General features: G+C 38.9%; 3 protein-coding genes across 8 annotated transcripts in view; 1 reads left to right on the top strand and 2 right to left on the bottom strand.

Moving 5' to 3' along the window:
• RAB23 (RAB23, member RAS oncogene family) overlaps nt 1–13,232 on the top strand; it is a 17,469-nt gene extending 4,237 nt beyond the window's left edge. For 3 of the 5 annotated variants that reach the window (XM_083357583.1, XM_083357586.1, XM_083357584.1), the window contains exons 2-7: nt 2,911–3,127; nt 3,885–3,970; nt 6,819–6,975; nt 8,941–9,023; nt 10,624–10,716; nt 11,309–13,232. In XM_083357583.1, coding sequence (XP_083213709.1) covers nt 2,973–3,127; nt 3,885–3,970; nt 6,819–6,975; nt 8,941–9,023; nt 10,624–10,716; nt 11,309–11,448 — 714 coding nt within the window. In that variant the 5' untranslated portion in view covers nt 2,911–2,972 and the 3' untranslated portion in view covers nt 11,449–13,232. The remainder of the gene's footprint in view (nt 1–2,910; nt 3,128–3,884; nt 3,971–6,818; nt 6,976–8,940; nt 9,024–10,623; nt 10,717–11,308) is intronic. The other 2 variants (XM_083357585.1, XM_083357587.1) reach the window with 1 other exon arrangement.
• A 9,182-nt stretch (nt 13,233–22,414) lies between these two features.
• BAG2 (BAG cochaperone 2) lies at nt 22,415–29,481 on the bottom strand. Its single transcript, XM_083357621.1, has 3 exons — nt 29,113–29,481; nt 24,353–24,462; nt 22,415–23,517 (listed from the first exon to the last, which is right to left on the bottom strand). The coding sequence occupies exons 1-3, from the start codon at nt 29,271–29,273 to the stop codon at nt 23,123–23,125; spliced, it is 666 nt and encodes a 221-aa protein (XP_083213747.1). The 5' UTR covers nt 29,274–29,481; the 3' UTR covers nt 22,415–23,122.
• Nucleotides 29,482–35,241: 5,760 nt separating this feature from the next.
• Nucleotides 35,242–61,964, bottom strand: ZNF451 (zinc finger protein 451). Of its 2 annotated transcripts, none has more exons than XM_083348926.1 (15): nt 61,789–61,964; nt 60,928–61,013; nt 56,651–56,725; nt 54,186–54,311; nt 53,202–53,313; nt 52,429–52,579; nt 51,619–51,745; nt 50,362–50,515; nt 49,531–49,678; nt 47,417–48,996; nt 44,687–44,824; nt 43,766–43,896; nt 41,915–42,101; nt 40,411–40,476; nt 35,242–38,362 (listed from the first exon to the last, which is right to left on the bottom strand). In XM_083348926.1, exons 2-15 carry the CDS (start codon nt 61,003–61,005, stop codon nt 38,298–38,300), a joined length of 3,138 nt encoding a protein of 1,045 aa, XP_083205052.1. In that variant the 5' UTR covers nt 61,006–61,013; nt 61,789–61,964; the 3' UTR covers nt 35,242–38,297. The 2 variants fall into 2 exon arrangements, with proteins under 2 accessions (XP_083205052.1, XP_083205051.1); XM_083348925.1 differs by having other exon boundaries at nt 60,928–61,007; nt 61,527–61,816.
• Between the last annotated feature and the right edge of the window lie 10,125 nt (nt 61,965–72,089).

Here is a 72,089-nt window from a genome sequence, read left to right as displayed (position 1 = left end):
TATGGCGCCTATTTTTTAGTGACTACCATGTTACTTACTTGCCATTTCTTTTGTATTATACAGGTATGATGATGGTCATTGCAACCCAAATAGCCATGAAGTTATCAAGCATGATTGCATATGACCATGCTGCTTAGCAATGGCAGTCCTCAGTTACTGTTATTAAGTGAGGAGTGCATAGGTTGTAAAGGGAGGGGCTCATGTAATTGCAACTTCTGAATTCCTGCCAGTTTCCACACTGAGTTCATTTGTGGGAGGCCAGCAGGAAGGTTACAAATCACAAATCGCATGATTGCGAGATGCTACTATGGTCAGAACGTGAAGGATGGTTGTAACTATCTCTAGTTCAGTGCTGTAGCTGAATGAATGGTCATTAAACAAGGACTGTCCATATACCAATATTTCAAATTTTTGGTATAAATGGAAACTCTCTATGCAGAAGGGGTTAATAACATTTTGGTTGGATTCACCTACTCAGTAAATATAAAGGGGAAATTTAGAGGAAGAGCAAGATTTACTAAGGTAAACCCTTGATTCTGCTTCCTTAATGAGTAGGAGGGAGAAACAGTATGAAAGAATCTTCCAGAACAGAAAAAAATGGGTCATATGAGAAGGAGCTATTTTCCAGTTGCTGCAATGATACAGAAGCGCCAACTTGATATATGGGATTAAAGGTGAAGAATGCTGCAAAAGGCAGGGAAGGAAAAAGACTGCAAATCATAGTGGATGGAATGAGGATAAATCCGTAGAGAGAAGAAGGCTAATGTGGACAGGCATCTGGAGTAATCCTAGATGTATTTTAAGAAAAAAAAACCCACTAGTATAGAACTTTGGGAGTGCCTGGAAAATTTTTAAACTTTGGCAGGCACCATGCACATTTGTAAAATGTAAGCATGAAATGCAAAATGATTATCAAAATTATACAAGTAGTCTTTGACTTACAGCCATTTGTTTAGTGACTGTCTGAGATTATAACGGCAGTGAAAAAAGTTACTTGTGACTGGTTTTCACACTTCTGACCCTTGCAGTTTGCCCATGTTTACTGATCAGAATTAGAGCACTTGGCAACTGGCATGTATTGATGACAGTTGGAGTGCCCTGGGCTCACATGATTTGTAACTTCCTAATTGGCTTCTGACAAAGGTAATGGGAGAGCCAGATTCACTTAACAACTGCATGATTCACTTAATAACTATGGCCAAAAAGTCATAAAATGAGATGAAACTCACTTAACTGCCTTAGCAACAGAAATTTTGGACTCAGTTGTGGTCGTAAGTCCAGGATTACCTATAACTAACAGTCGGTTTAAAAGATGGTGTCTTGCTGAATCCATTAAAATTTTATTTTGCTTCAGCCCTTTAACCATTTTTTCCCTGCAGTACTGTTATATTATAGAAGAAAACACATTTGTAGATTGATAAATCTACCTATCCTTAAAGTAGAGAACACAGCATTTATGCAATAATGCTTGTTGTAAGACTGTCCCAAAGTATCTAGCAGGCTTCTTATCTTGCAATTTAATTTGTTGTTGGTACCATTTATATTGGAATTGGTGGGGAGGTCATTTTGATGCAATACGCTGACAATAGTGAGTTATCGTGCCCTTATACCTGTTAAAATTGGTCCTAGTTACTTCAGCATATCAGTACCACAAATACAGTATATGCTTATCCTCATTGGCAATAGTCAGTTTCAGGTACTCAGTATAGATCTCCTTTTCCCCAATTCAGGAAAATATACAGTTTTTACTGTATGGCATCCTTGGCGCTCTCTAAGCTTGGTTGTTTTCTTGCAGACATTTCATTACCAAATTAGGGAACAACATCAGTGCTCTTTGACTCATTTCATGTCTGTAACATATCTGCAAATGCCTGCTTCATTATCCCACCATTGTATCCCCTGCCATACTTAGAAACGATAAATCTTGCCCCTAAATGTGTGTGTGTGTGTGTGTGTACACGCACACACGCACACACATTTATTTAATAAGGCATTCTGTCTAATTTAGCAGGACTAGTTCTGCAACTTTATTTTAAAAGAACACTTTAAAGCTAGGGTGGTTTATGAAATGCTTGCTGTAAACATCTTAGTAATATAAAAATAAATTAATTTCTAGTAAGATGGCAACACGTATTTGTGAGCATCATCTAATAATTTTAAATTAGTATTAGTTTTGATTGTCTATGATTTATCTAAGTTTGTCTATGATTTGTCTAAGTTATTGCATAATATATGCTAGTAGTAAAGAATTGAGACAAATTTACATACTACATTAACACTGTTGTGCAATACATTCTATATAAGATTCTGGGGGGGAAAGTCCCACTAAAGTTGAAGTGTGGATCCATGCACATAGGAATGTGTTGTAATGTGATACAAAGTGTGGTATGCAAAGGTGATATGTATATGTGAATGTTGGTAGCAGGTTCTTTGGATTTTCTTAATTGAGACACATGGCAAAATTGTACATAATTATTACAGTTATATTGGTTAACATGAACTAACGTGGTAGTAGTTATATCAGGCATAAGATTAATAGAACAGACAAGAGTAGACAGCGAAGCATTAGCATGCAATATAATGCATGTTTATTCAATAGTAACACCCATTGGTTTCAATTGAGCTTATTATAAAATACGTATGTATACACAACTGTTTCTTTGGATTGCTCCTTTCATTCTCCTAATTGTGGCATGAACATGATCTGGTAACTGTTTTTATATGAGATATCCTCATGACTTACTCCCCATCCACCACAAAGATAATTTAATTGATTTAGATGTTTCAGTTTAACACTGAAGCTCCGCAGATGTATTATAAACCCATGAGAAAACTAGAAGTCAAAATAAAATGTGTATTTTTATTTTTGTAATCAAAGAAACTATTATTACCTTCTTCCCTTTTTTTCAGGTAGAGAACTCAGAGATCTGTATTAAATTGAGAAGCAAATTACAACTTTCTGACTGGGCAAAATGCTGGAAGAAGATTTGGAGGTGGCCATCAAGGTGGTTGTGGTTGGAAATGGAGCTGTTGGGAAATCTAGTATGATCCAGAGATACTGCAAAGGAATTTTTACAAAAGACTATAAAAAAACAATTGGAGTTGATTTCTTGGAAAGAGAAATGCAGTACGTATCCAACAGATGGGAATATTATTATTTACTCATTTTTAGAACTGAATTCAGTATATTTATAAGTGCTGGGGTAATGCTTTTCAGAAAAAGCCTTTTGCATAAATGTGAACATAAAGCATCTAACTATTCTGTAGTCTGCCTGCAGAAGTTTCAGAATTACTAATTTGAATAATAAATGCAACATTGCTATAGTATGTTAGAAGGAAAAAGCTATTTTACCAGTAGTGGCAAGATGGAGTAGCAATATTGTAAATGTGACAAAGAGTTATAAACATTTATTAAACTGAATGACAGTGATTTGTATAGAACATGAATCCAATATAAATAAATGGAATTTCAAAAAAAATGACCAATTTATTTCAGTCCACAGAGTAGTTTTACTTTCTCTCAAAGCAGAGGGAAAGAAAAGGACACGGTGTAGTTAAATACAGTTAAATGTTTCAATTTTGGAGTTTGGCTCTCAAGCAATTTGCCTCCAAACCCACTCCTACTAGTATATTTAGCTGGAGTCCTCCTAATTCTTTGCCAGTTGTTTCTCAATTTTGTGCCATATCCTTCAGAAACAATACATCTGTAGCTACAAGAATTGGAAAAATGAGGTACTCTGATATGCATGAGTCTATATTAGTGGATATTTAAGTCTGCTTGAAAAACAATGGGATTACTGAAAGCCATTTTGCTAAGTATTTTTTTAGATTACAAGTTCCTTGTTTTTAATATGCTTATTGATAAGAATATATTATATTTTTAGAGTCAATGATGAAGATGTCCGGTTAATGCTATGGGATACAGCAGGTCAAGAAGAATTTGATGCAATTACTAAAGCTTATTATAGAGGTAAGAGAAAAAAACCCACCTGTTAATGTAAAGATGTCTGGCTTGTGATAAATTTTAATTCTAGTCGCAAGCTTTTTAAATAGTAATAATCGTCTCAGGCCTCAGAAATTTCATTTCTAGTCCTTCAACCAGGGACCTGGATGACTCTCCCACCAGCAAGAGGCTCTAAGGGACACTTCTTCCATCCACTAAATCCAACATCTCAAGACTCTTCTAGTAATAAATAGACAAAACACCTTTCTTAAGTTCAGAGCCAAAGACTGGCCACAGCTGTGTTTTGCCATCTGCATGAAAGAGTAACCATATATATATCTATACACAGACAAGATAACTTTACATGACAGTAACTATTCAATTCAGTGGGAATGAGATCGCTCAGCTTCCTTATGTCTCAAACTGCCTGATTCACAAGTAACATTTTTCACACTTTGACACTTTACTAGCCTTTTTTGTTTTAAATCTCTGCCTCTTTTTTATTTCTTCAGGTTGCTTCCCACTTCCTTTTCTTTGTCCTAAACATTTTTTCCAGGTTTCCTCTCTATAGGTTAGACCTTATTTACATTAAGCTAAGTCCTAAGTCTGCATGTTTGTGCTTGCACTTACAACTCCTTATATACTTTTCTCAACCGAGATTCTTTTTTTCCTGAGCTCTATTGAGACCTCTTCACCCCATCATCCTCTTACTTCTGCTCTGCCTCTGCTAATCACAACTCCTGGCACCTAGATTCCTAGTCCTCATTTCCATATTTTCCACAGCAAGTTTGTACCAGATTCCAGTAGCTTTAACTTATTTACCCAGCTTTCCTGCAACCCTCCTTGAGTTACACATACAAATCTTTCACTTTGCTTGCAATTTCTAGTGGCAGTCTAACATATGATAGCTACCAAAACCATACTCTTATATAACTTTATTTATTCATTTATATAACTAAATGTAACTTTGTTTATTCATTTATCAAATTTAGAAACTGCCCATCTCTGATTCTGTTGATTCATAGACAGTAGTGGTTCCATTTTAGGGAAATTGAAATTTAGGTTCTTTGTTACCTGTTGAAGATAGATTTAGGATACAATCTTACGTCCACTTATCTGAGAGATAACGGAACTTACTTCTGAATGGTTATATGTAGGATTGCACTAGTAAATTATTACTAATTATTCCCTAATATAGATTACTCTCAATTTTTCAAACCATTATTTTGATGAAAAGCAGTTTAATGTTTTCTCTGAAATGCAGGATGAGTATGAAATGCTAATTAATCCAAAGACTCAAAAATGTAACTGGATAGTCTTTACATGTAGAGGAGCATTTCTTACCACCGGCCATGTATCCTGGGGTTACTGGGAATCAGCAATGTCTGGAATGCCACGGGTGGCCTATCCTTGTTTAATCCATGACCTAGATACCTTTTTATAGACATTAAACATTTCAGTTACTGTTATAATGTCTTTCTCTCAAATTTAAATCAACTCTTATGCTTTTAAAATAGAATTCGTTAATCAAATTAAGCTTTGTTTTACAAATTCAGCTTGAATGTTATTTTAATAATTGCCCTTCCAACTAAATTAGAGATCAGGAATATATTAGCATATCCTTGCAAGTGTGATTTTACAGAAGAGATTATAACTCTGCAAAGAGTCTGAACTAAGGGGTAGGAAATGGGGCTATGTTAAGTACACAGGTTCCTTACTGATTGCAGTACAAGAGAAGGTGCTCTGAAATACAGGTAGAAACGCTTCCAAGTATCAGGTTACCTTTCATTTCATTGGGCAGCTGGATCAGACTTAATGGATGACCAACTCATACAATACTAAGCACTAAGGTTTATTGTTCATCTTCCAAGTATTTGTCTCCTAGAAGGGGTTCCTTACGTGGAAGTGGTAGTATGAACAAATTAAGTCTTGAGTTTTATAAGGGGAGTGGCCTTTATTTATTTATTAATTTGTCTATTTGCAAAACTGATTTTTAAAATGTTCTTTTTATTGCTTAGGCCAAGCAGGGGCAACCTGTTAGAGGCTGGAGGCTCCATTTAAAACAGAAAAATTGGCCATAATGATTGGGAAAGTAATAGAAACAAAGTTGGGTCACGTGACATGTTTTCTATACTTTTGCCCCCGTTTTGTGGGGGACACCAGGAGCTTTGTTTCCTTTTCCATTTCTTTTTTACATAGTTATTTTACAAAATAACTGAGTTATTTTGTTATGGCTAGTTTACATTTGTGAATTTACTGCCTCAGGAACTATACTACCAGGCTTCCATAGTTGTGGCCACAGAGAACTTAGGGGTCTGCGCAAAAAAAAAGTGTGTGTGTGGGGGGTGCAGCGTCAACCTTATGTAAATGTATCTAAAATGATATAATAATCTTCCAACCCCCTTAAGCTATATAATAAACTGCCCCACATTCTCTTTTAATCTTTGGCATACAAGGGACTTAGCAAATATGCCTTTTTAGAGGCTGCCCCTGTGCTTTGGAAAGATGTCCCCCCGTTCCCCAAGATACGACAGACCCCAACTCAGCTGCCTTTTAGAAAGATACAACTTTTTCTCCCAAGGCATCACCCAGGCACTCAGCTCCAGTTGGGGGGAGTCCCCTCTTGGTTAATGTTTTTTCTGTTAGGTTATAATATTTTGTATTTTATATTTTGTAAATTAAGTTTTATTTTTATGTTCTTTTGATTTTTTTTCCAGTTGTATACTGATTGCTGGACACTTTTTGGTACATACGGCTTTATCCGTCCCATAACTAATACATTTATCCAACATATTTGTCCGGTTGTTTATTATTTATTCATTTTATTTGAAACTTTCACTGAGCATTCAATTTCGTTCTCTTATAATTATTTTAGGAGCCCAAGCTTGTGTGCTGGTGTTTTCAACTGTTGATAGGGAATCTTTTGAAGCAATTCCTACCTGGAGACAAAAAGTTGTATCTGAAGTCGGAGACATTCCCACAGTTCTTGTTCAGAATAAGATTGACCTCCTTGATGATTCTTGTATAAAGAAGTAGGTGCTTTCATTAAATTCTAACAAACAAATCTTTTAAGCATACTTGGGAAATTTGAAAAGACATTCACCTTGGCACTTGTATGAGCAAACTACATACTAGATAACAGGCGTGCTGCAAATAATGTTTTAAGAAAAGCCTGGATACAGATAAAATGTCATATTCGTAAGAGACATATGGAGTTAGTGCCTTGCAGAAGAAGACTGTGAAGAAGCCCTTGATTCTGATTCCTGATATATCTAAATGAACACTTCGCTTTATTTTAATTCCTATGTACAGTAGAACCTGAGAATAAGAGAGAGAACTCAGTTTCCCATAGAAAGATTTTTTCCATAGGATCAAAAGAGGGACAGCTGATAGGCAAAGAAAGAAGAGGCTTTAAAAAAAAAGCTTCTGGGAAGGGAATCGTTTTTGGGTGGCAGAAAACTGGAGGAGGTACACAGGCTGGTGGGCTATGATGTAGACAGGGTTTGAATTATTGAAGACTGATTGTTTTTCTAAAGAGTAGTGTTGGCTGATGTATCTCTGATGGACTGGGGAAAAATGTGCTGTGGATGAATTGCTGATTCAGGAAGGGCCTGCCTATATAAGATTTGTGAGTGAGAGGGTCTGAGGACCCAGCAAGGAACTGGGGACCATTGTGGAACAAGACTACCCAGGGCAGAGCCCAGAGAGAAAGAGAAGAAAGCCCCATTCTACCAGACAAAAAGTACTGCAGCCGACCTGAGGGAGAGAAGGCCAGCCATATTTTTGACCCTTTTGTCAACTCTCAAATAGAGGTAATTAGAATTTTTAAAGTTAGAGAGATGTACAGTGGTGAGATTCAGCCGCTTCGCACCACTTCGGCAGAACCGGTAGCTAATTTTTTGTTCCCCAGGCCCAGAATGGACTTCTGGAAGCGGCATCCACACAGAGAACCGGTTGTTCACATATTTGAATCCCACCACTGGACGTGTACATACACGTTAAGCCATTATTACAGAATACCTATATATATATATATATATATATATATATATATATATATATATATATATATATATATATATATATATATATATATATATATGCAGGTAGACCATTCTTAATCTGTATGCTCCCCACCTTTCCAAGACATTGAAAAAGTCAAGTGACCTTAAGTTAACAGCCAAACAAAACAGGTGATCTACTTGTAAATATAATTCTTGCCAAGAAAGCTGCAAGAACCAAAAGTAAACACTATGGGAGGTCTTAATAAAAGAATACAAAGAAAAGACATCGAAAGACATCTTGCATCAAATCACATGAACTCACAAAAGCCCTTCCTGCACTTTTCTGTATCTGTTTTTCACAATACAAACAAAACTCATTGACATTTCTTGAGTATGGGTCTGGCACTCTCAGGAAATAGTTTGGCTTGAATGTTGCAAAAATCAGAGAGATTTTGTTTCAAATGCAGTATTTTAAGAGCAGTGCCAGAGGAGGATGTTGTACGGCTTAATGTAAGATATATGACTTTATTGTAAGAACTAATTTTTCTTAAGTCCTTGTGTTTTCTCACAAGTGCAGAGTCCATTTTTTATCAACACTCATTCGTTGGTGCAGCCAAGGATTGATATATTTTTGAATATCAATGGATGCTTACCTTTTATATAGTTCGTATTTATTCATTTACCACATACTTTCACTGCCCAATGAGCATAGGCCTCTTGATAGGTTCACCAACTTAAAATTATGGAAAACTAATATTTACACCAAATATTGTAATTTCCTGTCATTTTTCCCTCTATAATTTTCGGCAGGCAATATTTTAAATTAATGTTAATATTTTCTCTCATCTGTTTACTAAGAGATTCTTTTCTTTAACTGCCTTTTTAAGTCTACTTCAATGAAGATTATCAACTCAGTTCAGTTTACATTAATGCATTCTATTTTACTATAAAATAATTGGTGTCTAAAACAAGGCTTTCCCTTCCAATAAACAGTGAAGAAGCAGAGGCGCTTGCAAAAAAACTAAAATTAAGATTTTATCGGACATCTGTAAAGGAAGACTTAAATGTAACAGAAGGTAAGATAGACTTTTTATGTTTTGGTTTGGTTAGGTTTTTTTTCAAGCACTAGCATAATTCTAGGTTCTCATTGAAGCAACAAACCTCTTTCTGTACTTGCCTCTAAAATCACATTTTCTAAGTTCAGAGAACCTCTTTTAAATGGACAAACTTTGAGACAGTTTAGTCTTTGTTGATAGTCTGAAGTGCTGCAATCTTGAGATATTATTATTTCTTTTAATTGCAGATCAGCCAGATACTTAGACTGTATATGATTTTTTTTATTCACCTGTTGTTTACTTCCGAAGGACTCAGGATAGGCTTCATCTGCCTCATCCTCATTATTATTACCCCCACTTATTTATATATGTATGTATTTATGTATGTCAGCTCAAAGCTGTGAACATACCTAATACTCCTATCTCCTATTTTTCCCACAACTATCCTGTGAGATGGGTTGGGCTAAGAGAGTGACTGGCTCAAAATTTGGTTAAAAAAAATTACTAGTTCTATGACAACTAGATTTTATCTGGTACTCTCTATATTCTCTGTGCAACTGCATATGGAGGGTAGGATTTGTGTTATAATCCAATTCAGGATTTATATGTTCCTTGGCTATATATTCTGTGCAAGTACAAAACTTTTGTGTGTTTGTATGCCTTCAGTTCAGTCTAGACTTCTGGCAAGTGCCTGGATGAGTCCCTCCAGTTTTCTTGGGAGCATTTTTGGAAGTGATTTGCCATTGCCTTCTTCAAAGAGCTGAGCGAAGGTGACTGGCCCAAAGTCAGCAGCTGGCTTTGGCCTGAGGCGAGACTAGAACTCACAGTCGCTGGTTTCTAGCCTGGTGCTTTTACTGTTACACCAAACTTGCTCATAGCCATAAAACAAAATGAAAAAAAATGTTATTTGAAAATAGAAAATATTCTACTTTCCATTAAAGAATGCCCTTCTGGAGGTGAGTTGTCAGTTCCAAACGCTGTCTCAAACCATCTCCAAATCATGTAATTTGCCTCCAAAAACTACCCAGTTGCTCCCGGAATGGTATGTTCAAAGAAGGAACAAAACGTCCTGGAATCACCAACTTTTGTGCTTCCATAGATAAAACTCTTTAAGATCGAATTACAGATGAACAACTTGTTTTTGACAAGCTGAACTTAAACTCCAAAGTTTAAGAAAAAGCTAGAAAAATCTTAATTCCTAGGCAGCTATTTTCAATTTTTCTCAACTGGTTAAGACTGGCAGGGGCTGAGAGTGACTGCTCCAAAATATTTGGAGAACTGACGTTTGCAACCTGAAAATAAGATTATTACAACGAATGAAACAATTTTCTCTTCAAAATCCAGGGTTTGCCACTGTATAATTAATATTCCATAACCAATATAATTACTAACAGAAAAATGCAGTATTCATCAGACTTTTCTGTCTTGAATTTAACAGGTTGTGTGCATTTAACAAGCTGTGTATGTGTTTGATTGTTTATTCATTACTAGCCTATATAAGAAAGACTGCTGTTGCCACTTTTAACATGTTAAGTAACTCTGAGTTTATAAGGAAACTGTAGGCTTTACTAATAAAAAATGCATATTTTTCCGAAGGCCTTGATATTTTGTTATGCTACAGTCTTTAGGTATTTGGCTGAGAAGTACCTTCAAAAACTTAAGCAACGAATAATGGAAGATCCAGAAGTTGTACATACAAGTAGTAACAGAATTGGTATGTAAACAGTTGCGTGCTGCAAGCAGACATTATTGTGTCATTTCACTTTTGTAAAACTAGTCTTTGGCCACAGTATCAATGCCATCTAATAATTAATAAATTAAAGCTAGCCATTTTCAGTTCATTCTAGTTCACTTTCCAGTGAACTATCAGAATCTTAGTAATTTCCACTAATGGCAAAAACACTGATGAAGAGGTTAAAAGCAGCTTTGCTATTTCTTTGAAAGGTACCTGATAAAAATAGTGTTACGAACCGTCTCTTCTACAGATATATTGCGTATGTAGTCTCACCATAAAGCAGGGGTCTTCAAACTTGGCCCTTTTATGACTTGTGGACTTCAACTCCCAGAATTCCTCAGCCAGCCATGCTGGCTGAGGAATTCTGGGAGTTGAAGTCCACAAGTCATAAAAGGGCCAAGCTTGAAGACCCCTGCCATAAAGCATTTCTTACTTTGATTTTTAAAATATAAAACTGAGGCTTACTGAGGCTTCCAGCTCTGCTTTAATTGTACAGTTACAGATCTGACACGGTTAAAAGATTGCCAGTTGCCATGCATACAATTCCCTTTTGTGCTTTGATTTTATATAGGTGTTTTCAATACGGCAGGTGGAAGTCATTCTGGCCAGAATTCCAACTTGCTTAACGGAAGTGATGTCATCAACCTTAGGCCAAACAAACAAAGGACCAAGAAGAGCCGAAGCCCTTTCAGCAGCTGCAGCATACTCTAGAATTGCAAATCATGGTCTGACCGAGTTGTTTAACTGAAGTCCTTAAGGAACAGAACCGGCTGCAGAGGTGTTTTACCAGTGCTTTAGCAGAGTTGCACACAACGGACCTACACGGATAGGGAATACTGCTGTTAAAATGAATGATTTGCAATGGCAAATAGCGAGATCCTAAGAGGGTCAGAAATAATACCATTGACCATGCATTCATTTGACATTCAGTAAGACAACTTTCTAGTTGAAAGGAATGATGAATTAATTATATACAGTAGGTTTCATTTTAAACAAAATTTGAGCTGAAATACCTTAAAATATCTCATTCATAAAATAGTTTTTCTACTTGTTAGATCCTGTGGCTCAGAGGCAGAGCCTTAATAATGAAGCAAAAATTAACAGTTTTTTTAAACAGTCCAGTATATATTTTGGCAAGATTGGTGGTGCAATATTTGTATGACTTAGGAAATTTAACTGCAGTGCGTATCTACAGAAACATCGTCAAAGGTTCAGGTAGCTAAACACGAATTAGGTCTAAGTCGAAGGGTCTGGTAACAAAACCAAGTTGTTTGACAAATTCAGACTTTTTTTTCCTAATGGTACTGGCACATTTCAGTTTTCTCTACACTGTGGGCCTTAACTTTTTTTGTGCCAAAAAGTAATGTTTATGCTGCTATATTTCTATATTTTTTGTCAATTATTGTCAGACACACACAGTATGTTCTAAATTATAACAAGACTAGTAAATGAAAAACGAAATGGTGTAACCAAGCAGAATATAGCAAGTTCCTTTAAAAAAAAATCCTCTGTTAATTTACATCCTTTATACATTCTTACGAAAAATATGAAGGGGTTTATTATCAAAAGATTAAAGTGCATCTTATATGTAATGTGCATTCCTATTAAGGAAGTAAGACCCTTTTCTTTTTCTGGTATTAAACGATGTGCCTGTTTTTTATGACATTGTGTGAATGTAAAGTTACTGTCTTAATGTCTGCTTACCTAATACTGAACAGATGAATGGGACTTGCTCTGAGTAAACAGCCACTTTTCCACTGATGCTAATGTACCTCCATATAATATATTTAGGTTCGGGGTGTTAAAAAAATGAAATCTTACTTTACAATATTATTCATAAACCTTTCACCTGACGAAGTATGCCTCTACAATATTGTTTTCTGTTTACAAACTATTCCTACAGTATTTCTGTAACAAACCTCTGCCAGCAGCCAATTACTGTTTCTAAGAAATGTTGAAATATCAATAGTTCAGGAGCATAGTTATACTCAAGACCAGAGCTGGAACTCTGCCAGCCTGATTACAGCATTCTTTTTCTATATGAATATTATTTTACATTTTATGCCTGTAAACACTAAAACATTATACTTAAAGAGATTTTTCTTGTCCAAAAGTTTGTATCTTATATTTGGAACAGGGTTCTTACATCCTGTTAATTTAATTATAATCTAAAAAATAATGACATTTTTTCCAATGATGACTTGGCCTCTGTTTCGTACTGAACAGTGTACCATTCCTCAAGCTTAAGTAACTATTCTCATTGTTGGCAATGAGGCGGGATATGAACAATAACCCTTTTTATCCCTTCTTTTAAACAAGTCTAGCTAGTCACTAGGTGACTATATACGGGTCCAGATTATATTTGTGTTGGTTTATGGGATAAGTACACAGACATATTCAAAGTTGTTCATTGTCTGGTAAAAAAAACATCTTGGTTTCATTAACTAGGTTCTGCATGCATGCTATTTTTATATGGAAATTTCTACATTAAATGATAGCCGTATATGTTTATATTTGTGGATCTGATTTTACTTTTTTGGTTATTAATAATAGCAAAATCAAGGTTTATAATATACGATTGCCGTTTTGACTATGCCCAAGTATATATGCAGCCTCAAACCATGGGTGAATAAGTATATACGGTATGTAGCCTCAAACCGTGGCTGAAGATGAAATGTAGACCTCACCCATTCATATTCTAGTGATCCATCTTAAATAGACTTTGCCTTTCGCATGACAATTCACCGTGGCAACTCACCACAGCCAACTTGCCCATGGGACAACTTGCCACAGCCAACTTGTCACAGGATAACTCGCTGCAGGACAAGAGTTACTCTATCAAAGAAAAGTTGGAATAGAATCATTAAAGAAAGGATGCAAAAGGAGGGACAGAATGAAATGCAAATGACAAAAATTAAATAATTTATTTTAAATAATTAAATTGAATTGTTAACTTGTCCCACGGAGAGTTGGCTGTGGCAAATTGTCCTATTCTGCTCCCAGAAAAGCAACAGCAAACCCTAAATTTTTCTTCTTCAGAATATAGCTTGACATTAAGGGGTGGGGTCGGATGAACTCAAATACAGTTAGTCTTTGACTTATGACCACAGTTGAGCCCAAAATGTACGTGGCTAAACTAGACAGTTTTGCCCCATTTTACGACCTTTCTTGCCACAGTTAACTGAATCACTGGTTATGGTTAAGTGAATCTGGCTTCCCCAATGATTTGCTTGTCAGAAGGTTGCAAAAGGTGCTCACATGAGCCCAGGACACTGCAACCATCATAAATATGAGCCAGTTGCCAAGTGTCCAAACTTTGATCATGTGACCTTGGGGGTGCTGCAACGGTCATTTTTTTTCAGTGCCGTTGTAACTTTGGTCACTAAATAAATGGCTGTAAATCAAGGACTACCTGTAGAGGTTGGGATGAGACTCACTGAATGGTTGGGATACACTGGGCAACAACCTCTGGCTTATGGGATGGAAGGCTCTCCATTACATACTGACAGGAACATGAGTAAATTACCATGTATCTTGTTAAAGTAATATTTGCTAATATCAATCTGTGGTATTTCATGATGTTCACTAAAACCCATTTAGACTTTAAAATGCTTTTATAGTTAAGGGATTTATATAGATTCATACAGGTATCAAAACATTCTAATTTATCAGATCACAATTGTGTGAGTGCCAAAAATGATTCTAAAAATCTGAAGTGATGCAGAAAAGTTGTTAAAATTATTCAAAGCTTTAGAACTTGATCTGGTACCTAGCAGGCAGCATCCATGTTTTGGTACCTTTTAATCCTTTTGGAGATGTATAATGAAAACATTGAGAGCCATTTTTTTGTAGCACTTAAAGTCTCAAGCTAGAAACTGGGAGACCATGAATTCTAATCCTACCTTGGGCACAAAGCCAGCTAGGTTTCTTTTGGGCCAACCATTTTTTCTCAGTCCTAGAAAGAGGCAATGGCAAACCACATCTGAAGAACTTTGCAGAGAAAACTGCAGGAATTTATAGAAGCAGTCTCTGAGAACTGGACACAACTGAACAGAAGAAGAAAAAATGAAGACCTTTATCAAATCACTCTCTGAGGCAAGTGTTAATTTGCTAGGCACCCTATCATCAAAGGAGCGAATAAACTTCCAATTGTTACTTCTTATGATACTGGAAATCCAGAATCATTTAACCATCCCATATCCCAATTAATAGCTAAATTTATGTTTTAGATACTCAAATATTGCTTAACTGTGATAGTTTTTGAAAAATTAATTTAGGAAAAATATCCTTTTTTATATAGTTAAGCCTTATGACCAGTTGCTCAAAATATTTCACGAATTAGCCAGATACTTTAAAATAAGTACATTATAGCAAATTTACAAACTCCAGTTAAATAGAGAAATTTGATAAATTGATTAAAAAAATGCTCAGTGTGTTTGCCGTGTTCCTTCAAAGAGCCATTAAAGCTTTCAATTCCTATATCTTGGTCAGTGCAGAATCCAAATGAAGTAACTATTATTGGCTCCATTATTGAACTTTACTGGTAAAGCAGAGTTAAGTTCTTACCACTGATCACAAGTTGATCCTAACGCTGGTTTTGCCTTTTCCTCTTAAGTTTAAAGCATTATTCTAAACCTTGTATTGTCAGACAGCCTTTTAAGGGACTTTGAAAAATGTTGTCCCACATTAATCTTTCCTCTGTGATTTTTAATTTCCTCATTCTCTCTTCATAGGGTGCTTTTTATATATCTTTGTCTCAAATTTTCTTACGAGTTAACTTAGAGATCATCACACAATTCACTTGAAGCATAACTGTTTATTATAGCACCTGAGGCAGCAGAAGCAAATCTAAAATTAGGTAAGGATATGACCCTTCTCCATAGAGTTATAGGTAAATCCTTATTTAGCAACAGCCGGTACCAGAATTTGATTGTTAAACAAAGTGGCTATGCTTATCTTCAGCTTTCTTTTGATTTACAGACCTGCAGATATTGTAAATGTGAGGATTAGTGGTAAAATTACTTTTCATCAGAATTGTACCAGTCTAAATGATGACTAAAAGGTAAAGGTAAAGGTTCCTCTGCACATGCGTGCTAGTCGTTTCCAACTCTAGGGGCCGGTGCTCATTTCCGTTTCAAAGCCGAAGAGCCAGCACTTGTCTGAGGACGTCTCCGTGGTCATGTGGCCGGCATGACTAGACGCCAAAGGCGCACGGAACGCTGTTACCTTCCCACCGTAGTGGTCCCTATTTTTCTACTTGCATTTTTACGTGCTTTCGAACTGCTAGGTTGGCAGAAGCTGGGACGAGTAACGCACTCAGTCTGTTACACGGTACTCGGGATTCGACCCGCAAAACTGCTGACCTTCTGATCGACAAGCTCAGCGTCCTAACCCACTGAGCTACCGCATCCCTTAAATGATGACTACCTCTATATATAGAGATAGGATGCATATCTCACTGGATACCAGTGCAAGGTAATTGACAGAATATGATTGGATTTAACAGCCTACCATATTTAGCGAGATTAGTGGTGGAGTGGACTCTTTAACTCTTTATTGAAAAGGCAAAAGTACACTATTTTTCAAACACAGCTGTCTTTGAAAAATACATTTATGAGGCTTATCTCATCCTGGCTTGCTTCCCAGACCCTATGCTCCCTTCCCAGCTCTATCAATATTCCTTGGCCTTCTAAATGGGTTATGGCTCAGGTGACATTATTGTTTTTTAAATCCCAGGGAAGGAGAGGAGGGAATATTTGTTTCACATGCCCTAATACCACTCTGTTTCCGGTCCTCTAATTAGAAACTCATAACAAAATTACCAACTTATCTCTTGGAATGTATATTATTACTAAATACAAATTACAAACCAAAATATCCCAGTACATTATTTTACAAAATCTCTAATTGTATTTTGAAATCTTTCAATTTATATTTGAAATCTTTGGAACTACAGGTAGTCCTCGACTTACAACGGTTTGCTTGGTGATCATTCAAAGTTACAACGGCACTGAAAGCAGAGAATTACCATTTTCACACTTGCAACCATTTTTCACACAGCACCCCCATGGTCATCTGATTTACATTTGGAGGCTTGACAACTGACTCGCATTTATGACAGTTGCAGTGTCCCTGGGGTCATGCGATCACCTTTTGCAACCTTCTGACAAGCAAAATCAATAGTGAAACCAGATTCACTTAACAACCATGTTACTAATTTAACAACTGCAGTGATTCCCTTAACAAATGTGGCAAGAAAAGTAAAAAAATGGGGCAAAACTCACCTAACAAATTTGCCATTTAGCAATATAAATTTTGGGTTCAATTGTGATCATAAGTTGAGAACTACCTGTATTATTAGATTTATCATGCAACAGCACAATTGGGTCTGTAAATCCAAAGCAATGCACAGTGCTAGCTAATAGTTCAACATGTACAGTATCTAAGATTTGTGAGGACAATTCTGCTGTGACTGAACATTTTCCTATACTAGGGTAGGCAACCTTGTCTCTTTTATGACTTGTGGACTTAAACTCCTACTGGCTCAGGAATTCTGGGAGTTGAAGTCCACGAATCATAAAAGAGCCAAGGTTGCCTACCCCTATCCTATGCCATGCTTTTCTAGCAACATCCTACTGCTCTTTTTCTTCTATATATAGATTATGGCACTTGTGGAATGAAATTATATATTCCATGCTTTAAGTGTCAGGTAACATCCTTCACAGATGTAAAATATGAGCAACTTTCACCTACTGCTCCTCTGCAACTTTTTCAAGGAGGTTGGAGTACTGTGAGAAGATGAAAGAGGAAATGTAATAGGTATAGACATTTCTATGAAATGTTTAATACACTGTTTTTGAGCAAATAAAGTAATAGGAGAGCACTTTAAATGTAGCTAAGGCATTCTCATAGTGAACAGGATTTAGAGATCTATGCATAAGTAAATGGCATATTCAAAAGATACTAAAATTTAATGCATGGAGCATGGTTTATTTTATTTATGAATATTCAGCAATAAGGAAGTACATATAATTTTTTTGTTTGCGTTTACTATAGCATTTTTTCCACCTTGCCACCTCTCTTAAATAGATTTATTTACTAAAGAGGAATACAGTCCAATTGAATTGTCTATGATAGATTAATCTTTCAAGAACAAAATAGATATTACTAAATTATCTCTAGGAATTAACAGGATACTATTGCCTAAAATCAATACAGTATAAAAGGAACAAATGGGATACCATTTATGAAAATGGGGAGTACCAAAACAACAGTCTAGCACCGTTTTGCGGTGTGAAGCCTTGCCTTCCCCCTCCGAAGCAAAGCAGCAGCGGCGTCAACGGCAGCTATGGCCGGGTCTCCCGCTGATCAGCTGGCTCCAGAATCATCTTTTCCGTTACCAGCCTCAATCGATTCCCGCTGCCTTATACATGGGTCTAGATCAACTTCAGCCAATGTGCATTCTCGGAAGGGGAGAGCAACAACAGCAGGCAAACCCCGTTTTTGCGATGTGTAGCCTTGCCTCCCCCTACGGAGCAGAGCAGCGGCGGCAGTAACAGCAGCAATGACCGGGTCTACCGCAGATCAGCTGGCACCAGAATCAACTCTGAAACGCCTCCACCAGCCTCAATCCATTCCTGCTGCCTTATACATGGGTCTAGATCAACTTCGGCCGTTGTGCATACTCGGAGTGGGAGAGCAAAAACAGCAGGCTAGCACCGTTTTGTGGTGTGAAGCCTTGCCTCCCCCCTCCGGAGCAGAGCAGCGGCGGCAGCAACGGCAGGAATGACCGGCAACGGCAACAATGGCAGCAATTGACCGGGTCTAATACCTATTACCTAATCAATACCTAATTTTAATTAATATTGAGTCCCTTATTACTTTAACATCTTACTAACATCTTCCCCATTTGTAAATAATGGCTTACACGGACATGTTTATTAGCTACGAAGTCACTCTTTAATCAATGACTCGTCTCAACTACTCCATCACTGCCTTATTCGCCCTTAGGGATTCCCCCTCCTCCTGGATGCAACCCGCCTCACTTACCAATCTACCTTTTGATGAAGGGCCCAATTGTTGGGACCCTGAGAGATGGCTGGGCAGGGATAGGGGCCTCGGTTACGAACCTAATAAGAGGCCCCTGGTTAATTTTCTAGCTAAATTTTTTGTGGGGTTAGGGAGAGGGGAGGGTTTAGAGTTTCGGTCAGATACCGGGAGGTGTCCACCAACCGCTACTCAGGCCTGAGATTGATCACGCTGAGAGGGAGCTTGGACTAGCTACCCTCGGGGCCCCGAAGCGGAGTTTGGGATTACCTATTCCAACGACGGTAGGGAATGGCAGTAGGTGTCCGAACAGAGGACCGCATCAACATCCGGGAGTGCGTCCCCGCTATCTTCAAGTGGTGATGCACTCTGACCCTCTGGTTTCGGCCCGTGGTACCGGGAGCGAAGATAATCAACCACCTGAGCTCAGGCTTGTATATCTTAATGCCAGATCCATAGTCAATAAAGCTCCTCTCATCTGAGATTTGGTTGAGAGTGAACATGCGGATCTGGCCTGCATTACGGAAACCTGGTTAGGACCTGAGGGTGGTGTCCCTTTGGTAGATCTTTGCCCACCAGGTTTCCGGGTGCTACACAGGCCTTGGGCTCAGGGAAGAGACGGGGGAGTGGTGGTAGCGGTGAGGGAGAACCTGTATCCGCGAGAGGCCACTGTTGTCCAAATAGCCGGGTGTGAGTCTCTCCTCCTTAGATGTGGCCCTAAGACTCAGTTGGGCTTGCTGCTAGTGTACCTTTCACCTAGTCACGTAGCAGCAGCCCTGCCCGAGCTTCTTGTCATCCTCTCGGGACCGGTGGTTGAGTTCCCCAAAATTATGATCTTGGGTGACTTCAACTTACCATCCCTGGGGAGATCATCTGAGTTGGCTCGGGAGTTCATGGCTTCCATGACGGCCATGGACCTGACGCAGATAATCCAGGGCCCAACTCATGTAGGAGGACACATGCTCGATTTGATTTTCCTATCTGGACAGTGGTTAGATGATCTGGGTGGGGGCTCTCCAATTGTTACGCCCCTGTCATGGACAGATCATCATCTCCTGCGACTGACCTTCCGCTTTGCCACTCCCCGTCGGGTTACTGAACCAACGAAATGGTACCGCCCCAGGCGGCTAATGGACCCTGGGTGGTTCCAAACAGCGCTTGGCCCCCCACCTGCCTCCTTTGCTAATAGCTCGGCCAGTGCCATGGTGGAAGCCTGGGAAAAGGCAGCCACAGAAGCACTCGACCGAGTTGTACCCATGCGGCCCCTGACCCGTTGCAGATCCCAGTGGGCTCCATGGTTTTCTACGGAGCTCCGGGAGATGAAACGTCAGAGACGGGGCCTAGAGAGCTGTTGGAGATCCAGCTGATCCGAATCCGACCGATCGCGACTAAGGTCCTTTACGAGGTCTTATCTCACGGCGCTAAGGAGGGCAAGGTCTAATTACTTTGCTACCCTTATCGCGTCAGCAGATAATCGCCCGACCACCCTGTTTAGGGTGACCCGCTCCCTCCTTAATCTAGAGGTGAAGGAGGATCCCTTGCAGGGTCGTGCTGAGGAATTTAGCCAACATCTGCTGGAAAAAATCGCTCGGATCTGGACCAGTCTGGATTCCAACTGGGCAGAGTCTGACGATGAGAACATGGACAGTCTTGTTGATGTTATCTGGGAAGAGTTCGATCCTGTGACTCTGGACGAGGTAGAAAGGATCATGAGGAAGCTAAGCTCCACTACATCCTTATTGGACCCGTGCCCCTCCTGGCTGGTTTATGCGGCTCGGGATGGGACACGAGGCTGGATCCATGCAGTGGTAACTGCTTCATTGAAAGAGGGCAGTTTCCCCGCAGCCTTGAAAGAAGCGGTGGTGAGACCCCTCCTCAAAAAGCCTTCCCTGGACCCAGCTGTTTTAAACAACTTTCGCCCGGTCTCCAACCTTCGCTTTCTTGCGAAGGTTGTTGAGAGCGTAGTGGCGCATCAGCTTCCTCTGTTCCTTGAAGATACTGATTATCTAGACCCGTACCAATCGGGTTTCAGGCCCGGACACAGCACGGAGACGGCATTGGTCGCTCTGATGAATGATCTCTGGCGGGCTCGGGACAGGGGTCATTCCTCTGTCCTGGTCCTATTAGACCTCTCTGCGGCTTTTGATACCATCGACCATGGTATCTTACTGCGGCGTCTCAGGAGATTGGGAGTGGGAGGCACTGTTCTTCAGTGGTTCTCCTCCTACCTTCTGGAACGTTCACAGTGGGTGTTGGCGGGTGACCAGAGATCGACCCAGAGGCCTCTCATTTATGGAGTTCCTCAGGGGTTGGTCCTCTCACCTCTCCTGTTTAACATCTATATGAAGCCGCTAGGTGAGATCATCCGTGGTTTTGGAGTGGGTTATCATCAGTATGCTGATGACACCCAGCTTTTCATCTCGACCCCAAACCACATCAGTGATGCCCTCGACGTGATGTCCCGTTGCCTGGAAGCGGTCCGGGAATGGATGGGGAGGAACAGGCTTCAACTCAACCCGGACAAGACTGAATGGCTGTACATACCGGCATGTCAGGATATTCAGATTATTCCATCTTTTAATATCGGGGGCGAGTTCTTACCCCCCGTAGATAAGGCTCGCAATCTGGGTGTCCTCTTAGATTCACAGCTCTCCTTAGAAGATCATATAGGAGCTGTGACTAGAGGGGCCTTCGCCCAGGTTCGTCTGGTGTGCCAGCTGTGACCCTATCTGGACCTGGATGCCTTGCGTACAGTCACCCATGCACTTGTGACCTTTCGTCTTGACTACTGCAACGCTCTTTACATGGGGCTGCCCTTGAGAACCACTCGTAAGCTTCAGCTGGTGCAGAGTGCAGCTGCTCGAGTGCTTTTGGGGGTCTCCCGATACTCCCATATTACACCTCTGCTCCGTGAGCTGCACTGGCTTCCAGTTGCCTTCCGAGTGAAATTCAAGGTGCTAGTGATGACATACAAAGCCCTACATGGCGTGGGTCCGGATTACCTACGGGAGCACCTACTGCCAGCGTCAACATCCCTCCGTCCTGTGCGCTCCCACAGAGAGGGCCTCCTCAGGGTGCCACCGGTCAGAGAATGTCGGCTGGTGACCCCCAGGGGGAGAGCATTCTCGGTGGGTGCTGTTGTGACTCAGGGCCAGCCTGTGGGTCCGACAGCCGGGTCCGATGTATCGGAGGACTCAGATGTGGGGGAGGAGGGAAACGAACCGGCTGATGATGATTTGGAGACTTTGCAGAGTCCTCAGCCGGGAACCTCTTCTCAGCTGTGTGAGCCCGAGAGTGCGGAGGATGATGACCCACAGCTGGCCCTGTTCAAGGACGCCCGACGCAGGAGGCAGACGAGCAGGGACAAACAAAGAAAGGCTATGGGACTCCTCGGGAGGAGGCACAGGGAGACCACGCCCTGAGCTCTCTATAAAAGAAGTGTTTGGGGAGGGGCTGGTTGCTGAAAGCAACTTTTCCGTTTGAGAAGTCAAGCTCTTGTATTCTTGTAACAGTGTAATTAAAACTTGGCAGAAGCCTTTTGGTCTTGGACGCTTTCCAGACTCTTCTTTTGATTAGGGGTGCGAGAAGAGGGCTGGTTCAGAACAGGTGCGCCAATCCTTTGGAACCGCTTACCAGCTAAAATCCGGATGGCCCCCGACCTTCGCTCCTTCCGGCGTGATCTAAAAACTTATCTATTCCAACAAGCCGGCCTGGCCTGATGGATTTGGGTTTTAAAATTTTCTCACTTTATTGCTTTATTGTATTCTTACTTTATTGCTCTGTACACCGCCCTGAGTCCTCCGGGAGAAGGGCGGTATATAAAACAAATAAATAAATAAAAGATTTATCCTTTGGATATGAAATGCCTACATTCTCTCAAATAAAGCATTAGTTACTTATATCAATGTACCAAGCCCTTTAAAGATGTATTCTTTGAACAGGAAAGCATGGAAGACAGAACATTCTAGCCAGCCTGTTGAGAGGATCAAAAGTACAGAACGTTCATGTGTTTATGTGCTTCTATGATGGGTAACATTTGCAGTTGCCTCAGGATGTACTTTATGAATACATTTTAGAGTTCGTTGGTTGTTTTTTGTTTTTTTATAATGGAAGCAGACATATTTTCCCCTCAAAGGAATGTAAGGGTATTTTTTTTCCAGAACTGTCTTCTTCCATCTTTGTTTCTGAATGCTCAAGGATTTGTACAAGAGGTATATAAACTCCCTTCAGTTTCAGGGCATGTGACCTGTACTAACAAGACCATGCATTATATATTTTTAAATGGCAGCATTTCTTTGCTTTTTTAAGAAAACATTTTCATAACGGTAATCCAAAGCTTTTAATCTTTTCCATTGTTGCAGAGTTGCCTTGTTTTTTGGTTTTCTAGAAGCATGATGGACTTTTCAGAGTTGTCTATATTTCTAAGCAAAGTCTCTAGCCGTCTTTTAATTTTCTTCTGATCTTCTATGGCACATCCAATTACAACAGACTGAAATTTTTGATCAACAGGTCCAGATGGTGTCTCAGATGTACAAGCTCCATAAAGTGACATTAACCGGCTCTTTGAGTCTTCCAAATCATCCAAGAGTTTATTGACTGTTTCATCAATCATCTGGGTAGCCCGCAACAGGGATTCCTGTTGCTGAGGATTTCTTATAGTTTCTACTGAAACCTCAACTGTGATGGTTCGGCCCATAAGGCGCTTGGCAGTCAGATTAAGTTCTTCTCTTTCACCTATATTTTGAAATTGAAAATGCTGCTTTTAACGTTTTACAACACCAATTGACCAGCAAGGTCAGAATAGTCAAGATAAATTAAGAATTACTGCATCATATTTTTGCTACAATCCATGGAAGATGGAGTACAGTAATAATTGTAATGGGCTTGATAATACTTAACAGAGATTTTGACTTGATTAGTATTAGCAGCTTACCATAGAAAAACACTGGCTAGATTAACAGAACACACTAAAATAGCATGGTTTGATTTGTTTCAGCTTATTGTCGCCCTTGAATCCTGTCTGTTGTAGCGTATTAAGAAATTATCACTTAGTACAGGTGACCCTCGACTTACAACCATTCATTTAGTGACTGTTCAAAGTTACAATGGCACTGAAAAAGTGACATAGCCAATTTTTACACTTACAAATAATGCAGCATCCCCACAGTCACGTGATCAAAATCTGGGCACTTAGCAACTGGCTTGTATTTATGACAATTGCCCTGTCCTCCTCGGGATCATGTGATCACAATTTGTAACCTTCCCAGTTGGCTTCCAACAAGCAAAGTGAATGGGAAAAGCCATATTCACTTAACAACCACATGATTCATTTAACAACTGTACTTATTCGCTTAACAACAGTGGCAAAAAGGTCATAAAATAGGGCACAACCCACTTAACTGTCTTGCTTAGCAATAGAAATTTTGGGCTTCCTTATGGTTGTAAGTCGAGGAGTACCTATATAAGTCCATCTACTATGAAGACACTAAAAAAAAATCCCCTTATGTGTAGTCATCAGGCACTACAAATATGCATATTTACACATTCACAAAGAAGTTTGGGGTATTACCTTCACTAATATTCCTCATATCCTGGCTATTCTGTATATTATGGATCATTTCCAGAAGAGCTTCTTTTTCTTGTTCCATTGAAGATGCTGCATCACGCAAAGCTTCAACTCTGGGAAGAGAAAATAATTACCAATTTAAAAGAAAGTTTACAAATATCCTTATATTATGTGTCATGTTTTCTAACTCACCTCCATCTATTCCTTATTTATAACATTAAATTAACATACTAAATTCTTGCTACAACAAAGTTTTTATAGCAAGTCAATATTACCTATTTGCCAAAATGAGAAGGTGGATATTATAATCCTGGTTTGGTCTTATGTGTAAGAACTGCAAAATATCTTTTTTCTTATCCCCTGCCCCGACTGTATTTGCACAACAGCAGGAAAGGAGGTGGAGAGGGAATTCCAGCATTATTAAAGGGAAACAAATCAAGTATCAAGAAAAGTCTATTTCTCACATATCATTTGAGGTAAATCTAAAAAGTCTACTTTTCATATATGCCCTTCAGCCCCTCTTCATTTAACAAGGAAAGGGGGGAAAAGTAAACTAAGGAGGACCAATGGACAGCAGTTTAAATATGTTCCATATCCTTTGAAATAGTGATGTACCTCCTCAAGACCTTTTACCTGGCCCAGCAATATTGGATGACTGTTACCCAGAATAATTAGCTGAACCAGAATGCAGACATTTATATAATGTTAGGAACTTTTAAGTTTTCCAGAAGCTGCACTGGTTACCTTTCAGTACAATTCAAAGTTCTGGATTTCACATTTAAAGGATCACATATCTGAATATACCAAACCACCTTTCCCCAGTGGCATAAGGATAGGAAGGCTGGGCTGCATCTGGGTCCCTTCTCTTATAGAAGGTCATTCACAATTATGAGGATGAGCTTTCTTGGTGCTGTCTCCCCCCTCCTTTTAGCATTCCTCTTGAAATTAGGCTAGCTGTCTTATTGTCTTGAAGTTGGTAAGCTTTGACCTTTGGGGTTAGATTTGAGGTTTGTTATTATTCCTTAAAGTTCTGCTGCTTTGCTCTTGTTCAGCTTGCAATTGTTTTTAGTTTTAGATAGATACGTGAGTGGGTGGGTAAGTGGATGAATGGATGGAGATATAGATAGATGGATGGATTTCCTTTGGTAAACAGCTTTGAGCTTTGTTGAGTTGAGTGGCATATAAACTCAAGTAAATAACAGATTCTGCTCCTATTACAATGAAGGAAGAGCCTCACTTTACATTGCTGGAGGTTTATACCTGAAACAACCTATATAAATATTTTCACTTTGTTTTTTAAAGAAAGCAGCATTTTCCAACTCCAGGCATGCTAAAATTAGATATCCTAGAAATAGCAGTTACATATTCAAATAACTGAATGTATGAAAGAGATTCTGAGCTGCTTTAACACTCAAGTCAGTGTACAGAATGTACCACACTAGATAGCAGGCAGAGACCTGCAATACCAGATAGTCTGTCATACAGAACTGTCTCTGTGCAGAAAATTGCCATGTCAGAGGCAAAAGTAGTTTTCTTTGACATTCTAGAATCTATCTGCATTCAGAAAACTATAGCCTTCCCATCAATTTATTATCTATCTCACCTGAATAATGATTTCTGTCAATTTGCAGAATTGTTATAGCTAGATTATCCTAATCATACAAAATGCAAAGCTCAATTTAAATGCTAAAAGGCATGTGGATTGTTGTTTCAAGCCCTAGGATGGGGAAGAATGGATAACTGAATTGGTATATCAAGAAAGAATGGAAATAGCACCATACGAATTCCTAAAGTCCACTTTTTGGTCCACTGAGCTGAAGTTCTACATAGATCTAGGAAAGAGTAAATCTCAATAAAATTGAATCTCACTAAACCTAAAAAGTAAAGACAATCTTGCCGACAAAAAAAGTGGCCAAATCTCATATGCTTTCTGGAATGACAGCTGGACCTTCCCAGTCCTTCCTCATTTGTTACTATATATAGGTCTCTACTATCATAGCACCTGTTATACTTCACTCACAAAGCTGGACCACTTTCCAGAGCAAAATTTCTTCCTCATTCTTGAACACATGCAGAAAAATTAAGGTTGCAAAAAAATTATCACTGTAGCTATGGTAGCACCCATAAAAACTCATTCAGTAATAAATAATTTACTTGTGTGAGATTGCCATTCCAAAATAAACATAAAATAAACAGATTTGCAATTCATTTGACATTGTTTAAAATATGTTTTACAAGAAAAGCAGATTATATGGTCAGAAATTATAGTGATGCATATATATAATTCGTAACACAGCAATATTATTTGTTTTTTAGAATTTGAGAACCTAACCATAAAAAAATGTGATGAAGTCATTTAGAAAATGTATTATATAATTCTGCAAATAACAGCCTTCTGGATAACCTTAGCTATGTATCTATAGCATTATAGTCTAAAAGTAAACCCTATAGTTCTGGTTTGCATATTTTGGGGTGGGGCGGTTTAACATGATATATAAATCAGACCATAATTGTGAATCCAAATATGTGGTCAGTGGCTCTCACTTCTGAGTACATGTACTGCTCAACTAAAATAAAAAATGAATCAATAACTTCTTTCAATGTAATCATTTACTACATAATTAATGCAGAAAATATAGAAAAGTGTAAAATATAGAACATTCAACACTAAATGAGCACCTTATATTCAAATTTCAGTTCAGTTAAAAATTCATATGCTTTTGATGAAATTATTTAAGCATTTTTATTCATTTTTTCTCCATGAAGTGCCTGAATTGCAATAATAAATTAAATTTTCTAGTGAAAATTATGAACTTTACACTGTTCATTAAAAAACCTGATATGCTTTTGTTAGATTAAGAAATATGTATAACCTATATAATAATATAGATAATAATCTTTCTTATCTCTGTCTAAACTATCATATTCAGGAAGGGTAGTGCTCTAAGTTATAGTTATTTGATTTCTTTACTTATGTCTTTTGGCAAAGGGTGAATTTTTCAGGTTATCCTGTTTTAAAATTAAGTAAATATCCATGGCAAGTGTAAAGAAATGCTAAACAATGGAAATTTAGTCATTTAAGTACCAGTAATGAGTCTGTAGAGGGACACAGTGGTTCAGTGGGTTAGGACGCTGAGCTTGTCAATCAGAAGGTCGGCAGTTTGGCGGGTCGAATCCCGAGTACCACGTAGCAGAGTGAGCACCTGTTACTCGTCCCAGCTTCTGCCAACCTAGCAGTTCGAAAGCACGTAAAAAGGCAAGTAGAAAAATAGGGACCACTCCGGTGGGAAGGTAACAGCGTTCCGTGCGCCTTTGGCGTCTAGTCATGCTGGCCACATGACCACGGAGATGTCCTCGGACAAGCGCTGGCTCTTCGGCTTTGAAACGTAGATGAGCACCGCCCCCTAGAGTCGGAAACGACTAGCATGCATGTGCGGGGAACCTTTACTAATGAGTCTGTTGCAATTATGAAAAAGTTTGGCTTTTGATGTTGTGTACACCTAGTCTCACTGATGAGTAAACCATGGTTTACAGTCCAATGTTATAAATATGTAAACTCAGCCAATCACTGTTGGTGTTCAGCCAGGACTGGCTTTATTTTTGATGGGATCTAGATCTTCTCTACCTGAGACTAGTTTACAGTAGAAAGTACTTGTCTCCCACCATTTCAGGAAACTGGCATGCTGGTTTGCTAATCCATCTACCTCAAGTGAAATGCACCAGAATGACTATCAGTAACTACAGATCCCTGAAGCTACACTGGGAAGCCAGTGCATGAAATCTTCACATTCTGATCTAAATCAGAGACATGAACATGCCCAAAATCATAAGAACACACAGAAACATTTGGAAGTAGTAACAGACATTCTTATCTAATGTTACTCGGTATACAGGAGGGAGGCTGTACGATTAAACCTGCCATCTCTAATCTCAACTGGCATATATTCCACCAGCCCTTAAACAGGGGAATATTGCTTTTTTTTTCTCTCTCCAACCGAACAGATCCAAAACCCTCCTCATCCACTCAGAATAATGTATAGAAAAGCAATTCTCTCACGCAATTCATCCCACCCTCCCTACTTGGAAAGGCTTACAGCCTTCCAAATGAGGAAGGATTTTACGTGGCTGACGTCCAGAGAGGCTGTGAAAAAACCCCCGTCCCATTTCAAAAGCACCCGGAGATTATGCTTAGGACCAATTACCGTTTTTTTCCAGAGCCCCCAAAACTTCGCGTTCGTCCTGAACCGAGGCCTGACAAGTACCACTAAAAGCAAGAAGAAGGCACGTCGGGGATTCTCCTCCTCTTCCATTTATCGAACGGGGGGGGGGAGGGAAACGTTCTGCAAAATGGTCGGCAACCTCGGCTCTTTTATGACTCGTGGACTTCAACTCCCAGAATTCCTGAGCCAGCATAGCTGGCTCAGGAATTCTGGGAGTTGAAGTCCACGAGTCATAAAAGAGCCGAGGTTGCCTACCCCTGCAGCAGAGCCCAAACGGAGATGCGGAGCATGGAAGCAATCCAAATAATCACAAACAGAGGAGCGCTTTTAAAGAAGCGGCCGGGACGGTTCTTTTTTTCTGGAGAGTCGACCAAATCCCCACCGCAAATTGCCCAGAAGAAGGAGGGAGGCGAGGAAGAGGGTTGGGACGGTGGGAGACAAACGCTGCGGTTTTCCTCACGCAGACGCTCCTCCGAAGAGCCAAGGGCGCTGCCCCCCCTCGGCTGGCACGCCTGCCTGCCCGCCCGCCCTTCCCAGCCTTACCTCCGCTCCAGCTGGTCCAGGCACTCAAGCAGACGGCTGGAGCGGTCCGCCATGGAGGTGGAGCGGAAGAAGCGCCCTCGGGTCTGCTGAGCCGCCGCGCCCGCTTGCTGGGCTGCCTCGCCGCCTCTGTTCTTGGCGCTGCCGACCTTGGCCTGGGCCATGGCAAAGGCGAGGAGCCGTGGCCGCCTGGCGCTTCTCCGCCCGCCGCACGGCGCTTGCCCGGTCGGCAGCTGCAGTGACGAGAACGGGCGCCTCAGCGGGCGCTCCGGAGTCGCCCCTCCCCTCCCCTCGCGCACTTGCGAGACCAGGTGACGACGGCCAAAGAAGCTCCGGAGCGCAAAAGGCTGGCCGTCTTATCTCGCCCTCCGGCTTATATGAAACAGCGAGGGCTGGGTTTCTGATGTCCCTGGGCTCGTCGTTCCCGCCAAAGCACCAACTCCCCAGTCTAATTAGCGCGACCCCCCCCCCGGTTGGCCCGGAGCTGAGGGATAGATAGATAGATAGATAGATAGATAGATAGATAGATAGATAGATAGATAGATAGATAGATAGATAGATAGATAGATAGATAGATAGATAGATAGATAGATAGATAGATAGATAGATAGCAAACCTTTATTGTCAAAGTACAACATGTGTACATTGAGATTAGCTGAGCCTCCCCGTGCTCTCTCCCCCCAACACACAGTGACAACAAACCCTCCATTCCACCACACTATGTGAACCAACTACACCACACACCGGCCTCCCAAGTCAATTCTGCCTAAGATTATGTCCCATTTAAAAGCCTAACAGCCCACGGATAAAAGCTATTTTTCAGCCTGTTGGTACGGCTGGCTATATTCCTATATAAACTGGGGCTTTCGCCAAGGTCGTAATCGCGTTGCCATTTTGGTACGTCCGGCCATCTGGAAGCGAGCAAAGCGTTGGATTCTTGCGAGCGCTCTTCTGCCCACCCGCCCACCGCCCACCGTTTTTCCTCCCCAGGACAGGCAGGGGCATGGCGGTGGCTCCCTCTTCCCCCCTCATTGAGCAGGAAGAAGGGTTTAGGCTTGGGAGAGTTAACCAGAAGGAACAATTAGGGAAGGGGCATTTTTTTTCCCCTGGAGGTATTGTGAGAAGTTTTATATTCAAATACTGTATATTTTGTTCTTTATACTGTTTCCGTCTTTCCTTTAAAATATTAACAGAATATTAACAGGAAGAAGGGTTTAGGCTTGGGAGAGTTAACCAGAAGGAACAATTAGGGAAGGGGCATTTTTTCCCCTGGAGGTATTGTGAGAAGTTTTATATTCAAATACTGTATATTTTGTTCTTTATACTGTTGCCGTCTTTCCTTTAAAATATTAACAGAATCCACAATTCTCTCCGCTAATAATTGATAGTCAAGCTGAAACTGAGTTAATCAAATAAAAGCTTCCTCAAACCCCCAAATAAGTTAACTTCTAAAATCAACATTGTAGACACTTCACTCCAGACAAGCTCCCCCTTATAAAAATCTGCTGCTGTACACCATTTCTCTGCGGCCTGCCCTTAAAGGCAAACTGTTTTGCTTTTAGGAATAAATAATAATTCTTTCCTCACAGCGGTCTGGATCTCATTTTTATTTATTTTTGCACAGACCTGGCTCCAGTTGGAACCCCAAATTAAATCTTTCTGACAGTGCTGTGTATCGGAGCGTGTATTGTATTAAACAATAGCTTAACAGATGACAGCTAGAAGAGGCTGTATATAACTGCAAGGCGTGGCTCAGCTTTCGGCGGGAAAGCCTGGTTAAATTGATTGGCTGTCAGCTCAGCAACCAGAGTATATAAAGGGCACAGGCAGCCCATTCTGTTGCTGGTTCTTCTCTACAAATAAAGAGCTGAATTCACTGCTTGGCGTCTTCTTGTGTGTGTTAACCCATTACATTTCAGACAGCATCTCTGGCTTTTCACCTCAGAATGGGGGAAAGCTGTGGGTTACTCCCTGAGGGGGTTTGTTGTTGTTAGCTGCGAAGTGTCCGACCCATCGCAACCCTATGGACAACGTTCCTCCAGGCCTTCCTGTCCTCTACCATCTTCTGGAGTCCGTTTAAGCTCACGCCTACTGCTTCAGTGACTCCGTCCAGCCACCTCATTCTCTGTCGTCCCCTTCTTCTATTGCCCTCAACCTTTCCCAGCATTAGGCTCTTCTCCAGTGAGGGGGTTACCTCTGCATTTCTCTGGGGAGGGCCGAATGGAAAGGGGGATCCTCCCAAGTCCTCTATGCTTACCAGCACAAACTAAAGGTGAAGGCGTCTGCTGCTCCTGCTCCTCCGATTCTGTGCATTTTTTACTTTAATCTTCCAGGCTGTCCTGAAAAAGTGGGATGTTGGCTGCGTTATATGACACAATTAATTTAGGTATTTAAATCTAAATAGTGTTTTGTAACTTCATGTGTGATTAGTATGTGGTTCAATAGTATAAACAGAGAAAATGGGATTGAATCCTGGATGACTTAAAGACACTTAGGGGGAGTTTGCTCCAGAGTTTCAATTCAGTCCACTTATAGTTTGGTCTCTTGATCAAACAATATCCATTGTGGTTTCAAAATAGGGTTTTTTGTGCTTCCCCCCCCCTCTTAAGGCACACATACTGTTTTATGCATTCTTGGTGTAGAATGTTTGTTCTGAGTAAAATCATTTTACGTGCATTCTGGCTGTAATATGTGAGCTCTTTTTGAATAAAACCATTTCAAGTTATTGTCCTCCCTCTGTCCCCAGGTAACACTAGGATGCTGATAGTTAGAAAAAATTGAGAAACTACTGCAGTGCAGGTAAGTAACAGGAAGAAATTCTTTGTGAATTAATATTGGCAGGAACTCAAGACACCTCACTAGACTTGCCATAACTGATTTTTTTAAAAAAAAGTCTACAGAACTCCTAAATGCAGACAGATTCACATTATTGCAGATGCTATAAGACAAAAGGGATTTGCTGGGGTGAGAATAAATTTAATGTTTAAAATATGTATAATTTTATTAAGAATTTATAGTAAACTCTAATACAAATTAAAAGAAAATAGAAAGTAAAAAAAAACAAGAAATAAAAACAGAAGACTACAGTTAATCTTTGACTTAAAACCAAAATTGAGCCTGGAATTTTGGTCATACTTTTAGTTGTTAAGTGAGACACCCATGTGGATGCCTTACCACCATCCCAGTTTTTCCTATTGTGGTTATAGTACAAAGGGAGGTAGTGGGCACAATAATTGACAGAATCATCTGAACTAACGCTTGGCAACTGATCAGAAGGGAGGCAACATGATCCCACCTCCCAACAACTGAGAATCTCTAATCACATAAAAAGCAAGACAGTTGATCTGTCTTCAGGATGAGTAATTTGAAGCACTTCTGGAAAATGTTGATGATTATAGTTGATGATTACTTTAGGCCCAGGGGTCAAAATGCTGGCCGGTGGGGTGGTTGCATCATATGGAGGCTGCGCTCACCCAGCTCCAGCAATGCAAAAAAAGTCACTATATGTTGTGACACATCACGTGACACAGCAAGTTTGATACCCGTGCTTTAGGCAGTTTTAGTTGTGGGAAAAGTTTAAGTGTTGTGTGGCCAAAGGAAATGTTGGGGTTGTTAGGATAATGATTTATGGTGCTGAATTAGAAACTTGACAGAGTTCTAGCCCTTCATTTGGGCTGGTTGAATTACTTGGGAATTTGCATTTTGGTAGGCAAAAAAAAATCCTTTGGAAAACTAAAAATGTCTCAAATTCAGGAATCAAATTCTTATCAGCTCCATGCCATACCTGGATTTCCCAAGTTTTGCTCCAAGTTAGGATTCTGCTATGACATAGGTGGGAAACCTGCTTGAGGAGACATTTTGGTCCATGCAATGCATGGAAATCACTTTAACTCCACCATGAGTTCAACTCTTTGCTCTATATAATCTTAGACAGAAAAAAATGCACTTTTTCTAGGTCAGCAGCAAAGGAAGGCAGCAATTACATTCCCCCCCTCCCCTGTATAGTTGTTTTTATTCATGTAGAAGGAAGTATGGAACGAGCTTGCAAATTGGTCTTTGGCCCCTATTACATTCAGTTTTTGTGTTATGGATTGAAATGATCTGCATTTCTGTAATTATGTCTGGAATTGGCCTTTTTTATTTAATTTGTATCCCTCTTTTAGTTACTCAAGGCAGTAAGCACATCCAATACACCTTCCTCCTGTTTTCCATACAACAGTCCTGTGAGGTGAGTTGGGCTGAGAGTGAGTGATTGCCTGAAGTCAACCCAGTTGATTTTCTGCCTAAAGTGGGAGTAGAACTCAATCTCCCACTTTTTAGCCCAGTGATGGAGAACCTTTTAGAGACTGAGTGCCCAAAGTGCAACCCCAAACCCACTTATTTATTGCTGGGTGCCAGGTGGGCGTGGCTGTGGTGGTCATGGCAGATTGGGTGGGTGTGGTCAAGGTGAGTGTGGTCACTTCAATGTTGCTCGTGTGGAGGAACACCTGTGGGGGGGGTGGGCAGGGTTGGGGGAGATCCAGGGGATCTCTGGCAGGTGGGGCAGTAGGCAGGAGGCTCCTCCTGTGGGGTGAGGTGAGGCAGGGCAGGGGTGCCATTGCCATGGGCAAGGCAAGGGCTCGGGTGGTGGCTGCCTGACACCATCAGCCCCTGCACACAGAGGCCAGTGAGCGCATGGGGGCTGACGGTGTCTGTCAGCAGCCACAGCCTGCTGGCCCCTCGACCGGCACACTCTGGGGCTCTGCAGCCCACCGCCAGCAGTTCAAAGAAGCTGCCTCTGAGCTGGATGGCCGGCCGACACTGAGGAGGTGATGCAGTGGGTTGTGCCTGGGAAAAGGAGAGCATGTAAGGCCAGGAGGGATGGGGGGGGAAATCAGCAGTGCCGGGATGCATCCAGCCACATGGGGCCTCGGCGAACTAGCAGGCGGCTGGTTGAAGGACTGTTGCCATCTCCGGGGCACCGGGCACGTGCTCACAGAAAGGGCTCTGAGTGCCACCTCTGGCACACATGCCATAGGTTCGCCACCACTGCCTTAACCACTAGACTAAACTGGCCCTTTTATTAAAAAGACATGTTTTATCTTTTAATCTAGGAGTATAGAATTTGAATAGCAATTTTTAGTATAACAGGTCAAACTGTTTAAATGTGATTTTTACTCATACTGTCTCAATTTAATTAAACTGAATTTTCTTAATTCCACTTTGGAACAAAGTCCATCACACTGAAATGCCACGTTCCCTGGCTTGAAAATGTTATATTCTGTATATAAAAGCATAAATATGAATGTTGATATAAATATGTGCTGTGTTCACAAATGTAGTTAACACTAATTTTTAATCAGTAATTCCCCAGAGAATTAATGTATTTCTACAAACAAACTTGTGAGAATGTATACAATTTAGCACCAGAATTACAGAAGAGCATAGCTAAGCACATATTTTTCAGGCTTCTTTTAAAAATTGAGGAATGAAAAATTATTACATAGGAAACACTTCTGAAAATATTGTAGCAGTTGCTGGAGACCTTAGTTTTAAAGAAAATATATTACAAGTTCATGGTTTTAAAAAGAAACCTTAATTGGAAAAAGCAGAACTATGTGCATGTTAGGACAGTATTTTATTATAATCTCTTAAAGATTGATTTTTTCTTATTCATCCCTCCTTTTCTTTCCAATGATTACTGTTCATGTGTGCCATTAACTATGAACCTTTCAAATGTATTCAATCTTTTTTTTTCTTGCACTAGCATATTTTCAGCTTGAGACTAGAACTTGCCAAATCCTTTATAACTAAAAAAAAACCATTCGTTTTTATATACTGGTTATCATAAATCAATTTTGATATGCAAATATTAAAAAATGAATGGAATAAACAACAGAATAATAAAGAATAACAGAATAATAAAGAGTTGGAAAGGACTTAGGAAGTATTCTAATCGAATCCACTGCTCAAGCAGGAGACTCTATCTATACCATTTCAGACAAATGGTTGTCCAATCTCTTCTTATAAACCTCATATATATATAGATCCACCATGCCAAGACTGATCCAGCAGCATGGGAAACAACGGCCCTTTCACTCAATGGATTGAAAATCTAATTGCACTTGCCACTTATGATCACCTTTCCAGCTATATATAAAAATTATGCGCTTTTACCTTCAATATTTATATAGAATTGTAACTATAAAGCTATATATAGAATTGTAATTTGTAGACCTATAGAATTGTAATTTATGACTATAGATACAATTCTAACTGCTTACTGTAGTGACATATACTTTACATTTATTTTTATTTTAAACACTTAGGTATTTTTAATGTATTTTTTGTTTTGTACTTTTTTCCTTTATTTTAAAAGCAGTAAAAAGTATACATAGAATTGTAATTGTTTTGTTATAACATGCTGACTATTTGTCATATATTTTTCACTTTTTTGTTACTGTGGGGTTTTTTCATTTTTTTTACATATCTCAATATTGTTTTGTTCTTTTTTTCTTATTGAAAAGCAATATTTTTAATCCAACATTTTTCTAAAATTTGCATTTTCTGAGGGTATAATCCTTTGAACTCAGTGATTTATTTCTGATTAAACATTTATAGGAGGGAGATATATACCACTTTCAAAACATACCTAAAGGTCATATGTAGCACATCAGGAATGAGGACACTTATGAAGTTCAAAATGATGGTACTTACAAATTCCAGGATTCGTGACTGGGAATAATGGACCTATAATCCAACAGCCCAGAAATATTTGAGATGAAGAATCCAGTTCTTTGATAGTAGTAACAATCTTTAGAATACCAATGCAGTGTCAGACCAAGTACTTTTTTATTCCACTTTTTATTTTATAGCATTTATAACATCTTGAGATAATATCCATAGAAAAAGAGTAGTTCCTGTACTTTTGGGGACTTAAAGCTCTTCCTTTTCCTGGACCATCTTTGTTGGACAGTAGCAACATTGCTTTCCGATTGAAATCCACCCGTTTATATAGTTCTATTGTAATATTCACTTCATTCTAGCATGAGGCCGGATACCCAATCAATGTTTGCTTAAAATAATATACAAATACAGAGGCTTTCCTGAGTGATATTTAGGATTTCATAAAATAATTTGCACAATATTCGGTTCCTCCCAAGAATCAAGTGTTTCAGAGGCAGAAAATTAGCATATTGGGATAATTTTTTTAAAATATAACATTTGCATTAATCACATCAGCAAATACCTGAGCTGTTGTAAATGTGGTTTTATATTCAGAGGTTAATAGAATATACATGGGACAAAGTCATCATACATGATTTATTCCTGTGACAGTTTCAGCAAGATTTCTAAGATATTCTTTGCAATGATATTCTTGTGGCTAAAAACAAAACCAACTATATTTACAGCAAAAAGATTAACTGAAGAAGAGAGTATGTAGTATGTATATAGTTGCTGACACAAACCTAGCAAACTGAAGAAAAAAATTGGAAAGAATGACTTGAAAGAAAATTACCGGTATTTGAAAAATATATAACATGAGAAAGAAAAAGGGATATACTCTATTTACAGAAAGTGCTAGATTACATGAAGAAATAATTATAGAAAACAGGAGTTTGGAATCTTCTATTTAAACATGGCTTTGTCCAGAAAACTATCTGTGCATTTGCATATAAGAAAGAAAACACGTTATTTCTTGTAACACTGAGTCAGAGAACTTAATATACAAGCAGGCAGCAATTCTGTAGCTGAAATACTTGACCCCAATAAAATGTAGTACTTACAGTCTAGAAAACCCATTTGAGTGTTTGAGACCATTCCTAAATGACAGGCACAGATGAGGTTGTTTTTATAAGCGATAGTATTAATTTTCTTGCATTATTTCCTGAACTAACCATTGTATGGTAACCATGCATTACTATTATGCCACAGGCCAGATATCTGCAGCAAAGGCTTCCCCTTTTTTCTCTTAATATTAGGGAGAAAGGAGCAAGGCAGCTATCACGAGAAGTTCTTAGGCTCCTGCTAAAATATTAAATGGTTTCCAACTAGAATCTTATTTTAGTAGAGGCAGAGGGTTTCAACAGGGACATAAAAGGCTTAGGAGAACAGCACGTATATTTGTACAGAATGTTTTATTAGAGGAAACCATTACAATCTGTCCTCCAAGCCACCAAGTCTTAATACATTAATCTAGTTAATATACTTGCAGTGTTATGTCCATTATAGAAAGGCTATTTGCTGTCACACAAAGCAAGTTTTCATTCCAAACCAATTTTTCAATAAGCCTGCAGTACAAACATAAGTATAAAATTAGCATCATCTTCTGCATTCTACTTCTCTGTAAACATTTTTATTTAGACAAACTAAGCCAATGGAATTTGTGAACCTATAAAAAATGAAAATGAAAATGAAAACTTTCAAATAGCACTTGACTGATATGAGAAGCAACACAACAATAGCTGATATTTTAATTAAGGTGAAGTATATACGGTAATTATGCTCTGAGAAATGCAAATAAGTTAAAAACAGAAAATCAAAGAAAGACTTCAGCTTCCTGAAGTTACATTTAAATATTATTAAAAACAAACAGGAAAATACTTTGATGCAGTATTAATAACAGGAAACAAAATATACAAATACACTCAGTCTATTTGGCATTGTATTCATTCTCCACATTAAAACATGTACATAAGAATGAAGAGACAGGTAACAGAAAGCAACTAGTTCTTGGACTTCAAGAAAAGACACTTTAGACATTCTGGATTAATACCTGTATCTACTACAAGATAAAGTCAACAGGAGAAGTAAAATATTAAAATCCAGAAAAGAACAGTTTGGGGAAAAAGAGCAGCAAAAAAAGCAGTTTTCGGGTCAGTCATTAGAAAAAAAATAGTTAATGGATCTTATGACTCAGCAGATTTGCCATGTTCTTGTATTTTTAAAGTAAACTTGACCATATCACATTTTAAAACTGTTTACTGCTTAAGTCATGAGAAGGGATGACTGAAATCCCATTACGTAGTTAAATTTTACAACAGGTTCTGAACTCTGCTACTGCTTGATGATAGAGCTCAGCTTTTACAATGACACTGAAACACTGAAATAATAACCAGTACATTTTTAGTGTTTTTATAAAACGGTGAACAAATTTCAATTTCTTTGAAGTCAGGTAGATGTTTTGGTACACCCATCTTTAGACATCTTCACTTTTCCTCAAGACTTCGCCTAATTGCCTCTTGAAATTCATCATCATCATCATCATATGTATCTGCATAAAGATATCAGAACGTGAAACTGTCCCTAAGTAACAATTGCACAATTTGGATGTAATTTGGAAGAATCAGTAAAGTCTCCCTAATTAGTGCTCTATTCAACACAATTGAAAAACCATACATTTCCAGGTGAACATTACACTTGCTATCCATAATAGGAAGAGACCTTCAGGATATGCCCCTGCAGAGTTAATTAAGCCATCATCTTATTATCTAAATCCAGAATGGTCCGATCATTAGACAATGGCCTTCAGCTTAAATAGCCTTTGATCTTCTAACTCAGTATTCCTGATTTTATATAAAATTCGAGGCACAGAAACTAGCAAAAGGATGGCTCCTCCCAAACCAGAGGATTGGGAGGAGTGCACCTATTATCTCATATGGACCTCACTTCTTCCAGAGACTTTAAACTGGCTCCTTCCTACATACCTAAATGCTCAAAAGCTGTATTTGGTAGAAAGGTAAGCTGCCCATTTCCACCTTCAAGCTCCCCACCAAACTTGCTTATTCTGCTGACTTTCCCCCCCCCCCTGGATTTTAAGGGGAAATGGGAACTTCTGAAAGGCAAATTTATGTTATGCCAACCACCCTCCAAAACAGCTTAATCCCCAAAACAGCAATTCACTGCAGGAGGGAAGAGTTGGAGCTTTCTAAGGATAGAGAAAGAAGCAATTTGTCTTTGGGAGGCTTCATGTTCCTTTTCCTCCCCATAAAGCAAAGGATGTGCGAGGTTTTCTGTGCACAAACTGTTAATTTCTGTGGCCCATATCTAGATAAACATACATGCATGTGGGTCTGGAACAAACAGGATCTGGGGAGTAGGCAAAAGCCAAGGACAGCAACAGTAGATAGTGAATCTAAGACAGACATGTCAAACTCATGACGTCGCACGATGTATCTGCACTGTTTTGCCATTGCCGGCAATGGGGTGGGCGTGGCTTTTGCGTGACACATCCGGCCTGCGAGCCGGCAGTTTGATACCCTGATCTACAGGGAAATAAGCAGCAGAACAGGAGAAACAGTCTTGTTGGACAACCATTACTACTGCCACTAGTGTTCTTACTTCTAGGACAAGACATCCCATACCACCACTCCCGGCCCCAATCTTCCCAGCGATTTCTATTATTGCTTCTCTGTTACCAATCAATCTCCTTGATGTCTAGTGCAGCGTAAGAACAGACTGAGAAAGGAGGCCACTGAAATTCTTGGGTTAGAGAACATCTAGCAGAAAAAGCTGGAGATAAGGGCAAGGCACCAGTCTTACTCTGCTTGCTTCAAAAGTCCCCCTGCATTTTGTCTTAGGATACTCAAAATATCCCTAGCTTCTCAGGAACAAACTAAAGTAAACTTAGGACAGGCTACATTTTAGTTCATGCTGGTTCACATATAGAGGTACTCCTCAATCTACAACCATACTTTAGCCCAAAATTTATGTTGCTAAGTGAGTTTTGCCCCATTTTACGACTTGCCTCACCACAGTTTTTAAGTGAATCATTGTTAATTTAATAACCATATAACCATGAAGATGCCACAATGGTCATAAGTGTGAAAAATGGTCACGTCACTTTTTCCAGTGACACTGTAATTTTGAAAGGTCACTAAATGAACTGCTGAAGTCGAGGACTACCTGTATAATTTTTATACAACAGTTACTGAATTCTAAAGCTATAACAAATATAAACCCTGCCTGTAGAATGCACATACCCAATTGATATCCGCAGCTGTAAAACAGAACTGCTACAACAAAGCAAACTAAGGTCACACAACTAGATATAACAATCATTGGTATGAAATTATGATTCTACCATCAGAAGAGTTCATGTTGATATGCAAATATCTCTAGCATTATTAATTAGTTCTCAAAGGCCTCAAAAATACAAGGTCAATAATACTTTTTTATTTTTGCCAGAATGCACTTTCAATAAAAAAAAACCAATCTAATACTAATTCGCCTATATTGCAACATAGTATTTATTTTCATTTTGTATTTATTTGTTAATTACATATATATGTTGTCTAATGTACTGTGGAAATTAAAACATACCATTTTGGCCTCTCGTAACTTGCAAAATCTGTGCCATTGCCATTTGAATATCAATCTCTTCATTTTCTGTAATTAGACACAAATATTTTAATCCTGCTACATTTCAATTCTAATAACTGGCATTCTTTGTCAGATTTCTGTTGATTGGCAATAATTGTCTGGCTTTATCTTTTTGCAATAGAAAAACAGACATGGAAACTAATTCAATCTCTTCACAGGCAGGCTGTGCTCTTTCTGAAAGAGCAAGTTAGTTTGCAATTATTAAATTCTGAACTTCCCTGTGATGGCAGTGAAAGGAGCAAGTTTGCCTAATACATACAGTGTAACATCTTGTTTCTTAAGACTGTCCAGCATGACAACAATAAATCATCTCTTGATTATATGGCATTTGGAACACCACAAATGGTGGAGGTGAGGGTACCTATCCTATTAGGAACCTTCCTGCATGTTACAATCTGTTTGCTCTTTCTAAATACACCCCCTGGTGCACAGCCTCATTTGTTAAGCCTTTTTACAATACTTAAAACAATAATAGATTTTATTATATTGCTGTTTCAATTTTACAATTGTTTATTCATTTCTAGTTAGTTCTGAACAGAATTTTCTCTAATGAAAAGTGCAAGATAAATTTAATAGCATGATGATGCTATTAATGATTAAATGATGTAAAGGAGCAGACATCAAAAGCCTCTCCCAGACCCCACTCCTCCCTTTCCACCCGCAAGACACAGCATAGGGAGAATATCAGAAAAGGAATAGCTATAGGGCGTTATCTGCCCTTCTCTTGTGGAACTCAAACAAACAGTCACTCTTTCTAAGCCCAACCCACTTCATGTCTATGGAGATTCTTAATCATCCAGGTCATAGTTGTCCCAAAGCTGCTTTTTCCAAAAGGCAACTGGACTTCCTTGGGTTGGTATTTTATTTTTTATTTTATTTTTTTGGGGGGGAGGAGTTTCACTTCTCATCCAAGAACTGAAGAAACTTCGGGCAAAACATTTTCAAAGAAAAAAAACCCACGAAAGTCCGATTCCTTTTGGAAAAAGCATCTTTGGGACTTCACAGGGTTCTTATGGGAAAAAAGATGGGGAGAAGAAGTATTAGGTATATTTACTGTCTTGAGTTATTTGTAAAAATAATAAAGGAGGGATAAAAATCTAATAAACAAACAGGCAAGCAAACAAACTGCCTGGGGCCTGGGAAGCAGAAATCGGTGTCATCTTTTGGCCAAGGCCCAAGAAAAAATACTAGTAAGGAAAGACCAGCCTAGCCCAGTGACAACTGATAGCAAATAATTTCATTCTGGCCTCAAGGAATCCCTCTTTCCTCCTGCCTTAGTGAATGATGCTTTAATCGTGACCCACAGGAAGGGAAAAACGGTAAGTTAATGAAACTGTATCAGGAATGACCATGCTACCCTTCAATAGCATGCCTGTAAAATGATTCAGTATTATTTTATTCCATTTGTTTCTATTAATAGGCAACACATTGAATGAAAACAAACCTTTGACTGCATCCGAAATGCTGTTTAATAAGGCATACATCATGTCAGCATCAATCTTATGAGGATCTAGAATGCGAGTTACCCGCTGAGTCATCTTAAGTTGATCCTCCAATTCTAGAAAGCTTTTGTCTCCAGAAAGAATGGTGAAAGGAATATGTTTTGGCAGATGTTCATCCAGGCGGCCCACCTGTGAAAAAATGTTATGTGAAACTAGAAGCATACACAGCTTAAGATTTGTCAGCAAGATATACTGTACACTGTAATTAGGAAGTGACTTCCAAGCATAACAAAATGATTCTTAATCTTTAATTACGAGAGGTGATGTACAGAGAGGAATAGACTAAGCCGCATCCCAGCCTACATATCCCCAAAAGCAACGCCTCCCCCAGAAATTGTTGCATCTATAATTCTTTTCTTGCAATCTCTTGCCTTAAATTATGGTTCTCTACACAGCATTAGCCAGTTCCATGAGAAAAAGAAACCAATTCTGCTTAAAAAGAAAACTGAAACCTTAAGGTGAATCTCTTATGGCCTCAGGAAATACACACCAATATTTCCTAACTTTCCCACATGTTCTTTGTGAAAATAAAAATAATGGATAAGCAAAAACTAATGCATAATGTTATGGCTCACTATATACTACATAAAAGAATATAATCAACTAGCTTGAAATACATATTCATGCTCTTAAATGTAATTGCTAGTATGATAAATTCCTGAATTTTAAAGTTTTTAAAAGGTATTTTTTTTATTTGATGTCACCCAATATTAAAGTGACTCATATAAGTGTCACATATGTCAATATAATTTTAAAGCCATCTCTGTAAGTATGAAAAGCAGTTACTTTTATGTCATAAAAAAGTTAAGAAATAATTTGAACTAATTAATACCAATACAAATTATTAATATTAAAGGATAGTAGAAATAATAAGCACTTTCATAATTGCAAAAAAGGAACTAAAAGGATGGAATGATTATACCAATTATACATATAGTGGTCTGAAAAACTCATATACTATTTTAGAAGTTTCTCTTTTTTTCTGTTCCTGAATAAATACCCCAAATTAGTAATTTAGTAGTACAGCATCCACAAAATCTTTACTTTTTATTTATCTTATTTGGATATACCAATTTAAAATAACTTTGAAGAGAAATTATCAGAAATTAAGCCATGATTGGCTAAAGTTATACTCCAATCACTGACTGTATAGCAGGCAAGAAAAAATGAAGTGTTTTTACCATAACATGTTAAAATTAAATTAACTACCCCTAAATTAGGGTTTCCTTAACTACCTTGCAAGAATGTCAATGACCACTAGAGGGAAAAATATTTTTGATGGCTTATGTGCCATCAAATTGTTTTCAACTCTTGGTGACTACATAGATAGATAGGGGGAAAATAAGATATAACTTTATGGTCATTTATAGTTCTACCGTAGGGACGCGGTGGCTCAGTGGGTTAGGACGCTGAGCTTGTCGATCAGAAGGTCGGCAGTTTGGCAGGTCGAATCCCGAGTGCCGCGTAGCAGAGCGAGCGCCTGTTACTCGTCCCAGCTTCTGCCAACCTAGCAGTTCGAAAGCACATAAAAACGCAAGTAGAAAAATAGGGACCACTACGGTGGGAAGGTAACAGCGTTCCGTGCGCCTTTGGCGTCTAGTCATGCCGGCCACATGACCACGGAGACGTCCTCAGACAAGTGCTGGCTCTTCGGCTTTAAAACGGAAATGAGCACCGGCCCCTAGAGTTGGAAACGACTAGCACGCATGTGTGGGGGAACCTTTACCTTTATAGTTCTACAGCCTCATTATGGAGCCTTAGTTATTTGATCGGTACAAAACCTGAAAACTTACATGTACACAGATTGCAAAATCAGCAGCCTCTCTCCTTTTACCACAGCATGGATGAAGAAAGAAACACCCAATCTTGTTAAGATAATTAAAGATCTTGCAATTCACAGGGGGTTTCCAATGGCCACATCCACCTAAGCAATGAAAGGAATGGAGTAATCATTAAAGCTATTTAGACTGCCATGTAAAAGAAATTTTACAAAACGTTTTAAAGGTGACAACACTAAAAAACTAACCTATATTTTTCAAACTGTTAATCTATGCTGTATACATTTCATATACCCTGGATTATATATTCCCGATTCTAGCAGTCTTACTGAAGGATTATGTACAGATTGTATAATTCTTGACCACAATCAGCTAGTGGCCAGGTAATGGAGAAACAAATTTTGTAATGAAACCAGATTGATATAGAGAGACAGTTTGGACTAGTGTTAAGGCTCCAGACTAGAAATGAGTGGCCCTTGGTGCTTTCTGAGTTTGCTTGTTTTTGCAGACATTTCATTGCCCAAACTAGGTAACATCATCAGAGCTAGGACTAACACTGATGATGTTACCTAGTCTGGATAATAAAATATCTGCAAGAAAACAACAAAGCTCAGAGAGCACAAAGGACCCCTCATTTTAACCTGGAGCTACAAATATCCTCCTTTATGGAGGCTAGAAATTGGATGGCAATGAGATCGTTGGCACAAAACCAGCTGGTGGCCTTCAGCCAGTCACTAACTCTCAGCCAGGTGAAGGAGGCCAATGCAAAACACTTACAAAATCTTGCCAAGAAAACTGCAGCGATTTGTCCCAGCAGTTGCTAAGAGTCAATAGTAACTTACCAACTGCCCACTTGGTAGGCAATTCTTACCAAGTTGCCTGTTTATATTGTAAGACTTCTACTGTTGTGCTTGAACTATTAACTTCTTTCCTTACCCTGAAAGCCCCAAACAAAAGTTCCTTGGTTGAGGGTTGCAGGCAGTTGATCAAAAAGGCTTCCCCAGTTATCTAAATCCATCATTACAATGTGAGTCATGGTACTTAAGTAATCAAGGTCAGGAAGATTGCCTTCATCTATATGTAAGAAAGAGGGAGAAAAGCATAGCCAAAATGTTTATGCATTTCTTCAATCGTAGAAATATATGTTTCATACAGCTTTTTAAAATTGTTCTCAAGTAGTCAATATAAATTTAAGCCATAAAAACACAGTATATTCATGTAGGAACGTTCCTCCTTTAATATACAGTACATCCCACATTATCAAATGATGCCTTTTGGGCTTCAGATTACTTTCAAAATCAGAAAACATAGAAGAGCCAAATCTCTAACAGGTACTGAAAATGGTTCTGATTTACACAATAATGCCCAACTGGGAGTAGCGCCAGAAGGATTTTGCAAGGACACTTCTCAGCGTTTAAAAGGTTAATTTTTGCTAAGAAGGTAATGTTGCCTATCTTATGGGTAGACAAGATGGGCATAAGAAAAAAGAACAAAAAGTTTTCCCTTACTGTGTTTCCCCAAAAATAAGACCCACCCTGAAAATAAGCCCTAGCCTGATTTTTTGGGGGTTGGCCTAATATAGGCCCTACCCCAAAAATAAGCCTGGGGAGGTGGGCATGGCCAGCACAAGAGGCGGCGAGTGTGTGTAGCCGCCAGCCGGCCCCTTGGTGCAGTGCAGATAAGTCTGAACGCGAAGGCAGAGGCAGGCAATCCAGCAGTGCTGCGGGGCCACCTAGCTCATGGGAGGCTCACATGGCGGCACTGGCAGCATGCAGAAGCACAGGGGAGGCAGGCAGTACTGATGCCTCATACAGCCACCTGCCCCGGTGCAAGCTGAGAGATGATGAGACAAAGTGGGCAGCGCATCAGGATCGCCTGCCTCCCCGTTCCTCTGCCTCCGCTTGCTGTCACTGCCGCCGCACGAGCCTCCCATGAACCAAGCGCCTGCGCGGCCTATCCGGATTGCCTGCCTCCCCCCCCCAAAGCCTATGCCTGGCGATGCCGCATACTTTTTGCCCAGAGGGAGACTAAAAGCTTCGTTTACTTGCAAATGGAGCGCTTGGAAATGAAGCGAATCACTCCGTTTCAAAGCGCCCCATTTGCAAGCAGACGAAGCTTCCCCTCTCTGTCATTTTTCCATCTGGGCAAAAAGTGTTTGGGCACCTATGTTAGCTCCTAAGCTAAAATCTCCCATGTCCAGTTGATATTGATCTCTTGGAAGGCCTTCACACTGCCAGCCCTCTTCTTCTCCCCCTCCCCCACCCCAAAAGTCAGCATACACCTGCCTACCTCTGTAACAATGGCTGAGACTGGCATCGCAGCCGGGCTCCATGTTCCCGGCAGAGAAGTTGAGCAGGGCCTTGAGGAAGTAGCGGCTGCACTGGCTCCGCACCTGCCACCCGCCGCACTTCTCCAGGGGGATGCTCGCGTTGAGCCATGCAGCACTCAGGCTGGCGTTACAAGGCACCCAGAGCCAGTGCTCAGGAGTGGCGGCCAAGAAGACAGTGGACAGCCCTGTGGAGCCGTTGGGGATGATGCTGGCGCTGAGCAGAAAGATGAGCCACTGGAAGAGGCCCCACTCGCCCAGGAAGGCAGTGGCCTCGTCATAGTTGAACATAACTGGCGACAAGCAAGTAGGACGAATGGCGAACGGGCTCAGCTGCCAAGGAATGGCCATGGCCCAAGATGAAGCTCTCTCTAGCACATGTAGCAGCTCTTGCTGGCTCGGGTGAAGAAAGGACGGAAGAAAACCTAGCCGGCCGCTGGCTGTAAATGGGGAGAAGCAGGGGCTGCTTCAGGAGGCTGCCTGTGGGTGTGGTTTGTATACAAAGAACCGGAGAGCCACGCTCAGCCCGCTGATGAAACCCAGGCTGAGGCTTTGTGAATTCCTATGTGGAAAGGAATCACTGCCCACCTTTTTTTTTCTTAAAAAAAATCTGTTGAACCAGCTTTGCCCCATCTGCCCCTGTGCTTTTTAGCCCTGGATTTCTAAGAGGTAAGGCAGGTGCGGGGCACGTGAGGCAGCTTCCCCTTCCCCCCACCTCGTGGTGGTGGCACCAGCATGATGCACCACATGGCCTCCTGCTGTGAGCAGCCTTAAGTGAGCCAGCGCCTTAAGGCGAGGCAGGTGTCAGGAAAAAAATAAGACATCCCCCAAAAATAAGACCTAATGCCTCTTTTGGAGGCAAATAAAATACAGTAAAATAAAATATAAGACCGGGTATTATTTTTGGGGAAACACGGTAAGCACAAAACTATCTTCACCATGAGGCTCCACAATACCCTAAAGCAAGGCAACATAGTTTACAAGAGATTCCAAAGGGGTTCTAAAGCTGATGTGACTACCAATTCTTAGACACAGAATCTGCTGTCTTAGTGCTATTTATTTCCTTCTTCAAGACAATCCACACTTCCAGTGCCAAGCCCTATCATCTCTCAATTTCTATTTTTTAGTAAAGGCAAAAGTTTTAAGTATGTTATTACTGGTACTTGCTAAAGATTACATCTCTATTATTGAGCCAATAACCGGGGGGAAAATTCTGTCTGTTGAGTACTACATAAACAAAGTTTGCATTATTTAGTAATGTGGCTTATTAGTTTTAGCAAATGCTTTGCGCTGGCCCTTCATCAGCCTCATTAGCTGTGCATAATATGAATCCCACCTACCTTGTTCAATCTTTTCAGAAAACATCCTAGCTTTCTTTGCATCTTCCAGTTTCAGCCTTTTTACATCTGAAGAATGTGTTGAAGTTACATCCTTCTCTGAACAGGACCTCACAGCAGAGAAATGGAAGACATTACTTTCTGCTTGTGACCCAAAAGATAGTTGAGGCTTTTGTAAAAAGCAGTGCTTATCATGGAAGTGCTGATGAGCAATAGTAATATTACTAAAATGTTTGTTACATGAACCACACCTGACTACGTAGAAATCTTCAGCAGCTTCTTTGCTTGGGTGGCTTGTGATATGAACCATCATGTCAGAATAGGTTTGTGCTGTAGAAGAGCATGACGTGCAACGAAACCAAATGTTGCCTTTTCCCAACATGGCTTCTTGACATTTCTTGTGATCGATCTTCCTGTTTTTTTTGCAAACATATTTCTCACGACAACCACAGTTTAGAAGGCTACCTTCTTCTGCTATTTCATCATTTTTGATTGAGGTTTCTGCTGTCTCGGACACACACACGTAATCCATGCTATGTACGCACCTGAAGTGAAGCAAAAATTCCTCCTCAACATCAAAGAAGAGGTTACCACAAAATCCACAGAAATATTTAATCTGTACAACATTGTTATGTCTACCCTGGCAGTGTCGCTGCAGTGTTTCCATTTTCCGAAAAGTCATTTTGCACAAGCCACAGCTGTACCTGTGAAAATGATGACTCTCTAGTGATTTGCAATGTTGTTTTGCACTGTCCTCTGAGTTAAATATTTCCTCACATATCTTACACTGCCATTGGGAAGGAGTCTCATCCACCTCCATCTGAGTCTGCTCTGGAGAAAGTTCAATAAGGCTTGATGTTTGGCCGCCTTTTTTAATCCAAGGGTCACACTGTGAATCAGAAGGCATTGTTAGCTCATCTTCAGCAATGTCCTTCTCGAAATAGAAGTTATGCCCATCATGAAGTCCTGTTACATGGATAAGGACATCATCTTCTTTCTGAAGGGCTATTTTGCAAATTTGGCATGAGAAGATGAAGTTAGTCAAATGTGCTCCTCCGTGGAAACGGCTCATGTGCAATCGGATAATGCTCGAATTTTCTGCAAGTTTCCCACATACACCACACTTGTAGCAGATTCTGTTTTCAGAAAAAATGTGCTTTTCTGCCCACTCTTCAGAAGGAAATGCCAGATCACACTGGCATACCCAGGTTTTGATGGTAGAAGCTCTGTGAACTGCTTCACTATTATCTTGCAAATCCTTTTTCCATTTTGAAACAGTTTCATTCTTATCGTCCTTCAATTCCAAATGTCTCTTCAGAGATTTCAAAAGGCTTGCATTATTTTGCAGGTGAGGGATACTTTTATTCCGTTCATTGATGTGACAGATTAATAATATGGATTCTTCCATTGTGGTGATAAGTTTAATCTTGGCAACATTTTTGCAACTATGGTGAGTAATTTGGTCATCATTGACAAACAGCGTGTCACAACCTTGACAGAAACCTTTGGCTTTCAGTATTTCTGCAGTTTCGGAGATGCACTTCTTCGATACAGCTACAGGACCAGCATTACGACATTGGATTCTGAAACGGAAAGAGACAAACATATTTGCAGCCGTCTTATCTAAAATTTGTTCAAGATTATCTGAAAAAAATCCCATATTCTCAACATTTCAAAATACTCAAATACATGCCATTTGTTGAACAAAGGCCATCTTAGCAAATAAATCACTAGAAGTGTTGTCACAAGCACTAACAAACATTGCCCCTGTAACATCATTGTATTTTTTAAAAACTTTTAAATATAGGAAGCCATGAATACATAAAAAGAACTATGGTGGAAATCCACGCATGAAATAAACAGCACTGAATTCTGTCTTCACCAAAGGAAAGAACATTTGGGAAAGGCAGTGAAGACAGAATTCAGCACTTTTTATTACATGCATAGAATTTTCTACTTTTCAGCATTTAATAAACACCATCTCCACTTTTAAAATACAAGGAGTAAGCCAATTACACAAACAGCAGAACATAATTAAGTCTGACATCCAACAGGTATTTGAAGGGAGAAAAATTGGCCTGTGATTACATTTTATAAATGGGAAGTTTTTCACAAACCTGAAGTGTGCTGTGAGCTCTATGTGGGAGTGCAAAACCTGATGACAGGATGTGCATTGCACTTGGAAGGGAACTTCTTTGCATAAGGAGATTAGGAGATTCTTTGCGTAGGCTGGCAAAGGCAATGGAAGTGGGATCCCTGATTTATCTGCAATGAATCAACAAGAAGGCAGGGTTACTTAGGAGGAATCCAATCACTCCTACCCCAAAACAGAATTTATCCACCTTTCCTTACCACCGTCTTCCTTTGAAATCCATTAAATCATCAGCAGTCTGATGCACAACGTGTAGACAAGATTTTACAACCAAATAACCTCTACTTAATATTGTACCATATGCACAGGTTCACATTAAAAAAAGAATTCTCTACCAATCACCAGATGTTGTTCGTTGCTGAAAGGTATCTACAGAATGCAAACTTCCTTACTTGCCAGGCACTGCGTTCCTATGACAATGAAAGTCTTTTTTCCTGAAAGAAGCTATAGTCAAGCCTCAAATACCTGTCTGCTTCAAGAAAAATTTATCCTGACGGCTTTTTCTATCTTTTTATTTTATTTTATTTATTTTACACCTTTAGCTAAAACCTTAATACCTTCTTTTCAGGGAGCATTTTAATTAGTAATTTCAGCGCATTTTGAACAAAAAAAGGAACATTACAGACAAAAGAGCTCATTTCATTCACATTTCCAGACTGGAACATTTTCTTAAGACACACGGAAAATCATGTTTGAACGTACTGCAGTGTTGTAACCATAGATTAAAATATAACCCAACAATCCATGCATTACCCACACACACAAGAGAGAAAAAATATGTATCTATTAAACATACCGCTCAGTTTAAAAGCCTGAGAAAAATGATTTTTTCCAGACATATGCTGCAGACATTCATCTCTTATACTAAAGAAGAGGAAACAGCAAGGACACGCAAAGCACTGAATAAGCTGAGGAGGGTAATTTCTCTCATGGCCATCATTTTCACCAACCTGAATGGAGGGAAGAAGAACACAAGCAGGACAGAGTTTTGAAGGAAAACAAGATTTAAGAGAGAGCCTTTTTTCAATAAAAATGATTTATTTGTATGCCACCTTTATTATTATTACGAATAACTCAAGGCAGCAAACATATCCAATGCACCTTCCTGCACCTATTTTCCCCACAACAGTCCTGTGAGGTGAGTTGGGCTGAGAGAAATTGACTAGCCCAAGGTATATGTTAAAAAGATCACCATAGTTTAATTTGATGTTTGTGTTGTTTCCACCTAACACTTCAAATTTAAAAAGTCTGTTGTGATAAGTCTGAAACTGAGCCTTCCAAGTCAAAAATACTTCCTTTATTTTTTATCAAAGGTTCTCCTTAAGGGACACATAAAAAGTCTTGTTTCATTCAGATCTATTAAGAAGAAACTAAAGAATGCTGGGAAGAGAGCTTGGGACAGGCCCCATCAATTTAAGACTTCAACTCTTCTCCATCCCCATCTTTTGCTCTTCATTTTCATTTCCCTTTTCAGGAGAGCAAAGAGCCAATTAGTGGTGGAGACCAAGTGTCCCCATTCCCTCTCTCTGCAGAATAAAACTTTTAATTAGCTTTCTTGATCTTTTTTTTGCTGAAAGCTAAAAGGCAGAGGGAATTAACAGTGGAATTCCCAAATTAGTGAATCCCTTCATTTATAATATTCAGAACAAACTTTAATTGAAAGAATAGTTAAGAATGGTGAATAAAAACCAAGAAAGGTTTATTTCATACCTAAATCTAGATGCCAATTTTTTCCAGAAAGCACTTCTTTGAAACATAGGAGAAACCTGCTTTCTGGACAAAGACAGAAAACTAACTCCCAGCTACAGGGGAGTTCAATTAGCAAAGGAATAGAATTTACAGGTTCACAGATTATTTCAATCATGATTTCCCTCCATAAAAATAAATTTTGGTCAGGAAAACTACATAGCTTTATGTAACTGATTCATCTAAGGCAGGGGTGTCAAACTAAGCCGAGATACATCGTGACACATCACGTGATGTGAGTTTGACCCCTCCTGGTTTAAGGAGAAAGGAACTTGCTACTTTTACAAATATATCCTTAAGTTCTTGCCTTAGACAAAAGGTGTCCACTATATTGCTGATTACTTGCAAATCTTTTGCCACAGACTATGCAGGCAAACATATTAGCTGGAGGTCCATGTAGAGTAATTGTGGGATCACATGGAGAATGATCAAACCTAAGAAAATAATAGACATAATTAGATACAATGTATTAGGCAGAATGTTTTTTTTCTTTTACAAAAACAATCATTATGACCTTCTAGCTTAATTTAACATTAGCCAGTTAAATAAGGTACATTAATTTAGACTATACTTGCAAAAGTAAAAAAAAATCCTGGCATCAACCTATATGAAGTTTAATTCTGATCACTTGCACTCGGGAAAAAAAAATATTGTGAAATTATGCCTAGTAGTTTGTTGTGGCAACCTAATTATAAAAATATGCAAGAGAATTGTTTTCTTTTAAAGTACATGTATCTAATTCAGAATTTTTAATCAACATAGGAAATCTATGAATACGGTTAGACAGATCTTTTATGGTACAGTTCCTCCTTCCAAAATGCATGAAAATCCAAATCCAGTGAAAAGGATACAAAAAGATGCATTTAGAATATTAAAATGTATTTTATTAGGGAAAATTGCTGGCAAAAATATTCTCCAGAACAAAATGTTATACTAGAAGAAATATACAAGAAAGCATAAAAAAAAATCATGCAAACTTTTTTCATTGCTATTATACAAATTGGAAAATACAAACCTTAAAAGTGTGTGTGGGGGAGGGGAACTGAGCGAAGCTAAACTTGTTAATTAATCCTTGCTAGTTATAGGGTTATTTGTGTGATAAAAAATATTACCGTACCTTTTAAGATGACCTAGCAGTAAATGCCCATTGTCAAACTTTCTATTGCAGTGCATTATGGGACATAGAAGGGATTTGCTGTTAGATTGGATCTGATACGATTTTTGAGATAATGTTCTCCTTCCTGAGTTTACAGTGCCTGGCTTGAGACCTAAGGCACAAAACAGAAATATAAAGACTTATACAATTATACTTCAAAGTAGCACAGAAGATTATAAGAACAAGACAATAGAGAAACTTTGATTACAGTTATAATTTATCTCATGCCTATATGTTACAGCTGTTACAAAAGTTTGAAACTGAAATCTTCTACTATTTCTTTTCAGCCTATTCTATATAAAGATTCCACAGTTATTTCATACACACTAGTTTAGGCTTACGGAACCTGCATATATATTAAAGCTAAAAAGGATAACATGACTTCATTAAAAAAGTAAAAGGAAATTTGTATATTGCTAAATGGTTTGTTATAGTACTTGATAGTTATGTCTTCCAAAATCACAAGAGTACAGCTCTTCACATGAAACATTTTGAACACTCAGCATATGCCACAAAAACACTATACATGCAAATAATTCACAACACCATTTAACTGTGGTATTTTCCTGAAGCAAATGATGAGGTTGGAATATTTGTGCTTTCTAATAAAAGCTAATTTTTTTTGTTCTGCTTCCTCCATTCCACACTCCTGAAACAACCTATGGTTAAGGAGAACTATTTCTTTGGAAGAACAGGGATTCTACCTTTCTCCAAATAGCAAAGTAGCCAATTACCTGGCATTTTTAGCCACTGATTCACACACAACCTTGCTGCTTCTGTGTCACTATGACCCCGGATAAATTCCAGTTCTTGCAGTCCATGAGCATGTTGTGAATCCAGTTTTTCCTAAAATTCCCGATGGTTGGAAAAATAAATTAGATGAAAATTGGACAGGTTAAATGAAAAACTAAAGAAATACAAAACAATTAAAAATCTACATTGGAAAAATAAACTTAATAATCCTTAGGAAAATACTCAACACTGCGGCTAGTGAAGGGTAGCGCTACCAGCAGTTGTTCAACTTAGCTTCAAGTTTCTAGTTAAGATCATTTCAAATGTACTATATTTCACCATTTTAAATTTGCCACGTTCTCGGTATTCAAAAGGGAAGGAAATATTAAGATAGAATATTCTTGTGTAAATGAATTAAATGTAGAAACTAAGAGAAGTAGCACATCACATTATTTTTCATTAGAGGTAGGTATAGGAGGTATATCTATAGAGACTACCGAGGCTCTTCTAGAATGGCCATAAAGAATTTAGAGGGTGGCAACTGATAGACTAAAATTAGTGGAAAACCCAGAAACGTACTAAAGAATTGCTGCTGATTGGGGAGATTTTGATTGGATACTTACAGCACATGAAATGGGGTTCAAGAATGATTTTTTTCTTGTAATGACCCTGTAATCCCTTGCATTGGGGTGGAGTTGGGGCGACTGAATAGAGCTTAAGTGGTTACTGGATAGATGCCCTTCCTGATGCCTACATGGAGTTCACAGCAGACAATTACTCACTGCATGCAGAGAAATAAATATTTGCCACTACCTGGGATCAAACTCCCTGCCTTTGATTGTGAGGTGAGAACTCCAACTCTAGCCGACCGCACTGCTCAGGTTTAAGAATGAATAAGGTAAAGCAATGTTTAAATTGTGTTCCCAATTACACAGAAATAACCTTGTAATACTTGTGCCATAACTAATCCTGGCGACAAACCATACCTTGAAAGCTTTGTTTTTCTCTTCCTTCAGCTGTTTCTCTACTTCTACATGGCGTGCCAGGCGATCAAGGGTTGAAGCAACTTTTGCTTTCTGATAATCAACATGGTCTTTGTGTTTTACGTTTTTCTACAGAAGAAGAAACCTCTTTGAAATAGGTAGTGCAAACTGCCAGAAAATTCAACCACCACTGTCTCAACTTGCCAGGAAAACAAAAGCACAACACAGAAGTGAGAGGGGAGGGCGTGCCTTCCCGGGCTCGCTGATTTTCCGGCGTATAAGACGAAAAATCTTGAAAATCATCTCAAAAGTTGGGGGGTCGTCTTATACGCCTTAGCAGCCGGGGAGCACTCCTTAGCAGCCGGGGAGTGCGCGTGTGTGCAGGACTGCCCTGCCGGCTCCTGCTCGACGCCGGATGGCTCCGCCGATGCTGCTTCAAGAGGGAAGAGCGTGAGGCGCCTGCCATGGCTCCCCAAGGACTTCTTAGGAGCCGGGGAGTGCGCGCGTGCACAGGACTGCCCTGCCGGCTCCCGCCAGACGCCAGCCTGCCCTGCTTCCTCCACAGTGAGAAGGGAGGGCGTGCCTTCCCGGGCTCGCTGACTTGCAGCCAAGGCAGAGCCGAAAGGGGCTTTTCCTTCCACCCACCCTTTGGAATAGACGCAAGAGCTCCCGGGGTCTGGCGTTTGCAAGGGGGAGGGGAAGGGGCTGAGAGGCTCTTGGGGGTGGGAAGGGAGAGTCACGTTGGAGGGGGGACTGGACTAAGGAGGCTTGAAGTTGCTTTGCAAGAACGGGGGTGCTCGATTGATTTATGTACTATTTTCCGGTGTATAAGACAACTAGGCGTATAAGACGACCCCCCCAACTTTTGAGATGATTTTCATAGGTTAAAAAGTCGTCTTATACGCCAGAAAATACGGTAATGGAGGTGGCTGCTGGAATGGTGACAGACTCCTTCTCTTCCCCACCTTGATCTCTACCCATTCAACTTTTTGGTTATTATATTGATGTATTCTGGTATTCCCATTTCAATGCTTATGTTATGGTTCTATTATTTTACTTCTGTTCTGTTTAAACTCCTTTCATTTTCTTCTTTATTATTGTAAGCTGCCTAGATTAGCCCCATGGTGAGATAGGGGGGAAATAAATGTAACAAATAAATAAATACAACTTCTGTCTAGATCTTTAACCTAGAGGGTTATGTCCCAGAAGTAAAAAAGTAAAACTATAATTATTAATCAATCATTACCCACCTCTCCTAGCTTTGTCATTTGCAACTTTTATAAATGTTTCCTCAACTCCCTCATTCAAGTCACTGATAAAAAGACTGACCAACACAAGGCTGAATCAGTGGTTCTCTCACTGGATGCTCCAGCACTGAGAAACAAAACCCTGAAATCCTTGTGAAGTCTATTAAGTGTAGATCTTGATGGTAAAACTGGGATGTTTTAATGCAGACTTTCCCTTTTTGATTTAGAGGCATTTAATACCAAACCAGGCAGGAGTTGTAGTTGCATCGCCAAAATTCAATAGCAAAGCAAGTTGCAAAGAAACAATAGAACCCAAAATATATAGTCCCAGGAATAGAGGAAATGGCTCTGGACGCAGCACAAAATTCTTTGAAAGACCATGGAGATGCCCATTCAATCTTAGATTTAGGGTGATTAACAATAGTATTTATTTATTCAATTAATTTTTATGTGCCCGTGTCCCCTATAAAATGATTCAAGGTTACAGTTTGGAAAGTGCTTGTTTGACAACAAGAATATTACAGTGCCTCCTTTCTATCCACAGTTTGGGTAATAATTTGTTGTTAGTTGTTTCCACTGAGTAGTACACAATAGCAAATAATAAGTATTTGGACAATTTAGCTTCCAAAATGGTTGTTCTTTCCACTATTATCTATAATCAGGTCAGACAGAGTATCGTAGTAATGCTGGAAAAAGGAATGCATTTCTTGACATAAAACAAGGGGAGAAACCAGAAAAGAGCAATTTATATTTAACAAGGAAGAAAAATAACTTGAAAGAACATAGATCCATATGGAACACTGCCACAAAAGTAACCCATGGCTCCATGTGTGGGTTTACTTTTTAGTTTATCAAAATCTACAACTACAATTTACCATATTTTTCGGCGTATAAGATGACTTTTTAACCCATGAAAATCTTCTCAAAAGTCGGGGGTCGTCTTATACGCCCAGTCGTCTTATACGCCGGAAAATACGGTAAGCAGTATTCAAAGATCCCCTTCTAAATAGAAACAACATGTAATTTGCTTTTAAAATATGAAACTGCAGGTACCCCTAAAATAAGAGTTCTTTCTTCACAACATAAACAAGAATTACTGTGCATATGCACCAGACATGGTCCCTCACACTGCAAGAAGTTTGCAGAAAAATACTGCAAAATAATTCCAGAGAAAACTAAAAATTACAGCAAAACTGAAAATTACAGTGAGGAAACACTCACTTCAGAAGAGATATTAAATTCCTCTTCACTACTAAGATCGATGCATTCCAGGACAGGTCTCGTCGATACACCTTCCTAGGAAGACAAACATATTTAGCAGTGGGTTTTTTTTTTTCACTTACGAGTACTCTCAAAATATGAGAGGCAAAAGTACAGCAAATTAGTTATTAAGGTTCATTAGAATAATTTTTATTTGGGTCAATTTTATATCACTCACTATAAAGAACTGTGGAATGGCCTATCAAATGCCTTTTAAACCAAATGATCAGAGGTTTCATAACCCAAGAAAGCTTTTTTTAAAACTGCACTCATTCCGACCCAATCATAATCATAAAGGCTCTTTTGGCAGTAAATATACTAAGAAAGTATTAAAAAACACTTATTACAGTCATAGACCAGTGTATACCAAGATGATATGCTTTCTTTCTTGAGCACAATGCTCCCTCCTCTTCTATCTCCTTGGAAGAGTTTCCCAACCTAGTGTCCCCTTCTAATAATTTTAATTATGTTCCTCCTTATTTGAACTGCACCACTTCCCAACAGTTTAAAAATAGCTTCTACATAGCAATAAAAACTTCAGACAAACTATAGATTGAACTGTCCCCTGAAAAATCTAAGCAGTATTGTGCTAAATGCAATGAATCTATAAATGTTCCTCCTAAATAGCAGGGTTGCCATGATTTTGCTACAAATACCACCTAGAAATAAGGATGAGCACTGAAGAGCTTAATGATGATACCAATTAAAATGAATAGCACCACTAAAATAAGATTTCTCCAAAGAGGATGTGTGGGGTATAAAATTACAAAGGCTGTTGAATTTCAGCAAGGGATTTGAACTGATAACAAAAAAGGGGGGGAAAAATCCAAGGTTCACATCTGAACTGCCAAACACTTCCCAAGAAAGGAAGGAGAGTATCTATGGATAAAATTAAAATGCCCATCCAGTATGCAAAGTGAATTCCATACCAGGAAAAAAAACCTGCTCTCAATAAAATAATGCTTTTTTGTATTTATATAGTAAACCACATTGGAAATATTGTGTACATTTCTGGTCACTGCATCACAAGCTGATATTGTACTGTAGAGCTGGAACAGAAGCAGAAAAGGGGAAATGAGAGTAGAATTGGCTTATTCAAGGAAAAAAACCTATCATCTTTGAAACTGTTTAACTTTGGAGGACTTCCAGTTTTCTGCTGTAGCGTGCAGCCAAGGGATTGTGAAGCTCCGCACACCATGGCTAGTTGTGCCCTGCTAGGCTAGGGGACCCTAAATGGGTCTAAAGTCACCCCAGAGAGGCAACAAAGAAGGAGGGATCCCCGATGATTGCAGAACAACGCCGGTTGTCGCACTCGATCCAGGGGAAGCCCTCTAACCCAACAGGAGAAAGGCTGGCCACACCTTGGTGACCAGCCCACACTACTTGCAGCCAAAGTCCAAAGGCACCAACCAGAACAATGGTGAACAGCATGCTTGCAACTGGGTGAGGAATTCAATCTTCTCTCTCCTATTTTGTATCTGATTTCCTGGAAAAGATTCCCAAAAAGCAAAAATCCTCCCAAAGCGAGGGAGGAGCTACACCCCCACCCTCCCTTAGACAGAAGTGGCAAATTAAACTCTTATGGGAACAAAAATATATTGAAATGAGGTTAAACATACTAGTTTGGATAAATTTGAAAACTAAGAAAACTGTTAAAATTATATACCTGAAAAAGTATTGATGAAATTATAAAAAATAATAAATCTTTGCTTTAAAAGTTGGAAAATGAACAACTACTGACATGTAGTGGAAGATTAGAGAAAACTATACCTGTATTGGCAAGACGCCCAGAAATAGCAAAAAATAGCTGGAGACAAAGCAAAGGGCTATCTACTACAGAGGGAAACCATGTTTAGAAACTGCTGACCTTCTGGGATTATAAACACAATGAGCTGCATTTTTATGTTTAAGAACTGTTTGCAGAGAAAGAAAAACCTTGACCTTTGGCTAATCTTCTAAATGGGAAGTTACTGAAAGCTTTCAGGTGGTTAAACACTTTGGACTGAAATCTTGGCTGGCTGATAATCATAGAAGAAAAGAACTGTTACAAAATACTGTTTTCAGTGGTGCTTTGATAACTGGAAACCTATTGGATTACAAAAACCATATATAAAGACAAGAGCTACATAAGATTTGGTTGTTTGGATTTTAAGATGGGCTGGTTTGATAAAGCTAATTAAAGAAACTATGGTATCAGTGAAAAACTACTTAGAAGAGGGAGACAAAATGGATATGGTATATTTCTCTAAAAGTGACAGAAAACCGCACCTTACACCTCCTCCTAAAGACCCTAGCTTGGAACATCAGAGATCTGCAGGAACAATGACTCAAGACAAAGCAAATACATTCCAGGAGAAAATATATGCAATGCTGCAACAAATTCAAATGACAATTCTCTCAAATCATGATGAGATTAAAAACAACTCTGACAACATAAATGAACATCTCTAATCTAAACTCATAATTAAACAATGCTCAAAAATGACAATAAAGAATGAAAAAATAAATCAGACAATAGAATAAAAATCAGAGGAAAATGACTCAAATATGGAAACTACAAATGAAGAGAACTACAGCTTAATACAAACAAAAGAAAATCTGCAAAGTTTTGCTACAATGAAGGAAATAAAAAAAGATGTTTTATCTTCCAGTTCAAAACTTGAGGACAAAAAAGATTTAATAAAATGGATTAAAGAGCTGTCAGGAGAATCATTAAAATGAATATTCTACTTAATTTATCTTTTTTGTCCCCAACAATATCTACAAAAATACAACCTGGCAAGCTAAACCTACTGACTTGGAAAGTGACCTGGCAAAAGATTAGAATTAGATTTAAGAGATCTGATTCAATTTACCAAATGGAATACTACATGACTAAACATCTGTTTGAATATGGTTAAAAACATAAAGTTTGGATATAAAGAGGCCCTATAGTAAGATTGCTAGATGGTGTACTATATGATTAAATACTTGTTTGAACATAGTCAAAAGAATAGACAAAGCTTGGATATAAAGGGGCCCTAAGGTAAGAGGGATAAGATATATAAGTAGTATAATACTTTTACAATATACGAAATGTAAAAATATTAAGACGGTGGATTTGAATGAAAAGTTTGGATTTTCAAAAGTAATGAATTTTGAGAAAATTATGACCGATAAGTGTACTTTCAATACTGAGGGGAAGTTAAGCTTAAATAAGAATGTTGAAAGTGACATATAATGACTTATTGACTTTTATAAATACAATTGAAACAAGCTGATTATATGTTGATGTTATTGTTATATGTACAAGTACTAGAAAAATGTTTATACCCAACTTTGTATGTACTGAAAATATTAAGAATTACATTTGATTAATGTAGACAAAAGGAGAACATTACTGGAAGAAGAGAGGATCAAGGAAATATATTAACAACTAACACATTGATCAATTATAGAAATTATTGTTTTTAAATATATGAACCCAGACAACACATTGTTCACTAAGCACTAAAGATTGCTATTGGAAAAAAATATATATTAAAAAAAGAGAAATTGTTTTAACTTTGAAAGACAGGATACAATAGAGGTGTACTAAAATCACGTATGCCATTAAAAATGTAGAGGCAGGTAATTTTTTTCTTCCTTTTTCACAGTATTAATATTCAGGATCCTTTACTGAAACTAAATTTAAGGAGATTTAGATTCAATAAAAGAAAAAAAACTTTTATATTAAGAATTTGCTACCATGTGGTGTAGTGATTGCTACCAATAGCAATAGCAATTGTACTTAGTCTTATATGCCGCTTCACAGTGCATTTCAGCCCTCTCTAAGAAGTTTACAGAGTCAGCCTATTGACCCCAACAATCTGGGTCCTCATTTTACTGACCTCGGAAGGATGGAAGCCTGAGTCAACCTTGAGCTGGTAAGACTCAAACTGCCAAACGGCTGGCAGTCAGCAGAAGAAGCCTGCAGTATTGCATTCTTACCACTGTGCCACCAGGGCTCAATAGGTGGTTCAAGGGGACAAGAGAACTTTATAAGTGGAATGGCTGTTCATGGCAGCTGGCTACATATGAAATCCAGAAACAAAGATAGTATGTCCTAAACTGCAACTATTGAAGGGCACTGGTACTAGAAGACTGCTTGAGTTCTAGGATAGATCTGGACAGACATTATACAATACAAAATGCTGCATCTTATTGATCTCTAGGTGATCTGGAGGACTATTATGTTTACATGCAAATTGTCTACGTACACTAACAAATTCAATATCATCTTCACTTTCTTCCTGTTGAGAGGAATTGTCAGTCTTCTTAGAAGACTTAAGATCCATTACTGTAGCTGAAACGAAAAAAAAATCACTTAAAGGTTACTACTCACATAATAATACACAAATAAATCTATGATTTTGTTTCTTATGCAATTAATATTGTACTTCCTAGCAAATATTTAACCTTTTTAAATCAATTATAATACATTGTACAAGACCTGGAGTATCTACAGACAACTAGCACTGAAATCAGGGGACATACTAAATGCCAACCCGAAAGGGAAGATACCAAAGACCCTTTTTGCTTTACTTATTGATAATAATAGCATAAAGGATTCGTATAATTTAGAATTAACCCTTTTATCAACTCAGGGCATTTCTTGGAAAAGTTCTATAAACCTGACATTGGCATGCTTCCACTAGCTTACCTGATAAGTAAGTATAAAGTGTTAGTTTAAACGCAGGGTGATATCAAAGTAACCACACAGAAGCAGAAGAGCAAAGCCAAGCCAGTGAGTCGGAGAAAATCTGTGCTAAAGAAATGAAAAGTTCCAAGGAGCAGGCAAGGGAAGCGGTTACTACACCACTAGCTACAAGGATGCACTAGGGTTAATGGAATTAGTAAAATTCCGAGTGGCTATGAAAGGCCTCCATTCACTTCACCGAAAGCACCTGTCAAGAATAAAAGGGAATAGAGTAATACAAGAACAGAAAGCGTGATGGGAAAATGGGTCTGGATAACGACACGGACTCCAAGCCGGAGGGCGAGGATGGTTAAGAAGCTGCGGCAGCGCTCACAACGCTCACAATCAAGCCACGTGAGGACGACGGTGATGCTGAAAGTACCGCGTATCGCCTGCAGGGCAGAACCCGGCTAGCCAAGCCCTCCCCGCCTCGTATCGCGGGCCCGAACCCTTCGCAACTCGGCGCCGGAAGAAAACGGAAAATCAACCGTCCGCTCGACGAACCGACGTTTAAGGTCGCCAACGAGCTTCTGGGCCCTTTGCAAACGTCCATTGGAGACGCAACGGCCACGTCACCGCTCTCCACTCGCGCGCGCGGGGCTTTCAGTTTCTTCCGCTTCAAACTTCGAGGACGACGACGCTTCGACGCCTCGGCCTGCTGGGAAATGTAGTCTCTTTGCCGCCCGAGGGCGCTCCCTGTCGGCCTCGAAGAATTACTGTAAAGAGAAGGAAGGTTCCTTCTCCGAGCTTGCGGATTGGTTTCAGACCGTTTCGTTACCGGCTTAGGTAACACCTTCAGCAGAGGTTAGGGGAGCTACAGATATTCGCCACTATTGCAAAATTGTTCTAATGCAAGACTACTGTAGTGGCTGCCCTTCTCTGGTGGGGTCAGCGCCTAAAAGTGGAAGGTGGATTTACGTTTTTCACATCGCATGGCTGGTGTACTGAGAACTGTTGTTCATCAGGACTACAAAATGCTGAGTGATATTGTTCCTTAGGTTTTTATGAAGTATAAGCTGGCTGAGCTCAACTAATGCATGGAATAGTGGATGAGAGAATCGAAGCTCTGTAGAAGGGGCTAGGAGACTCTTAAAAGCGGTATTTTAGGATGGAATTGGACAAAGCTAGCAATATAGGTCACACAGGCCAAATGATGCTAGTTCATATTTATGAATAAGCCACAATCATCTGGGTTTGATGTACACACACACACACACACACACACACACTAAGTTAAGATACTATGCAGAACCATCTAACTCCCAGGCATCTTTCTGATAAAGGACCAGAGATTGAGGAACACACAGACAGATAGTCCTCGATTTACAACCACAATCGAGCCCAAAATTTATGTTGCTAAGTGAGACAGTTAAGTGAGTTTTGCCCCATTTTATGACTTCTCTTGCCACTGTTATTAAGTGAATCATTACAGTTGTTAAGTGAATCTTGCTTCCCTATTGATTTTGCTGGTCAGAAAGTCGCAAAAGTTGATCACATGACCCTGGGGTACCGCAACTGACATAAATATGAAACAGTTGCCGAGCATCTGAATTTTGATCACATGATCATGGGGATGCTTAATACAAAGGTCATAACTGAAAAATGGTCATGTCACTTTTCCCAGTGCGGTTGTAACTTTGAATGGTCACTAAATGAACTGTTGTAAGTCGAGGACTACCTGTACTATATATATGTTTTGCCCTTTTGAGACTAATGGCAGCCTGGATCCAAATGTAAGTGGCAGCTATCTGTTTTTAGATAAAAAATTTAGTCACAGTCCAACATAATAGTTAATCTTCATTGTCTGTTGCTACATCCATTCCAAATAACTGCATGGGCCTTACTCTTGCTTGCCACATACAGTGCTGTAGGTAGTACGTAGAATAAGTGAATCTTCTACTCTTTTTCATCTCTCCACAATTATACCCATATAGGATGTGGTCACAGAAGCAGATATGAAGTGCTTACCTGTAAATGTGTTTTCTATGTAGTTTCATGAGACAGCACAGTCTGTGGAAGAGCATTTTCTGAAGACACTTCAAGAAAGAAGGCCCTGTGTGATCTGGAGCTGCCTTGGGTAGGTCACGGGGACCTGCCAACTGAGAGACAACATTGTCTGAAGGTAAGCAGCATGTAACAGATCCTGGGTATCAAACATGATTGGACTGTATTTTTTAAAAAACTAAATGAATATGCAAATAATTGTTTCTCTTTTGTTTTTTGGGGGGGAGGTAACACACTAGCAGTCAAGTTAGGATATTTTCAGAATTTTTGACATGGCAAACCCAAAAGCTTAGCCATCATTGGTCCAGGAAATAAGTCTAGTCTATAAAATTGTATAATATGTTAGCTGTGTTGAATACGAACTTGTTTTTTGCTACATAAATAATTTGCTTACTAGAAATGACAGCATGAAGCCAAATAGGACTTTTATTTATTTATAAGTAATTTCTCAGTACAGGAACTTTTGCTGCTTGAAGACTGAATTGCTCATACATCATCTGTTTTAGAAAGGTATATTAATGGCTGCAATTATACAACACATTAGTCCTCCTCAGGAAGTGACATTGACCCATTATTAAGGGCACACAAAGCTTCCAATATCTAAAAACAAGAATATTTCTTTTCATTTTCTCAACTACTTGCTTTTGCAGCACATGAGAACAATCCCGTTTTTCATGCAAAAGGTTTCCCACAATATCTATCTATCTATCTATCTATCTATCTATCTATCTATCTATCTATCTATCTATCTATCATCCATCCATTCGATCAGCCCTTTATTTCTTCCACATTCTAGGTCGCTTGCAACAGTTAAGCCATATAATATAAATAAAATATTCACAATAATAAATCCAACCCTTTAACCCAGGTACAATTAATACAGAGCATTAATAATAAATACATTTATAATAAGCAATATGATGACAAAATTGCAGATAGTGAATCATCAATTTGCAAAAGACATTCAGAAGTGTTCAGTTTTGACTGCTTCTGGATGGTTCTCCCCAAGAGGATCAATTGATCCTCCACATAAACACAGTTCTAGAGTACAGTGTTGGAGTCATAGCAGAAAAACATTGACCGGCTTAACCCTCTTCACTTCATGAAAATGGAACGCCACCAGCAACATCTCCTAGGAAGGACTTCTTAGAAGGGGTGACACAGATTGTCATAAAAAGTCCTACTGGCACTTCAGTATCAAGTTTTACATACTTATATTTAAAGTCAGGACTAGTCCTTTGCAGCATATCCAGAAAATGAACAACCAGTGCAAAGCCTGCAAAATAGGAGTAGTAGAAAGATGATGAGCACAATGAAGAGGAAAGCTGCAATGCTGCCCCCATGACCTCTCCCCATCTGTGCCTAGGTTCAGTATTTTTTTCCATCTGAAAACAATGTTATTGCCACCACCAGTAGGTATTTCCCGCTCAATGCTTTTAATCTATGCATTGTTTCCAGTTGCTTTTCTTTCATTTTCTTTACATACTCAAAAGGACTTGAGCAGTGCAGATTTTGATCATGACTTCACAAACTTTCAGTCATTCGGAAGGTGTAGGAGAAGAGCAGGCTGAGCTGGAAGGAGAGATTAAACATGTCATCAGTTTGGAGTCATTGCACTGCCCACAAGAGACCTAAGTCCAGCCTTCCATGAATTCCATTGACCTTTATAGTTGACTAGATTCTTGTATTAGAGGTGGTAGTAATAAACTCTTCTGTGCTTTTGAAGTCAACAAATACTTCTGGTTATTTGAATCTGACAGAAGGGCTTTTACAAGAGCATTTATTTTTCCCTCACCTTCAACTTATAGTAGAACAGTCTCTTTTTTTAGAACCAACAGGTAAAATGAGTTAAAAAAGAAATATATGAGTTGTAAGAAAGAAACTTTAATTTTTTTTGTCACTGAAGAGAATTATGTTGATTTACAACAAGCACAACTCAATTGTACTGATTGAATGACTCTTGTTTATGCAAAGAATACTTAATTGTTGGAGACTAATATTAGTTTATCTTATCACCAGACCAAGATAAGATCAGAAATTGTTCAGAAATGGAGACAACTAGAAAATCCCAGGGCTGCAAGATTTGACTATATAGTTGAAAAAGAAGATGGTACAACAAGCCACTTCTGTGGCTAAGACAACTAATGTACAGTGTTTGGATCTGTTCAAGACAAGGAGACAGTCTTTTTATTATTAGATTGCTTTGAAGAACAAGTTAGATCATGGTTGTCCAACCTTTTGATTTGCATGCTGAGTAAAGAGGAATTGTCTTGGGATGCATATAAAATATATAATACACAGTAGTGAATGTATATAAATAAAAAAATCCTTTTAAAAAATAATATATTGTGGAGCTACATTGGCTGTCAAGGGTCGCATGAGGTCCATGGGCTGTGGGTTGGACATGCCTGAGTTAGATGAAGAAACAGTACAGATGAGAGGATTTTGCTTTAATTTACACGTGCAGGGCAAAAATTCAAAAATGGATTATCTGGTGTTTGGAATATAGTACTGTACTTTTTTTACTGGCAGGATTTTTATATCCTGCCAGTAAAAAAAGTACAGTACTATATTCCAAACACCAGAGTTTACAAGTTTTCTTAAAAAACCATCAGAAAAGGGGTCATACTGCTTAACCTTGGACAGACATGGCTCTAAAATTAGCCAGATTATGTTTCTTCTTTTCCTTTTCTTATAACCTACTTGTCTTTTTCAAATTAATTTCCTTTCTCCTCTTACGATTTGGTTTCTCTACTGTTTTTAGAATCTCACGGTACAATTAGTTACAATTATGGGATGGGGCAGGTAGGGGGAAATATGAAATATTAATCATTTCCACCATCTTTCTCTCAAAAGTGTCAATTGCTATACAGCTATCTCTGTATTGCCTGTTTTTTTTGCAAGGATTGCACAATGCTGGCTTTGTGTCAGCAACATTTCTAAATGTTTGGGGTAGTTTTGTTATTGCCAAGACAAGGACCTTGAATAAGAGAGATGCATGGATACTTTTTTTATTACCCTTGTGCTTTATGCATTTTCCATTATGAATCTCTGACTTCAGCTTTATCCAAATTTCTAATACATTACCCATGATGTACAGTACTATGACAACATGTACCCTTAGGATAATGTCTAGCTGTCTTTTGCTATTTTCCTCAATGAATAATATAAAGAGATGAAAAAATAGTACAAAACGTCAAATAACATTTTCACAAACTATTGCCTACAAGGGTTTCCCATCCCTCACACAAATATGAGGAAATGTTCGAATTAAGAATGTTAAGATTTTTAACATTGATTTTTTTTCTAAAATATTAGAAATTTTCTCACAACAGCATAAAAGATTAAAAATATACAATTATCAATACCTTTGATTATGTGCCATCAAATTGGTGACAACTCTTAATGACCACATAAATAGATTTTCTCCATCATATAAATATCAGTACCATAGTTACTATATTTTACAGAGTTTCTGCCAATTTACCATTATATTGAATTTACTGAAATAAATTCATCTTGTAGAATGTAACTCACTTGTAAAAGTAAAATAAAAACAAAAAACTGAAATACTTTTGCAAAAAGAACAATTCCTCAGGAGGATCTGCCCCCCAACCTGACCCTTTTAGGTCTTCCAACATGCACCCATCATTACAGTACTATAATGGAGTCTATGCACTTGTGGTTTGTCTTTCTTTCTTTCTTTCTTTCTTTCTTTCTTTCTTTCTTTCTTTCTTTCTTTCTTTCTTTCTTTTTTATTTTTCCCCAGGATTATAGACTTCTCTAGAGATTTAGGTCTTTGCATAATATATCCAGAATACGTAATTGAGCCTTCCCATTTGCACCTTGAGTAGAAATTCTAGATTGGTATGTCTTATGAGCCACTTATTTTCCTTCTTGAGTATCTGTTGTTCTCAGCAGTATTCTCCACTATCAGAATTCATAACCATCAGTGCTTTTTATGTCCTGCTTCTTCACAGAGTTCATGGGAAAGACATTGCCTGTATGATTCTGACTTTGCCTAGATTTGTCACAGCATCTAACCATCTAAAACTTAAGGACTAGTCTGTGCAGTATTTCAGTTTGCTGGTTCCTTTACTGTTGATAGGTAATAAAAGGCAAAAGCTATCCCTCATTTTAGTCTTCATGGTCACTTCAAAGGCAGTTACTCTCTTTATGTGTTGTCATTAGCATGGTCTTCTTTATCATTTTAATCCTGTTGGTCACTGTGCACCTTGACTTTCTCCACTACAACTTGCAGATCATTTCCATGTATGTATGCTTGTGTATGCACACTCCTGCATAAAATTCTGAAAGTTTCATGATCAACAAATAACTTAAACACGTTTCACGTTGAAAAGAGAAAGGAGATAAGTGGGAAGAAGATTTAAAAAAAACTTGAGTTCCGTTGAAGTCTTAAGATAAAATGAAGGAATTGCACAATCATTTGCATTGTACATTAGGTGCTAGACCAATGTCAGATTATAGCTAGGAATATGGTAAGGTGCACACAATAACTATTTATAAATGAAGTTTTCACTGCAGTAATTATTAGAAAGTTAATTCAGATTATAATTTCCTCCATTGAAAGTCCCTTTGTCTTTTTCCTTCCAAATAAAATTCCATAAAGAAAAAAATACTGAACAATTACACAATTAAGTTTTGAGTAAAAGCACTGGAGAATGCTCTATTGGAATAGATCACAATTTTTAACAAGTAATCCAATCTGTAATATTCAAGATAGCATTTTATTTATTTATTTATTTGATTTTATATACCACCCTATTCCTGAAGGACTCAGGGCGGTTTACAGGGCGAGTTAAAACAATACAAATAAGTACACTTTAAAATAGAATTAAATAAGACTAGCCCACAATTAAACAAATTAAAATTAAAATAATTAAAATTAAATTAAATTAAAATTAAAATTAAATTAAAAATTAAAATTAAATTAAAAATTAAAATTAAATTAAAAACCCCTCAGTCCAGGCCAGCAAGATCAAACAACCAAGTTTTAAGGTCCCGGCGAAACAAGCGAAGGTCTGGGGCAGTCTGAAGTTCTACCGACAGTTCATTCCATAGGGCAGGCACGCCCACAGAGAATGCCCTCCCCCTTGGAACCATCCGTCGGCATTCCTTAACCGGCGGAACCCTAAAGAGGCCCTCCCTGTGGGAGCGCATAGGACGCTGGGAGGCTGATGCTGGCAGCAGGTGCTCCCTGAGATAATCCAGACCCATGCCATTTAGGGCTTTATAGGTCATCACCAGCACCTTGAATTAAAATTTTCTTTTACCAATGTATTAATGATTCTGACCAAATGAAGTTCAATCCTTTTTTCTCACTCTATTTACCTCTTTCCTCAAATAATACTTTTTTTCAAAATCAGTTTACCTAAAAACCAAATAAACATTGTGTCAGGACCCACCCCAAACCACGTCTTAGGAAGACAAAAACTCTTGGAGTCAGGTTTTTAGTCCAAAAGAAATCTTTACTATGACATGCTCGGTTGTAGGAAATGAGACAGGGCTTAATGGTTCCACGATGTAAATCCTTATAAAGAGTTCCCGGTTTAACCCCCCTTAATCCCCATTTGGTCAGTCCCCCCATCCTTCCTCTCATATCATCCATCTCGTGGGAAAGAGGAAGTTAGGACCCTTTTGTTTATTGCTGTCTACCGTGACAAAAGCCAGATGCTAGCCCCCCCTTTTGTTTCCCCAGTTCAAAAGGCTTCTCCTTTCCTTTGAAATGCCTATTGCCGGTTCAATACACATCTATCCTCTTCTCTTCGGGAGATGGCAGAATCCATGGGATATGTTTGAAACATTCCATTTATGAATATGATATAAATGGATTCCGACACATTGACTATTCCCTTGAGGCAAAAATTAACAGGCAGAACTTACACATATTTTGGCTGAGTGATACAAGCCAATGGACTAGAAAATATCACAATCCTTGGCAACATTGGAAGAAGAAGACAACAGTAAAGTGGATGTGTAGGACTAAAGAGACATGCATCTTCAGGAAGAGGTATAAAGAGCCAGTTTGTATAGTGGTTAAGGTATGAAGCTAGAAACTGGGAGACTGTGAGTTCTAGTCCCAACTTCAACGTGAAGCCAGCTAGAGGACCTTGGGCCAATCACTCTTAGTCCTAGGAAGATAGCAGGGTCAAACAACTTCTGAAATCATGCCAAGAAAACTGCAGAGAGTTGCGAGAGTTGGTAGGAGTCAACACTGACTGGAATGGACAAAGAAAAAAAAAGAGCAAGCTATGATTTATTACTAAAGACTGGCTAAGATAGTGAGCATTTGTCCATGCACCCACTAACACTTGAATCCTCTTCAAGGCATTTAACTAACTGAAAAATCTGAAGAACCTAAATGTTTGTTCACAATTTTATGCAAATTTTGATTTGGCTTTATGTGTTGGCATTTTCCTTATGACTATTGCATCATATTTAATCTAATAAAAATGCAGATATGTCACAAAGACTTTGATGGTGGGAATTGGCGCAAGTTGGCAGGAGAGAGAACTTTTTTCCTGAACCAATTCAGCACCTAATTTTCAAACTGGGATTTTTATTATGGAGAGTCTGTATTTGAATAACATGTTTAACCCAATAATGGAAAAGGAACTTAAAGTGAAAATGCTGTGGGCTGTGGTGCAAGTGTTAAGCATAGGTCCTATATATTTACTTGTGACACTGACCAGAAGTGTGTCAAGCTATCTCATTAATTTAAAACTCTTGCTTCTTCAACAGTCCAGGAGCATGGGGTAGAACTGTGTTCTTTTTCCTTCTCACCTTTAGAGTAGAAATGTGGGAATTGTTGTGTTCCTAGATTCTATAGCTGCATAGAGACAAACTAAGAATATACCCCTCTCATTCTTAGTCTGAGCAAGGGGAGGGACCACCTAACCATATGCCAAATTTGCAAGCAACTTATTTTTCTACCCAATAGCAAAAGGAAGAGATAATTACTGCTCAATCAGGAGTGGCTTCTTTGAGACTGTTATTCAGTTGTTAGACGTACGTCCCATCATTTTTGTGCTGGCACCTACCCAGCGAGTTGGATGTTTGCCACAGACCAATGACATGCAAGCTCAGGGAGAACTTTTAGAAGACTCCTTTTTACCAATATCTTAAGATGGCAATTGTAAATGTAATCACAGGATTGGGACAGGTTGAGACCAGAAATCCAATAAACAAGTGACAAATCCAAGGAAACAGATGAGAGACACAGTGATGTGGAATTCAGCGCTCTATCAGCTTCATTGAATAGACCAGACCAGGAAATCAACTCCAGAAGAAAGCTAAAACTACTTTTATGAAGAGTTGTTTTAATAATAATCTTGCAAGTCTGAATGTCCTATAACGTCTTCTTCATCTGACATTCTAGTGAAGTTTTGCGAGCGTCTGCCTGATTTGCTTCTAAATGTTGTCTGATTCTGAAGTTTAAAATAATGCTTCATCACTTTTGCCTGCACAAGGAATCCTGCCAAGGTCATCTTCCCAACTGTCTACACCAGCAAGGTACATATAACAAAGCTGAGGCTTGAAAAGTTGTTGTCAGCATTTTCTGTCAGGGAGGGAGGCCAACAAATAAGGCGAGCCAAACTTCCACGCAAATGCACAGCTGAAGCATTTTGTCAGAATTTCCTCTTCTGCTGGCCTGCTTTCTGGCCAATTTGTCTGACCAGCAGAGCTCAGCCCTCTGCTGTTGTATCTTAAAGCATATTCTGCTTGGGGCTCAGTGGCTGAACTCTCCCAGTCACAGTGACTCATGGGACAGGGATACTTCATGGGAAAATTAGATTTGGATATTATATTCTGGGTTCCATTAGTGTTCTACAGAATTGCTGGCAAGAAGGTTTATTTATTTGTTTATTTCATTCATTTGTTCACTAAACAAACTAACATCTACTACAAGGAACTATAAGATTGATGAACAAGAATAAAAAATACAAAATAATTGAAACAAAACTCCAGAAGTAACTGAGTGATTGGCACAGTGTGTTGTGGGAACAAACACTGTAAAACTAACATGTTAACTATTCTTTCGTTATCTGAAAGTGGGTAATTTCTAGCTCCTCTTTACCATACTTAATTGGTTGATCACACACTTCACTAAGGTATGGTGTTCTCTTTCAAGTAAAGATGTGAGCCAGAATAAACTCAAATAAAATGGGAATAATCAAATTACTTTATTTCTCATGTGTCCAATTTCAATAACTCACGGTTACAGCAACGGTCCATCCGGAATGCAAGGTTGTTATTTGAACCCATCTCATTAGGTAACAAAATGATGAACTTTCCATCCTGTGCAGTTCCATGTTGCAATTGGAGCGTGATATCCCCAGCCACGCCAGGGTTCATCCAGAGAGATAGTACAAAGACAAAGGCAGGAAGTCCTGCCATAAACTATGAAAGCTCTACCCACTTAACTAGAAAGCATAGTATTCACGATAAAGCTAGACTACAATTCCCATAAGGCATCTGTTGAGGAAATAATGTTTAACCCTGTAAATGCTACATGTTCTTACATACAATGCTGCTAAGATGCTGTATTAACCCTATAAATGCTGAATACACTAACATAGTTCTTAATTCCTAAACTAGATATAAAATGGAGCAGCTGAATATATACTGGTCCAGCACATACGGTTTAAAGGAAATAAA

Source organism: Vipera ursinii (assembly GCF_947247035.1).
Source record: "Vipera ursinii genome assembly, chromosome: 1".
Classification (NCBI taxonomy): Eukaryota; Metazoa; Chordata; class Lepidosauria; order Squamata; family Viperidae; genus Vipera; species Vipera ursinii.
Note: the sequence above shows the minus strand (reverse complement) of the source record. Positions and strands in the feature narration are given on the sequence as shown.

Coding starts and splice junctions, on each gene's coding strand:
- ZNF451 (XM_083348926.1), bottom strand. CDS start 61,005: ATGGATCTTAAGTCTTCTAAGAAGACTGACAATTCCTCTCAACAGGAA. Junction 52,580..53,201: donor TCAGTGGCTAAAAATGCCAG/GTAATTGGCTAC, acceptor TTTGTGCCTTAG/GTCTCAAGCCAGGCACTGTA. Junction 51,746..52,428: donor CTGCTAGGTCATCTTAAAAG/GTACGGTAATAT, acceptor TTATTTTCTTAG/GTTTGATCATTCTCCATGTG.
- BAG2 (XM_083357621.1), bottom strand. CDS start 29,273: ATGGCCCAGGCCAAGGTCGGCAGCGCCAAGAACAGAGGCGGCGAGGCA. Junction 24,463..29,112: donor CTGGACCAGCTGGAGCGGAG/GTAAGGCTGGGA, acceptor TTCTCTTCCCAG/AGTTGAAGCTTTGCGTGATG. Junction 23,518..24,352: donor TATGAGGAATATTAGTGAAG/GTAATACCCCAA, acceptor TTCAAAATATAG/GTGAAAGAGAAGAACTTAAT.